We start from the raw sequence: 71,507 nt of genomic DNA, 5'->3' as shown, positions 1-71,507 counted from the left end.
TTACTTGACTTAAAATGTGAACTTGGTCAAATGTATCAATACTTTACTTTAATCTACACATGCTGCTGACTTCACAGCTCTCCTCTCTTTTAATTATGCTATCAGAGGATTTCAGCCTAACACCCTCAACTAACAGCTTTTCAGGGAAAGATATCTATTGGAAAAAAGTTCATCCCTTCTTCATCTCTAACTCTGAACTGCTTTATAGCTCTCTTCCTTTCTCAGACAAGCACCTCAAAAAAAGGAGAAGCAGTTTTATCTTGCCTTCTATTAACACTTCAGCACATAGAAAGCTGGCTTCTTCTTCTAATGTAACAGAAAAGAACGGATCTGACTCCATGTTAGATCTGTTCCTTTGGCTTTAACCCTGTGCCCTGTTTTCTAGGCTTAGTCTTGCTAGCTCTGCACTCATGTAAAGATAACCAAGTTGCAGAACAGAGAATAACATTTGTTTTGTTGGAGGTTTTGCAGAAGCATCACGACCTGACCCACATGGACAGCTGCAGGAACAAAGAACTTCTGCACCAAGAAGTTTGCAACAACCAACCACACCCCCTCCTCTGTTTTGTTTATTTGTTTGTTTGTTTTGGTTTGGGTTTTTTTTTTGTATAAAAGGAGCCTGTATTCTGACTGGGGGAGGGTGGTTCTCCAAGACATTAGCCGGCCATCCTCTCGGTCTGCCAGCTTTCCGAATAAAGTCACTGTTCCTTGCCCCAGCACATCTTCCGATTTATTGGCCTGTCGTGCAGCGAGCAGAACGAGTTTGGACTCGGTAACACTAACACTTTCCTCAAATTGCTTTCACAGAGGTCTCCAGTGTCCCTGGGATTGTCACATCACCTTGGAAGTTTGCAGCTTCTTTTACTGACTCCCTGATGTGGGTGCACCTCCCTTTTGGAAATTTTCCTCAGTTACATGTGGCTGGTTCTTTTCCTCTTTCTCAATCGCCACCCTTTTCCCTCCTTTTTCTTCCTTTTTTTTTTTTTTTCTTTTTGTTACTTGTAAAGTCTTTCGTTTCAGTTGGCCACATCAATATTTATCATTGCTATCATTATTTTATTGGCTTTATTCCCTGGGATAATTCTATCTTCCTGATGTTTTTAACCACAATTATTGTTAAAATTCCCAAATAAATATTTTTATAAGCTCTATATCGACTTTCAGGCTCTTTTGTAACAAAGAGGGTCTCCAAAGGAAACTCTAACTCAACGCACTCAAATTAAAATTCAGAGTATGCAATCTGCACATAGACACGTGGCCCAGTTGTATCACTTGTGCATCCTTAATCTAGTCGTTTTCGCATCTGTAATCACTTTATTTATATTGTATGTGTGTGTTCGAGTTGCTCCAGTTGCAGGAAACTTAGCTCTCCATATTTGCTGCTGTATCTCTGGTTCCTGGAAAAGTAGCTGGCACATATTAGTAGATGTTCACCATATTTAACTGATGATGGTGGATGAATGGATTCAGGCGGATGATGCAGTTGTGGCTTCCCTTGGCAACATCTACCATGGAAATGACAACTGTTTATTCATCCAATAGGTGAGACTCAACTGAGTACGATTCTCCACTTGGCTACAAATATGTTGCCTTATTTTCATAGCTCTTCAGAGTTCCTTTCTATCTGCTAGACTGGAGGCTGCCCAGTTCATGAATCTTTGACTAAAACCAATAAGATTTTTTAAATTTATTCAGTTGAATTTTGATTTTAACAGAGGCTGAAACATTATTATGGTTTAAAAAAAAAAACAAAATAAAAACCACCACTTTCTTCAGTGGGGAAATACTATACTTTTTTTTTTTTTTTACAGTCTGGAGTCTGCAGGATTTAGTAGGACTCCAACTTGTAGGAGAGGAAAAAGTTTTTCTGGGTCCTCTTAGCGTCCCTGGCTAAGTCTGAAAATTAAAATGACAAAAATAAATTAATTGATTGATTTAATATAAGTTTTATGTGACACAGGGACCTTCATAAGGAAATGAAGACCCAAAGAAAGAGTTAGACATGAATATGTTTGTGCTAGGTTTGATGAAGAGTGAAAAGTCATGAAGGAATATAATGGGTTAATGAGTATGAGGTAAGTGTAGTGAACTCTAGGAGACTTAGCGAGACCTGTTGGCTAGAACTTCTTCTGGTTTCCCTTGGTCTTTAGCGATAAGGATGCTCCATTATGGGAGGGTACCTCTCACATGGGGGTTTTATGGCATGTTTCAGGGGAGAGAGGCGGGGCAGAGGTCAGAACAATCTCGCAGCTCAGGCAATTCTGTCAGATTTCTTCAGTTTAAAATATTCAATATGGCAACATGCCATACTTTGGAGTAACATTTTCTGAATCTCTTTAGTCTGCTCAGAACTGCTTACAAGTCACATAGCAAAGTCTCTAAATGACTGCATTCTCACTTTCCCAGGAAATGGATACTAAAACCTCTGAGTTCTTTCTCACTTGTAATATAAATATGATTCACCCAGTTCACTATCCGTTCTTGGGGATTTAATGAGTAAATACAGGTAAAACCCCGAGAGTGGCAACCATATACCAAAGACTTCGAAAGTCCTAACTGTTACCGGTAACATAGAAAAACGATGCATTATTTATGACACACATGTCTGGCTATTTGATTCTAGTCCCCTTTCATTGGGTTTGAGAAATTTTGCACTTTTTGTAAGTTGTAGGCAACTAATAGATATGCAAATTATGCCACGTCTAGTAGGCTTTTAACTGACTTCATTCCTCCAGTGGAAAAAAAAAACACTGTTTTGCTGTATTCGCACTTCAGCTCAAAATTTCTTTACTCTGTAAATTGATACTGATGACTTTTCCATTGAACTGTACATAGCATCTGCCTGAATGCCTATGAGTAAAACAAATTCTTTAACATGAGCTCACTTTTATATTGTATGAGTCATGGTTTTACGGAAAATTATCTTTTAAAAGTATACATGAAAATAGTGGCATTAATAGAAGAGGGAGCCCTGGTTGTAATTTAAAAAAAAAACTGGGAATTCGAGATTTGCAGATACTGACTGTTATGTGTAAAACAGATAAACAAGTTTATACTGTATAGCACAGAGAACTACATTCAATATCTTGTAGTAGCTCGTGATGAAAAAGAATAAGGAAATGAATATATGTATATTCGTGTATAACTGAAAAATGGTACTGTACACCAGAAATTGATACATTGTAAATCGACTATACCTCAATGAAAGAAAGAAAGAAAGAAAGAAAGAAAGAAAGAAAGAAAGAAAGAAAGAAAGAAAGAAAGAAAGAAAGGCAAGTTTGAGCAAAAAAAATTTTTTTTAATTAAAAATTAAAATTAAAAAAAGTTGATTAGACAGGAGTCACGATAGAGATTTTAAAAAGGAAAAGAAAGATTAAATTTAAAGTACCTATAATGAAAAAGAATATGAAAAGGAATATACGTATGTATATGTGTGACTGAAATATTATGCTGTACACCAGAAATTGACACAACACTGTAAACTGACTATAACTCAATAAAAATAAATAAATTAAAAAAGAAAAAGAGTAGTAGTCAACAAGCAATGGTTGGAACAGAAAATCATTTACCCAAAGTAGAAGACAGTCCTATTCTATTCTGTCCCTCTTCACATTTTGACACAATATTAATATTAATATTTCAGTATGGTTTAGAAAGAATGACTCTGAAATAAAGTACACTGGACAATTAAGAAAAAGATTTTTTTCCAGTCTATTACAATAGAGAGAATATCCCTTAATGAGCATCAAATGACACCAATAAGACAGATTAGTAATGAGTTTGATGTCTTTTATTCCAGGGAAGACAATTCAGTGGGTTGGAAGGGCACAGGGTCTCCCAAGCAGTGGAGCACCCGTCCAGGGGGTTGTTTAGGCAAGAGTGAGTTTTACAGAACATTAAAAGTGGCAGTGTCGAAACAGTGCGTGATCGTTTGAGGTTGCCCATGTTAAATAACAAAAATTCAGCAAATAAATGTTAAAGATCTGATTGGCTTTATAAAATAATTCATGAGTCAGGCGGCACCTCATCTAGCAAGCAGAGAAGAGCTATGAGATGCTGTGCAAAATGGAAGGCTTATATAGGCAGAAGGAAACAAGTAGATGATTCCAGGCTTCGGTAAACAACCCGTGGGGGATGGAAGAGGTCACATGGCAGATTACTTCCTGGTGTTGATCAGAATATTCCAGACTGATTGATTAAAACTACATCCCTGGAGAACAGTGTGACTGCAATTAGGTTTAGCATTAAGTCTTGCTTTGCCGATTGGAGGCTTAGCACAAGTGACTGCATTTTGTGCCTACCATTTCTTTTTTTTTTAAACACATATTTGACCTTATTTAGAAAGATCAAGGAACAAGAAATTAAGTACAGAGCCCAGAGTTACCTTGGTGTTTGCGGATTGGCTGACGGGAGATACTGCATTTCTGGTCAAGCAGAACATTTACAGGAACACAAAAGTTCAGTTTGCTGATGTGACGCCCTGGGAAGAAGCAGCTCCACTTTGGGCCTAGAAATTTATTTTAACATCTCCCTGCAGAGAAAGGGGAGATTTACTTAGTAGCTAAACAAAGCAGTCATGAGCCTTAGGAAGAAGGGAGGAGGGGGGTTCATCTGAATCATGCGAGAATGAGTCATTCTTCACAGTAAGTCCTTTACTGGGACAAAAAAATAGGGTAGTGGGGTTTCTTACCAGTAGCTGTTTTCTGGAAGCACAGGGTACAGGTAAAATCAGCTTTCCTCTGGCTTAGACCCGGTGAGTTGAGCATCTTGACACAATTCCACAGCAACTATCGTTATTACTAACCCCATGTCATAAGGTAATCAGAGGTGTTAAAGACCACAGGTCCAGATGGAGTTGCTCATTGTAAGCCCTACATCATCAAACTTAGACCTCATTACAGTTGCAGCTCTCCCGGGGATGGAACCTTAAGCCAGCCCGTTAGGATTGTCTGATCAGCATTATTTAGGTAACCTGCCTTAGAAGTCCCCTACGAGGAAAGTAACCTTGCAAAAACAAATCTGTTTTTGCCTAGCATGACCTTCCTGTGTCCACTCCCTTTATAAGTCTTTCATTTTCTACAGCTCTTTAGTTACTTTCTTTCTTCTAGAGGCATGATGCTCAATTTATGAATCACCGAAGAAAGCCAGTAAGACCTTTAAAATTTACTCAGTTGAATTACTCAGTTGAATTCTGTTCCTTCACTGAGGAAGCACAATCAGAATCACTCACCACAGTACACATGGACTATTCTCATTCCTTAGAGTTATGCAAACACTCTTCGTTATCTTTGGGGCACTTCTTTTCAGAGGAAGAAACACTGACAACCGTCCAGTTGCTGTTCCTCAAGTTTATTCTTCCCAAGAGACTGCTTTTCAAGTCCACTCAGGATGTCCAGCAAGTTCTTTCCAAGAAGAGAATACGTTTGGAGAAGCCCTGCACATAGTCCTGGTTATCGATTAAACGTCTCTCCTTAGTCAGCTGTGTCCCAAGGCAGCATTGTGGAGTTTTATAACTCTAGGGAGAAACTCTTACTGCCTCACGGATAGCTGCTATTCTCTTATTCACCATCAGCCCATTCATATCACTATTTCTTTTATTTATTATTTTTTTATTTTTATTTTTGTGGTGGGGGGAGGTGGTTAGGTTTACTTATTTATTCTTTGAGGAAGTCCTGGGACTTGAACCCAGGACCTCGTGCCTGCTAAGCATGCACTCTACCACTTGAGCTACACCCTCCCCCCATTCTACTTTTCTTTTAAAAAGCAGTTTGGAATATTCACCAATATTCAGGGTCCTCTTGAAGCACAAGAATCTCCTTTCCAGTGGCCCCTGCTTTGTCTGTACTTAAGTGACCCCACGGAGGCTGGTGCCCTTTGAGGTGAGAGAGCGAGGAGGGTAGAAAAAAGAGGGTGAGAACACAGGCTCATTGTGGAGGAGGAGAAGCTGTGACTCTGAGGGGACTGAGGATAAATGTGCTGGCATCCTTCATCCAGCCTCTTCTCTTTATCCCCTCCTCATTTTATTTCCCCTTTGTCTAGGAATTCTGTCTCAACATTTTTTTTTTTTCCCCAGAATGTGTCTGCCCTGCAAATGCCTGCAAAGAGAGCGGTGGGTAATTCATTTCCTCTGCCCTTCAAGTGTGGTCTGAGGGCCTGCAGCCAGCGAGCGAGGGCAAGCCTCGTGAGATCTGCAGGAGTCCAGACCCTCGCGGCCCTCCTTCGAGGAGTAATTCGTTGCACGTTAAGTGGAAGAAAGCTTTAATGATGTTCAGTATATATTACTTCAAATTTCGCATTTTGGCATATTGAATATTTTGAGCTGAAGAAATTTGTGAAAAGGCAGGTGCAAGACGGACTTTCTGACCGTCCTCTGAAGCAGGTCATAAGCCCCTCATAGAAGGGAATCCTTTCTAGTCCCTTTTCCTGGGGAAAAGAAACGTCCTTATTTTGAAGGAGGACATTGAGATGAATCTAAACACACAGGCTTTGCTAAGTTTCCCCCAGTTTATTACCAATAAATTATACCCACTTTGCCTATCACATTTCTTCACCACCATCCACTCTTCATCAAATCCAGCATAAGAACAATTTTTGGAGGGTCTTCATTTCTTCACGAAGGGTCCTGTGTCCTGTAAAATGTATATTAAATACATTTGTATACTTTTATTCCATTAAATTATCCATGTCAGTTTAATTTTCAGACCCAGACAAGGATCCAACAAGAGTCTAGCAAAACTTTTTCCTCCGCTACATCCTGGACTGAATTATGGAAGGAAGGGAAACAAATCATGCTTTTTTGACACTACTCATTAAATGCTTACGGATTTTTGCTCTTTACAAATTCATGTAGCAACAGAAACAGCAGGAATAGAGTTAGAACTTGCAGTAAATGTTTGGCTCAGTTCTTCTTGGGCAAATGATTTCACTTCAAAGCCCCAAATGTCACATGCATAAAATATGGGTAATAAAAATCATGTGACCTGCACAGATGCAGGGAAGATTAAATGCATTCAGAGCACCTGACTCATTAGGGAATTACTAAACATCAGGGCCTTCTCACTAACAAAATATAAACATACCTGAGAAATAATGATGCTTTAAGATTTTAAATGACTCATATATCATTGTTACAGGCTAACTTCTTGGTTTATCCAGACTCTTACACCAGGCTTTGGGGAAAATGCCAAAGTCTGGGGACGAAGGATAGACAAAACCATATGATATGATAAAAGGATCTGTACGGGAATTTGGGGAATAAAAACACCCGATGTCCCATGTTTGATGGCTGTTAAATAAGAGAAGTGACCAATTTGTGATTATTCTAAAATAGCCATAATTTTATTAATGCATCACAAACAAAAAAAACAACAAAAGCAAAATTCTCGTTAAGAAAAGTGATTTCCTACTTGGCACTCTGGCATAAGTTGCAGAAACTCATCTTTATAACTATTTACCTCACTTTGTTCTTCAGACCAGCTTTATAAGATCATCCAGAGAGGTTTGGGATGGTATTTTTTTTGCAGTTCACTTATGAAAATATATAATGTTGGAATTAAAACAGTCACACAGAAGTCCAGGGAAAGAAAGCATGTAAGTTGAGAAGCACAGATCTGAGCCAACGATCCCCAGTGCCATCCGTGGCCCCTGGAGGAGTTCGTAACCAGGCTAGGGATGCCTGTATCACCCGCCCGTTCACTTTTGCTCCTTCCCTCCCTCTCTGTCATGCAGCAGCAGCCTCCTCAGTGCCCCCTTCACCTCTTTGTTTCTGAGGGTGTAGATCAGGGGGTTCAGAAGCGGGGTGACAATGTTGTAGAAGAGGGTGAGGAACTTCCCTTGGTCCTGGGAAGAGCTGTTTCCGGGTTGCATGTACATGTAAATGATGTTTCCATAGAAAAGCGAGACCACTGTGAGATGGGAGCCACAGGTGTTGAAGGCCTTGTGCCGCCCTGATGCTGACTGAATTTGTAACACAGCCCTCACGATGCAGCCGTAGGAGACCAGGATACACACAAGGGGTGACAGCACGATGCCCACTGCCAGGACAAAGACGGTGCCCTCTACGGCTGCTGTGTTCACACAGGCCATGCGGATGAGGGCAGGCATCTCACACAGGAAGTGGTCCACGCTGCGGTGCCCACAGCGGGGTAAGCGCAGGGTGACTGGGGACATGACCAACGAGTTGGCCACCCCACAGCCCCAGGCCACCAACACCAAGCCCAGGCAAAGCCGTGGATTCATAATCACCATGTAGTGCAGGGGCTTGCAGATGGCAACAAAACGGTCGTATGCCATGACTGCCAGGAGGAGGCATTCCACACCGCCCAGACCCAGGAACAGGAAGAGCTGGATGGCACAGCCTGTGTAGCTGATGGTCTTGTCGCATCCACTCAGGTTATAGAGCAGCTGAGGGATGGAGCTGGTGGTGAAACTAAGGTCCAGGAAGGAGAGGTGGGCGAGGAAGAAGTACATGGGAGTGTGGAGGTGGGGGTCCAGCCGAGACACCAGGATGATGGTGGTGTTGCCCACGAGGGTCAGGAGATACGCAATCAAGATAACCACAAAGAGGATGCTCTCCAGATGGGGGCGATCGGAAAACCCCAAAAGGATGAAATTTCCCTGGGTGCTCTCGTTGGTTCCATCCATCTGTACTATACCTGAAAAGGAATTTTGATATTAATAAATGTTACAGCCAATATAAGGGAGCACTTCACTATGAGCCAAGCCTTCTTCCACGCTTCTTACATTTATTTACTCCATTAACCCCAACAAGAATGATACCAAGTTGGCGCTCTTATTATCCCTGACTTACAGAGAAAAGGAAATTGAGGCAGATGTGTGTTAGGTAACTTATCATATTCTAGAAAGAGGCAGAGCTGATTCTGAACCCAGGAAATGGGGCTTGGAGTCTTTACCCTTCACTGTGGGTACTGCCTTTAATTCCAGTGACAACAAAGACACATCCTGCCCTGGCCCAACTATTGATTCTTCTTGAGACACAAGTTCCTAAGCGCCTGCAAAAATCTCAAAGGCCCCAAATGAAGTCCATGAAGGGTCATTTAATAGTATTTAGGGCGTATCAATTATATGCAAAATACCCATCTACTCTTTATCTTAAAGACACACTTTATTCATTTGATCATGATTCCTGAGCTAATTTAAGTACCAGAGTAGATAAATAATGTATGAGACAAGAAATTATTACTAAAGCAGTATGCACATAAAATTAATCTCCCTCCCCCCTGCCCCCGATCCTTCATCTCTCTCTCTCTCTCTCTCTCTCTCTCTCTCTCTCTCTCTCTCTCAAATAGGTCTGGTATGGAAGAAATTTTTTTTTCTTCCAAAATCCTATATACTGCTTGAGTAAAAAAATAATCATGAAATTTTGTAATGGATAATACAACTTACTTTCTTTTTTTGTGGGGTGGGGGAGGTAATTAGGTGTACTTACTTATTTTTAGAGGCGGTACTGGGGATTGAACCCAGGACCTTGTGTATGCTAGGCATGCACTCTACCACTGGATAATACAACTTTAATGCAATGATTCACATGTACGTGCAGGAACGCCCATCAAATTGCAATTCTAAGAACGCATCACATTCAAAACAAAGTACGTTTGAGGACACAGACCATAAGTCTTACAGACAAATACAGAGGAATGAATTGAAAGCATCTTGGACTGCTCTCCCAGTCTCCCTGGTTACAGTCCCTCAGCCAACAAGATAGAATTATGAGATCTTAGAAGGCTCATTTACCTTCACATAGTTTTCTCATCTAAAATGGTAATAATCAAACTACCTTATTTACTTACAGATATGTTCTTATATTTGTATTAATATGAAAGAAAGTTGGTAAATATTTATATTTATTGTATAACTATAAACATATGACTTACATATAAAACACATGGCATACAAACGGAATTGGAAAATAAGTCCATGGGACTCGGCAGGGAAATTCTAAAGAAAACAAAAAAATTCTAATGAGGAGAAACTATCCTTAACATATATCCAGACATACTTTAAAAATATAATAATTAAAACATGATCATTGACCAGACATTTGGGGTTGGGGAGTAGGGAATCCTTAAATTACTCCTTGCACCAAAACGAATTACAAATCAAATATTTAAAGACACTAAAAAATACAACCACTATAAAAAAGAATGGTCACTATTCAACCTCTCTCTTTCCTGATCATCTTGGTTTTAGGAAGATCCCACTAGGCAAATTGCAATTTTTGAAAGCTATGATGCAAAATATGAATAAATTTGAGTCTGTATTTTAAAAAAATACCACAAAAAACTACTAACATAGTTTAAAGAATAATGACAAAACTAGAGAAATTCAACATGAAAATTGAAAGACCACCTTGTTATTTTAACAAAGGAAACATCTATCTTCCACAAAATTTTAAATTATATTTTTTGACACGTTAATTCTGCATGTTGGAATATGTCCTACATTTATTAATCCACAACATGTAATATAAACCCTCAATAATTTTCTGTATTGATTGAAATGGGTAATACTCAGAAACAATGTATATTTTAAAGTTATTGAAGTGGTTTGATAAATAGCAACTATGAGCTGAAAAAAATAACTACTAAATGAAAATAGATTTTGTATGTGGCTTCACTTGGAATTTTTTTAATCTTATTAATTTCAAACAAGAGGAAAGCAGACTATAACACATAGTGAGATTTTATGTAGTGTGACCCCATGCTTTTGGTCACAAAATATATGCATATTTCTATTAAAATAGAAACAATATCTCAAAATATGCAGTGAGCTGTCAAAAAGATTCACTTGTAGAGCAAGAGATGGAGTTTTAGGAGATTTTAATGTTTACATGTCTTTTATTTATAAAGCAGTAATCAGTGATTTTGAGTTATTATGAAACTGAAAATTAACACATATACACCTGCAGGTAGTATGATATTTAGGAAACGTCTCTATGAATGATTTTCTTCTTTTAAAGTCTGTTAATCCATCCTTTTAGCTTTGTTCTTCCTTCTTTAAGGAGGGGAAGTAATTAGGTTTATTTATCTCATGTGTTTACTTTTTAAATAGAGGTACTGGGGATTGAACCCAGGACCTCGTGCATGCTAAGCATGCACTCTACCACTGAGCTATACCCTCCCCCCTGCTATTTCTTCTTTAAAGAAATAATTGTCCCATCCCCTTTACTAAATCTTTCTTTGTTGTTCTTGTAATTAGCAAACTGAAAAAGGAAAAAAAGTAGAAAGAAAGGCAGGAAGTTAGGAAAGAAAAAAGATGGAACTTTCAATTTCCATATTAATGCCAGTGTTTTAAAACAAACTGCTGCACAATCTCGTAGTCTTAAAATTTTAAATCCTGTGACATAAGAGAAAATTGAGATTGAGGACTGAAACATGGGTCTCACGCAGGGAGGGATGTGAATTTGGTTTTCAAGAGAGCCTTGAGTTCCAATCTCCTGAATTCTTTTCACAACTTTGATGTGCAGGTAAGAAAGGCTTCTTCACAAGAAGGGTCAGGACGATTGAAAGAGAATATTCTCGCTAATACCTCACATCTTGCTAGCTTTAATCAAGATGCTGCTCCTTTCCTTCTCTTGTAACAAAACTGGATCTGAGACTGAGCATCCCCAAGTCCTGCTGCTAGCACAATTTCCAACGGAGTTGGGGGGGTCCCACCACCAGCAAATAATTCTTGGACATCAGCAGGGTATCCAAGAACTCAGCTCAATTCTGACACTCTCTACCCAGAGATTCCACAAGGTCAGCACTCAGTCCTACAAGACTTCCCCAAACTCTAACCAATTTCGAAGTCAGCTGCAAAAAGCCCAAGTTGTTATCTGTGCTTCTGGCCAATTGGCTGTAAATCAGATATTCTCATGACCCCTCTCCTCAGGCTAGATTAATTTGTTAGAGCAGCTCACAGAACTCCGAGGAACGTTTTACTTACTAGGTGACCAGTATATTATAAAAGGAACATCTAGATGAAAAGATGCATAGGGCAAAGTTGGAAGGGCATGGAGGCGCCACGCTCTCTCAAAGCGATGCATTCTCCCCGTATCTCCATGTGTTCACCAACCTCAAGGTTCTCCCAACCCCATCCTTTTGGGTTTTTATGCCGCATTCATAGGTGTGATTGATTAAATAATCAGTCATTAGCAGTTGATTCAACCTCTAGCCTCTCTCTCCACCGAAGAGATCAGAGGGTGAGACTGAAAAATACCAACCCTTCAATCACATGGTTGTCCACTGGCAACAGTCCCCATCCTCAGGTGCTTTCCGAAGTCACCTCATTAATATAACAAAAGACACCTTTGTCATTCTCAACACTTAGGAAATTCCAAAGGTTTGGGGAGCTGTGAGTCAGGAACTGTGGACAAAGACCAACATATGTGAGAAATAAATTTTGGTCATCTGGGTGACCAAACATGTATGTCTTATGAATCATGATATTATAGTTCTGAAATCCAGAAATCTACTTACCATTTTTACTTGTATGGTACCAGATATCATTAAAAATCAGAAGTCAGAAGGTGCAGATCTAATGGAAGGATCTTCATGAGATTGTGCAATGTCTCCTCCCATCCTGGATGCATACAGACCCTCCAACCATGGGCAATTCCAGATGCAGGAGGAAATGAAGGCGCTTCTCCTGGGCTTGGTCCATTCCTCTATAAATGAGATGGACCAGGACATGTGTGCAGAGGAGATTACGACAATGACAATAAGACACAGTTCTCCTGAGGGAAGACTCAACAGCCCCAAGCTCTGGGGAAACTTCTGAACCCACAGGGGCCATTAGCACATACACTGAGCTGTGGTGTAGTTAAGCATCACACCCAACTCTATAGTCTCCCATAAGGTCCAGACAGGAAACGAGGACGATGAGAATTTGTCCCTTGTTAGCAAAAGGATTTATTTCTCCTTGTAAATAAAACTGGGGACTCAATTCATTTTTGTTCTATAAACATAAATACCGATGGATTATTTGCTTCCTTCCTCTCTTCCTAAGAATTATTATGTATCTAAAAAACAAATGAGGTATAATCAGTCCCATCTTGCCTGGAAAGAATCTTTTTATTTTTTCCCTTAGATGTACCAAAAATAGGCAAAAGTATTTTGACATATTTTTTTCCTAAGAATTTTATGTATGAAAAAGATAGAACCCACATCTTAGATCGTTGAAAATTTTTATAGGTACACCAGTTAACAGTTTATTATTAATTAAAGGAACTGATAGGGGGACAATTTTGATTTATTAATTAATTTATTTAGGATTTGAAAGGAATATGTCAGTATGTATCAATTTATACTTTAGTTTCACAAACTAGGAGGGGTAAATGAGCAAGTATCATGAGCCCCTGATTTACTAGGTTGTGTATATATGTTATGATCGTGTTTTTAATGCTTTTGTAGAGGCAAATATGACACCCCAAGGCTGAAATTAAAAGAATAATAGTTAATAATAATAAAGTAAATAAATGAAAAGAAGTTGAATGCCTGCAATCAGCCATGCAATGTCAGAGAAAAAAAAGTGTAGCTTGAGTGAACTGGCTAGGGAGTTTATCAAAATAATTATTCAGGTGCTTTCGAGTAGACAAAGTTACAGATCAGGGAATAAAGAGAATATGCCATACAGGTAAAGGTGTAGAACTTGCAGATTTGTAGAATATATATTTTATACAGATGCAGACCACCTCCATCCTTCCATCTTATACCAGAAGAGGAAATTCACAGAGGGTCCCAGAAGCACACAGAAAACACGAGGGGAGTGATTGGTTCTTGGTGAGCAGAAGGATTTAATAAATCCCAGTGTCCTCAATTTCGCTGCCCTTTGGGACAAGATGCGTCAAAATCACCCCTTCTGCCTGTGGATGAAGCTAAGTTTACTTCCCATTCTCAACCAGCCCCACAGATCCCCCCTCTTCCTAGCTGCCTTCATTCGGGGCCTTCTCAACATGCTAGAATTATTAGCTTAACTAGTTCATTCACTTGCCAAATCAGTCACATGACTGGGTGGTAGGGAACAAGACCAAATGAATTATCTGAATAAATCATCCAGCCTTCTGATAAACTGTAAACATAGCTCCAGAAAGTTAAAGGTCAGAGAAACTACAGTCTAATGTTTGAGGTTGACTTTTTAATCATTCTTTATTTTATTCATTCTTTATAAGAATTGGGGCTAGAAAAAAGTCCAACAGATAATCACAGAGGGGCACGTGGTAGTAGGGAAGTGATGGGTCCCTCTTGGGAGAGCAAACCCAAAACATCCTGTAGGGAGAGGAAATGACTCTACCATGCAGTTAAGATGAAGAGGGGCTCAAAAAGCATGAAAGAGTCAATTTTCACAAAAAGTTTTAGCCCAGATCATTTTATATAATGTTCCCCATATTCCTAGAGAGTATGAGAATTGGTACATGGAGTACATATACAGCAGCGTTATGAGTCAACGGTGTCATCGTATTGTCACAGGGAGTCAAAGCTACAGGAGGCTCAGTGGGACCATGCCTGGGCAGAGTGAGTCATCGCTCCCCTAGAATCATGGCCTCTGCAGCTTCAGCCTTCCATTCAAATTTTCTGTCTACTTAAAAAATTGATTTCACTCATTTAGCACTTGACATTGAACTTTATTGGTCACTGGTTGCCTAGTTATACATTAATAATTACAATGATAATGCCACTGGCATGTATTACATTTCCCAAAACATTTTCAGATCATCCCTTACTTGTGCCCCCCACAAAAAGTCAATCCTTTATTTATTCAGCAAATGTGCATTGAGCGATAACCACATGCAAACCAGTATTTGAGGTGTTTGAGATATGTCAGGCATGTATCATTATCAACAGACAAAGATCCCTCCACTCGGGGTGCTTACACTCCATCCAGAAAAGGCAAAAGCTAAATAAATAAATAAATACATAAATAAACAAACAAACGTAATAAATAGTATAATAATACATTAGATGTTGGGCCCAGTGAAGAGGTTGGGTGGCGAGCTTGGGTGGGCTCTGGGGTGGGTCAGGTGGTATGGTTCTCACCGAGAAGCTGGATTTGAGCAGGCTTAAAGGAAGGAAGGGAATGAGTTAAAGAGACATCTTGGAAAAGGGAGTTGCAGGTCGAGAAAGGGCTGATGGTGGGAAGTGCCTGGTCTGGAGTAGATGGGAGGAAGAATCAAAAGGTAATTAAAGGAAGGGAGTCAGAATCAGAGAATGAACTGATGCTCAGATCTTCCAGGGTCTTGGCTTTAACGCTAGGTTGAATGGGAAGTTATTACAATCATACTATCATCTCTCAGGTACTAAAAGGATGGGCCCAGCTGCAGCATTAAGAAGGGATATGGGAGGGGCTGAGGTATGGTGAGGATTACTGCTAGGAAACTAATGTTACAGCCCACAGGGAGAGAACGGATGTTCAGACCAGGGTTATCGCAGAAGAGTGGTCAGAGCTGGTTGAATTCTAGATATAGTCTGAAGGTAGAGCCAACAAGATTTACTGATGGACTAGATATGGGAAAGTGAAGTCAAGAAAGGAGTTAACTAGATTTTTGGCCTGAATAATTAAAAAAAAAAACAAAAACGAGAGTTACCATCCACTGGAGAAGCCTCTGTGTATTGTGTGATTGTGTGTGTCTGCACGTGTGTGTGTAGAAAGGATGGAGAAGAACGTAAAGGGAAAGCAAAGGAATAGATGTGCATTTGAAGAATTTTGCCGTTAATGAACCAGAATTTCAAAAAGAACAGTGGAAACCCTTTTAGGAATTGGGAAGGGGTCTTAACAGAAATGCACAAAGCTTTGTGAAGTCTGGAATGCAAGGGCTGAAGCAAGATTTAAGTTGGTTTGGTAACTAACATAAGTCATGATAAGATGCACAATGAGATAACAGGGTTAAAGGGAAGTGGAGACTTAAGATGTTGGCTTTCTCAGTAGGGAGGGGGCATTCACAGGACTCCCTTCTCACCCTCTGAGGAGAGCAGAAGGCCCGGGCCCGTGAAGCTTCCTCGTCCCAGTGAATGGGCGGAGCTCCCAGGGGTGGCGTGATCTTAGACCACTGATTCTGTCCCTCTTGTTCCCTACGGGGAAGGGGCTCTACTGGTCTGTGTGTATGTTCTCTGTCATGGAGTGCGGGCCCTTAGTGACCAGTCAGGTGTTGCACAAAGTTGCTAGGCCCCATTTAAGCCCTGGTGATGGGGAAGCATGAACTGAGACCCAGGGTTTTCTGCTTGGATCATGAATGGAAGAGACCTAAGGCAGGTATGGAGGAATGTAAATACACATTCTTATCACTTCAGTTTCCAAAACAGAGGGCGGAATTGTTTGCTTGTGATCAAACATAAATATATCAAACGTGAACGTATAGAAATGTTTGTTGAACACTAGCCTCCATCAATAAAGAATGTGAAGCCATCTGGAAATACAGTTTGACCAAATTTCTCTGTTCCTAAAATTATGATGATCCATAATTCTCCTTCAGAAACAAAAAGTCTGAGAAGAAACGTGTTAAAAATATAGAAAAAAAACTAAGCTAGTAATGTTATTGCAAAGTAAGTGGAAGATCTTAGTCAAAGGAATCACTTTGGAAGAGGAAAGCTCCTTAAAATTGAAGGTAAAGTAAAGGGAGAGGATTACAGTCTCCACAGATTATTAGTGGGATGATCTTATTTAAATTTTCCATTCATTAGTAATTATTCAGCATTTAAATATTTAGCATTGAATCATTTTAGCATTTGGCTAGCAATTATTAGATATAAAGATGGCAACAAAGTTAGCTTTCAATAATTTTTAAGAATTTTGTTGGAAAAAAAGAATTTTGTTGAAAATGTACAGAAAATTCTTTAAAAATTAGTGGAATATTATTTTGTTTCATCATTATGGTCATTTTTATATTGAATTTAAGTAGTAGAGTTGAATTTAAACGAATTATATAATCCATGACCTTAATTATTGACCAAATCATTGTGAGATCTGTATCATTGCTCTACGTATAGGAATCGTATTAAGTAGCTGAGACTGAGAGAAAGAGAGATTATTTAAGGTCTTACAGCTAGCAAATGGCTAGGTCAAAGAATTCATTGAATCATAATTTTGAGCCATTTTTTCTAATGTAAAAAAAAAAGTCTATACAAAGATAAAGAAGAAAGCTGCAAAAGGGTATGGGGTGGGACTCAGTGATATTTGAATCATAGGAATGAATGTCATCATTTCCCAAAATTGATCCCTGAGTAAAGACAATTTAAAGAGTAATGGAATATAGTCATAGGAATCATAAGTATATAAAGGAATGGTTGTGAATATATTAATTTAGGAGGAAATGGAAGGTGACAGTAAGAAGCATAAAGCGAAAAAAAAAGAATCAATAAAGAGAAAAAGTGAGAAACAGAGTAAGAAGAGAAGATGGAAAATAAGGAGAAACAGAATTACGGATCTGGTGCTAGAACGATATTGGACTGTTCTGAACCAATTTAACAATTGCCATTTCTAATTCTTCATATGTGGAAGACTTGGAATGAAAGGATTGTAGGAGTGAGGCATTATAGTAAATATATAGATATCTTTGTTTAATACAAGATCCATTCATTGGAAGAAAATCTCATCAAGAAAGCGTGTTGGTGCCATCTCGGAAAAGAGTGATAGGATTGTTCCATCTCTAAAATTATTATACTACACAATCCTCTTCCAAATGCAAGAATTTTGTATGTTCTCTGTTGTCCCTGTGGGAGAGTTCCCATAGTGACCAGAAGTAAAGTGCTGACGTAAATGGGGACATTTACTGAGCCTTCACATATGCATTTCATCCTTTCTACTCCGGGAAGCTTTGCCAGGCTTAGGGGTGTTATCTCAGGAACAGAATTTTAGGAAAGGTCATCTCTAATAGCACGGTCAAAGCGAGCTCTGGACGCCCAGCTTTCTGACTCCACTTCTGTGATAGGCGGCAGCATTATTGGAGTCGTGTCACAGATGAAAAAGTAAGGTCGGAGGAAACCAGAGAACAGATGGTTGAATGTGTAGATGTAAGACCCAATTGTGACGTTGTAAAAGGAGATTTCACCTGCTTCATAGTCCAAGAAAATCCCAATGCGACGCGGCCGTTCCAGGTGGAGGAGAGGCCCTGGTGGGGAGGCAAGGACCAGGTACTCACTGCCTTTCAGTAGCCACATGGCCCAGACCCCATTCTCCGGAGATGGTGTGGTTTCCCCCTTCCTTGACACTGTGTCTTGACAGACACCTAACCCCCATTCTACTCTTTCTCCCACCACGACTTCCCAATAATGTCTCCCCGAGGAGAAGTTCTGCAAACCCAGGATGCAGGGCCATGTGTCAAATCGCTCGGGGTTGTTGGGGACATCCCTCCACAGTTCTCCGTCCTGCACGCTGCGCAGGTCTGCGGTCAAGAGGAGGCTAGGATGTGCTGTGGCAGGATCCAGTTTTACGTCAACTGCAGAAAGAATTTTGTGGAACACGTAAAAGAACAGAACATATTTATGAAAACTTATAAAGCCAGGATATTGAGGAAAAGAGTCGCACCATCCTCACTCTCTGTAACAACTCCTGGAGATAACAAAATAAGTGTTATCACCTTGCAGGTTAATGAGTAGGTGTTTTATTGCTTTTGGGTGTATTCCACTGCTACCCTGGCATAATCCAGGGCTCATTATTGCTCCCAATTAAAATGTAACCATTGATTATATGACAGACCAAGTATATAACCATTTAGATTCCTTTTATCTCTATCCAAAGCACTTGGGTGTTCTTAGGAGGATCTGCATTTAAATAAAATTCACAACTCCCTTGGAATGATTTCTTTTTTTCCCTCAAAGCTTATAGAAAAATTTCCTATGATATTCACATGTTTCAATTCGTTTTAAATTCGGATTCAGCTTAATATGAAATTGACCGCTTTCAAAGCTATGTTACGATGGTAGGCAGAATTCTACAGTGAGTCTCATGACCTTCAGACCGAGGTGGTACTCTCATGATTACGTTATATTGCGTGAAAAGAGGGAGGTGATCTAAGTTTCGTTGGCTATTGGGCTGGTGGCAGAAGGGAAAATCAGAGAGGTTCAGATTTGATGAGTCATTGTTGCCTCTGAAGATGGAGTGGGATCCGTGAGGAGAAAGGTTTGGTGATCTCCAAGCAAGGAGATGGGGATCTCAGTCCCATAACTGCAAAGAAATACTTTATGTCAACAAACTGAATAAACCTGAAAGTAGATTCTTCCCCAGATCCTTCAGAGAAGCCCAGCCTGGCCAGCACCTTGATTTTGATCTTATGAAACCCTATGCAGAGAAGCCAGCTGACCTTATGTGGGCATCTGATCTAAAGAACTGTGAACTAATAAATGGATGTGGTTTTAAGTAACTAAATTTGTGGTAATTTGTTATGCAGCAGTACAAAACTGACACTGATACTATGAAGTCCCAGTGAGATTGCTATGAAATTTTATTTGTATCTATAATTAATAAGTATGTCTATTTATGAAACTATCTCAATGAACAAGGGAGGGTGTGAAATATTCAGTATCTTTTCTTCATAAACATTTAAAAAGTTAATTTTGTTAATCATATTTTTGTTTTAATAGAATAATCACACATATTCATAAGATGACTGTTATTCTTACTTGTCTCTAAGCCACTTCTGGTGACCTTTTAATGACAGTCAAACCTGAGAGGGTCACATAAGTAATACATCATCTATGCTCTCCCACGTAACCTCCCTCAAGGTAGCCATTATCATCCTCACATTATAGACGGGAGACTCAGAGTCCAAGAGATTATGTGATTTTCCCGAACTCTAGAGACCATAAAGTAACAAGAATTGAAAAGAATTGTGGAATTCTTTGGAATTGTGCTAAGTCTGTTTAGTATATGTCACGTCTTTATACATCATTCCCAATCTAGCCCACTTCTTTGCTCCTTTGTAAGAAAATAAATCTGTGAAATGGTTGTTAATACACCTACCACCAATTCCCGTCCCTACCTCTTCTTTCTTAAATTCGGTTGCTCACCAAGATAGAGTAACATCCTAAACAAACTGCTCTTTCTTCCCAATCACCCACACACTGGAAAGCAATCAGTCCTTAGATTTCACTTGAAATGACTTTTCTGTAGCGTTTTGACACTGTTAAGAATCTCTCCGACGTGGAAAAATTCACTTCTCTTTCCCAAAGACACCACCAGTCACCATGCTTTCCCTTCCTCTCCACTAGCCACCTTTTCTGGTCTCCTTTGCTGTTTTCTCCTCTTCTCCTCCATCACTGCTCCTGGATAGGACAAAGATCTCAGGACTGCGACCTCTTTTCTCCTGCTCAGCTCACTCCTGCTGTGTTCTTGGGCTGATAGGCTCATTGCTTTCATTAGGTTCCATTCATAAGCTTACTAATTCAGAAAATATATCTCTAGCTTACACTTTTTTTCCTGGCACTCAGTATTTGTAAATTCATCTGCCAACGTGACATCAACATTTGGATACTTAACATTCATCACAACATTGATGTGACCAAAACCCAACTTCCCCTTTTCTGCCTCACCTGCAGCTTTACCTGTCAATGTAAACAGCAACTTCATTATGTTAATTCTAGCGTTCTAAACCTTAGAATCATTCACGACTTTTCTCTTTCTCTGACACCTCCTATTTAATCCAGGAGATCTCACCAGCTCTGCCTTCAAAATATACCAAGATTCTGTCCATTTCTCAGCACCCCCCGTATCCAAGAGACAGTCATCTCTGACTGAATTATTACAAAGGCTCCTAACTGACTTTCCCACATCAAGCTTTGACTGTCTGTAATTTATTCTCAATGAAGCACACGCAGTGATGCTTACAAAACATTAGTCCTATCATGCTATTCCTCCATTGACAGCTTTAAAATGTCGTATTTCATTCGGAGGTAAAGCATCCTGCCCACAGTGGTCTTCCTGTTGGGTCCTGCACTATGGGGACTTTCTCGGTCTCTTTAGCTCTCCCCTCACTCACTCCACCACAGCCTCACAGACCTCCTCAAAGCTCCTGAAATGTACCTCCCATACTTCCATCTCAGGCCTTGGGACTCATTTCTGCTGCCTGGAATACTTCTCCACATCAGGTATTTGCTGAAGTTACCCCTTACCAAGGGAAGTTTTCCTTGCCCATCAAATTCAAAATCAGATGCTCTAACCCTAGAAATCCTGGCCACCCTTAATTTATTCTCTTTCCCCCTATATTCTGTATCATCTCTTAACATTCTATGTATTTTGCATAATTTAAGTAAATATTTGCAACGTGAAGCTGGAGATTTGTAAGATTTTTGTTGTTTTTGTTCAATGATATGTTCCAATGCTTCAAAGATGGCCAGCATAAAATACACAGTATTTGTGGAATTGCCTAATTAATTATTTAATTCAATAAAAAGAAATGGTAATCTGAAGACACTGATGATTGCAATGACTCGCAACATTTCATGTAGTTAGTACATATTAATCTGCCCATCAGGACATGGATTAAATCACTGAACAGGACTGATAATGAATTTTCTCATCATGCGACAAAGTTCTTCCCCAGCAAGTAATAAAACCACAACTTAGCCCCACAGTCTGTTTTCATTCCTTGCTATAAATTGAATATAAAAAAGAAATTAAATGTATTGATCTGCTTTAAGTAAACAACATGATCAGACCATACAAACTAATTTATAACATCACAGTTATTCCTACGTAAATATAATTGACTGAATAGTTTTGGATTTATTGACTAATTTAAGCAATTTATCAAATTGCCAAATAATAAAAATAGCCCAAACCTTGTATTATTTGATGCACCACACTGCTTTCATATACTGATGGCTTTTTTTCTGCTTTCAAACATGTTTCATTTAGTCCTCCAAACAGTATAGCATTTTGCAAGGAAATGGAGATTGGCTGGAATGAATGTTACTTCTATCACAGTTAAGGTCACTTTTAAACCCTACGGTTCTAACCAAATGTAGCTTATATGGATGCCCATGACTCTGACAGCCTTTACGACTAGTCACAAATATCAAATATCCCAATACTCTTTTTCTGAGTATGGTGCCCTCTCCCTTCCCCCCTTTTATAGTGTGGCATGACCATGTGACTCTTTCCATCAATAAAACCTTCAGGGAAGCCCTGAGGCCACTTCAGCAGGGATGCTTTAGGGGCGGAGCCTGATTCACCATAACCTTGCCCCTTCCCATGACTGTCAGCAATGGCAAGGAGGTGGGGCTCTGTCTGCACGTGTTCCCAAGGTGAGATGATGTGAAACAAACGCGTCCAGAATCAAGTAATAAACCAGTAACACGATCTCAAAATAAAACTGCTGATTTTCGCCTCTAACCACTGGGTTCTGTTTGTTACTGCAGCGTGACTGGTACAGGAAGAAACCGCTGTTAACAGCCACACTCCAGGCACTGTAGGTCCTCAGGCTCTAAAATGCAGCTTACCTTGGAACTTCCTCAGCATCTCCCTCATCCCAGGGATGCAGCACATTGTCTTCAGCCCCACAGGGATGGGCTCCGGTTCCAGCCGTGGGACACTCTTACTTCTGAGAAGGGCACAGAACAGAAAGCTCTTAGGAGGGTTATCTCGACAACCACCTCGGCCTCTCCCACCCCTTCTCTGATGCAGAAAGTAAACATACCGGCTCAGGGCTCCTCCCACACCCTGAAAGTGAAAGAGAAACACAAGCAGATGTGAGTCAGGCCTCCGAACTACTTTTAACAGATCGGGGACACACCATGAACATCTCTTTAGGAATTACTGGAAATCATTAACTATTTTAAGATGAAACTACAGGACACATGAATCTCTCTTCATGAAAGCCCACAACAGGCTGCTGTTGACTTTTCTTGTGAATTTAAAATAATATAATCTGTTAGCCTCTATTACAATAAAATCAGACTACACAGAGTTGAGGTTAATTTCTCTATCTACTGATTTAACTATTTTCTGAATTAATAATTCTGACATTTGATATTTTAATGAAGAGTGACACTCTTTAAGTGGACTTAGGGTAAAAATAGATTCCAGATATCTGCAGAAATTTATCTGAGAAACAGTGAAAGGTACAGACGTAAAATGCCACTCTCATTGTCCCTGTAAGAAAACCCTAAATTCCTCATTCTTGGAAACAACATACCATATCTTTGGACGCATATGTGATAAAATAAAGATAAAAGTCATTAATATCTAGCAACATTTTATCTTAAAATAGATTATTAAATAATTCACCTGTATTATGTTTCCTCGATCCCTCTAAAAATAGCCACCTGTCGAATTAATTTTGACGGGGCATAAAAACTAGGAAATTATCATCTTTACCTTCCATGGGAATGATAAGGCTTTGTGTGTGGCCATTAAGGGGAAAATGTAACTTACTGGTACTGAAGAAGAAAGGGAAAAGAGCGTATGAAAATGAAAATAAATTATCTGCAAATATATTCTCCCTAAGATTTGTATTATGAAACATTTTAACATTCATTCAGCCCTAATAAATGTTCATTTGAAATCAGTTGTGCTTTGAGATGTGATGAAACAATGAATGTTATTGAAAATGCCAAAGTTCTTGGGTTATGTACTGTCTGAAATTTAGAAAATGTATTCCTGTGTGTCAGCTCGCTCACTTGGAAGTGGGCATTGCAAAAATAATAATAATAAGGTTTACTGATATATAGATATATTGAAGACAAAGAGGGACAAATTATATAAAAATGCTTTGTAAATTCATTCATTTAATACCACCCCCGCCCAACGTTGTGACTAGTGCTATTAGTCACAATACTTGTATGAATTACTTAGTACTTGTATGAATTACTTAGTTCAAAAATCCTTAAAGGAGTCATTGGGGATGAGATACAATAAAGTGTGCCCAGAAATTTGTATTGCAGTGAATTCTATCATGATCGCATGCATTCAGTAATAATGATGACTTTCTCAATTCACTTGGGATTTAATGCCTTCAGGGAGGATTAAAAAGAAAGTATTTCCTCTTCTCTGTTATTTTCTGTCTGCTCTATAATCTCAAATATATTATGAGAAAGCTGCTTGGAGCCCAAGAAATCGCTCCCCACCGAGCCTGGAACGGGCAAGACAACAGGGCTAGAAAATTAGCATTTGCCTTCAAAATTAACAATGCACGTTTCAAGGTGAACAATTTAAAATGTTTTTCCTACTTGTAGCCATTGACACTAAAATAGCTGAACAAGATTTTTGGGGCTGGCCATCACTGAAATACAGCAATATTATCACTGACGGATTGTGAGGTTTTAAGAAGTGTTTTTCAGGCAGCATGCTATAAATTGTCCTTTTTTATTCAGTTTAATATTATGTAAATCATTAACTTTAGTTTTAAAAATATTTCAGTTTTTGTCTTTAACATGGACTATTTTGTATGATTCTCTAGGGTCCCTTCAGATCCTGATGCTAGGATTGAAAATGAAGATGCTTTCCAAATAAATCCTAGAGTGCTATTTTCCTGAAGAGCATAAAAGCCGAAGTGATTTGTCCCTGAAAGCTTATCTGTCTGTCCCCTTGGTCTCAGGTCTGCCCCTCCCTCCCCTCCCCGGCGCCCAGCCTCACCTCCAGCAGACCCAGCGCTGGGCGCTGGCTTCTTTCCTGCAGCTCCCCTGCCAGCTCCTTCAGCGCCCTGCTCTGCTGGGCCAGCCGGTTCTTGCTCTCCCGCAGCCTCTGTAGGGTGGCTCTCTCTTCCTCCTCCAGTCTTCTGAGCTGCAGTTGCTCCTCCAGGGCCAGGAAGCCACGGTATTTTTCAAACTCCGACCGGAAGCGCTGCCTCTGTGTTTCCACTTTCTCCTGAAGTGACGGAACCCATCAAACCATCAGCGACTGGGGCAGAGTGTCTGGCCTCCACCTTCATGATCAAGCTGGAGGGGACGCTGTCTGGAGTGATCTCATCCTCGTAACTATGAGCTGATCCACTGTATTTTAACAACACGTAAGAAACCAGAGGCGACTCACGAGAAGCGGCTTGGTAGACTTTGAGAAAGACTGTTGGATGTGAATTCCCATTTCCATGGACTTGAGGGCAAGGCACTTTTATATTCAAGTTTTAGTATCGTAAATGTGGCAAAAGAAGTGTTTGGGAATTCAAATATGTTACCTATTAAACTGTTGAGCAAAGTGATTAGCATAGAATAGTTGCCCAATAGATGTTAAAATTTATTACTAGTGTAATGAGAACTGTGTGTAAAAACCTGAACTACGAAGAGAGATTAGAGAGACTTGGATTTGTAAATAAGAAAAGGTTCAGGATTAGGAAATACTTCTCAGCAAAGTGGTAATCCTGAAACTGTGAGGCTAACATTCTCTGCAGAAAGAACTTACTGCGTAACTTCAAGGAATTCATGTCGATTTCTACCCAAGTCTCACATTTGCCATTTTTTAGTGGACCCAAGGAGCTAGGTGCTTGTCAAAGGAATGATTTCGATGAGCCGAGACATTTACTCCTTCCCATACATAGAGAAGCACTAAATTCTTTAACCTGAGATGTCTGGTTTTCTTTAACAGTAATCTTTTAATGTTCCAACTGCCTGGTCTTTGTTGTAAAACTCCTATATATCCTGGCTCCTCCCCTACCTCTTTGGAGCAGTCCCTCAGAGTGATCTGAGAGGCTGTCATCCCAGCTCGAGTCCTCAGAAATGCCCGCCGAATAAAATGTAACTCTCAACTTTTAGGTTGTGCATTTATTTCAGTCAACAGGAACATACTTTGATACAGCATCAGTGTATCTAAATTTTATTCTCTTAAGATTGGTAGGTGGAAAACTAGCTTTACACTGAGTATACGAGGCAAATTATCCTCCCACAGTCCCCCCACACTTTGAATTCTCTGGCCCATTATTAAATACTATAACATCTTGGTTTGATTAAAGGACATAAGCTGTTACCTTTAAAAAAAATTCTAATAATAATTTTCCCCAAATTTCCTAAGACTCAACTCCTTCCTCCAATTTCCCATTTCTATCTCCTTCTGCCACTTTCTAAACAAGTAGATTCATATCATACTGACCGCTTTAAAAATCAACCACCTGTGAATTCCATATTCTGAGCTGAAAGGTACAACTCGGTGAATTTCTCCCCCAGGCCCCATTTTAGAGGCTGTGCTAGTAAGGAGTGGTGCTAACAATTCTGTCACTGAAAAAAGTGGAATTATATTTGGGTCATGAGAGATGACAGGGTGAGAAGGGGGTTAGTTGTAACTCATTGTTCTCTCCCATCACCCTTTTGAGTATCACAATTATATCCACAGATAGAGAAAGGCAAGGGTTTTCATAGAATTTAGACTTCATTTTATGAAGCACAGGCTTGTTGCATTTGGCTCACTAGGATGTGTTCTCAAAGCTAAAATCGTGCAAGTTTACGGGGCTTAGAACAAGGAGCTTAGAATCATCTCTACTTTAGAATAATCAGTGGCAGGTTTAAAAAAATGTAGAAATCCAGATCTCAGATATGGAGTTTCTGGTTTTGTAAACTTGTGGTTCGGTCAAAATTAAAAACAATTTACTTGGACTATTTGCCTTCAAAGAACAAAAATTATCAATAAATGTCCATTTCAATTAACTTTACCCATAGGATACGTAACTATGGGAAAGGTAAGATATATCACAAAATAAGAATATAGCAAAAATAATCCTTATGAACATATCTGTCAGAGGAGAGAGTGTAAGATACAATTTTTTGAGGAAAGAGGAAAGAAAAAACTAAAAAATTATAGAAGACAGAGAGAAAGGGTTCCTTGGAGAAGAACAAAGAAGAGAAATACTCTACAAAACAAATTCTCTATATATTGTAATACATACTGTATAAATATAAACACTAATGTAATTTCTATATACAGTTTCTCAATCTTGACCTTATTGACATGTGACCAGGTGATTCTTTTTTTGTGATTTTTGGGGGGGGAGGGAAGACTGTTCTGTGTATTTAGCAGTATTCCTGGCCTTTACATGTAAGACATCAATAGCAAAACCACCCTCTCCCTGTTCTGACAACCAAAAATATCTACAGAGTGGGGAGGGCATAGCTCAGTGATAGAGCACATGCTTTGTGTGCAGAAGGTCCTGGGTTCAATCCCCAGCTCTCCAATAAATAAATAAATAAATAATAAACAAACAAACAAACAAACAAACAAACAAACTTAATTACTTCCCCCCAAAAAATAAAAATTAAACAAAAAACACACGTGATCAAAAACAGTATCTACAGATAGTGCAAAATATCTCTCGGAAGGCATCACTCCAGGTTCAGAACCCCTCTGTGTATGTTTGTGTGTGTGCGTGTTTATATAAATAAGAGAAAAAAAGAGCGGATGAGGTGTAGAAAAGAGAGAAATACATATATGAATGACTGAAAAGACACTGAAAATTCAGATTATTTTACATATAGTAAGATGATCACTATCAGCCTGTATTCCGTATTTATCAATGCTGTGCAATATTTATTATTTCATTCATCCAACAAAGATGTAATTTTTAAAGCAGGAGGGACGCTGCAAGACTCTGTTCTAGGTAAGAGGAACGCAGCAGTGAGTGACAGCAAGGTCAAGAACAGTAAAGGTTATTTATTCCTAATTTGCATTGGGGTAGTGGGTAACAGGGATAAAAAGAACACAGCTGTACAATATTAACTTGAGGGGCTGAGGTGATCCAGAATGATGCTGAGATGTTTTTCTTGGGTACCTATGTAGATGGAGCAAATGTCCTGGGGCAGGGAGGATGGTGGAAGAATGATGCAATGACCCAAACTTGGATCTTTCAGACAAGCTAGCCTCCTGAAGCTCCAAAATATTCTCTTACCTTCCAAATGACAGTCTTCTTCCCCACACTGGCCTCCTGAGTTAAGGCTTCCTCCATCTGTTTCCTCACAAGTTCCTGGGCCATCTGGAGCTTCATCTGGGAAGATATACGGGAGCCGTTACAGATAACCTCATTCAGGCCTTAACACTGACCAGGTATGTGGGGCAATACAAAGATCAGGCCCTAGGAAGCATAGAAAAGTTTTCAACCTCATTAACACCTGTTAAACACAAATATGACTTCAAATATTGATGCCAGGTATAAGCAAAGACTTATCTAAAAGTGCATTCATTGCAGCATTATTTTAAATAGTAAAAACTGTATTAACCAAAATATTAAAAATAAGGGAGTGAGAAGAAAACCTATTTTCACAGGATGCAATTAAAATAAGGTGTTGTGGAATATTTAATTACAAGAAAGACTCAGAATTTTAAAGAAAATTAAAATAAGTGTATGTCAAGTAAGCTGACATCAATTTTGAACCATAGAAGTGCTTATAATGAATATATAAAAATTAGTAAGAGATCAGTTATGTGTGTATAATAAAGTATGTTTAGTAAATGAGATCTCATCTGCTAGTACTTGAATGAAAACTGTTGCTGTTCCTTGTCTATATATTTCAGCTTCTTAAAATTATTTATCATTTTATAATCAGAAATGTATTTATTACAATTTGGCCAGAAGAAACCTTGTAAGCTTAGAATTTATTAAATAAAAACAGGATGCCATAAATCTCACAAGGGGTAAAAGAAAAAAAATAATGTAAAACTATTAAGTAGTGAATACTAAATCTCTTTTCAACCTTAAGACCCCTGCTAGAGGTCAACACATACATTTTATTTACAGAGAACACAAAGATAGATACATACACACATTTTTAAACTCTTCCCAAAGTAATTCAACAGGTCTCCAGAAAAATAAAATTAAACTGAAGGTAAACAAAAACCCAAAGTCTTCCCAAAGCCTTTGAATACATCTTAAACACCAACTGTTTTTAAGATAATATTTTAATGTAAAGCACACAAAATAGAAGTAAAATCCATGGAGGCATGGAACAAAATGACGAAACTGACCTTTTTTTTTAGTGTTCAGAAGGAATAAAACACTTTGATATTTATAGGCAAAAGAAATTGTAAGCAAAAGCAAGGAGGCGAAAAGGTGTGGCATGTTTGGGGACAACAGTGATTAGGCTAGTTTTGCTGGACTGAATGACTGGTTAAGACAAGAACTATATAGTAAAGGAGCTTAGGGCCTTAGAAAGTCTTGACTGATGGGTTAAGGAAGTTGGAAGATATTTGGTATTTAGTAGAAGGGCGACTGAAACAGAGAAGAGCTTCCTTAGAAATATGACATGAGCCATGCACTCTATGGTACCTTCTGTATAAAAAAAAAAAAAAAAAAAAAAAAAGGAAAGAAAAACAGAAGCATACTTCAAAAGTCTAGCTAGAAAGCAACTACCATCTGAATTTTGTAGATGACATTCAAAATCAAGAAGGAAAACCAGGAGGGATATTTCGAGCTAGGTCCAGAGGGAAGTTGAAGGCCAAAAAAAAAAAAAAAAAATCACAAACCCTGATTTAAAACAAAGTTAAATTAATAACAATAATCATAATTATTGTTATGATTTTAGAAAGTTAATATTTGCACTTTATTTCATTGGGATAGCATGTCAAGGAAATGTCAGTAAAGATGACTTTAACCTCCTATGTTCCAGGAGCTGTTTCAGATGTTGGGCAGTTCAGTGCGTTCAGAATACGTCCAAAAACTTTTGACGAGCAGCAGTAGGAAGAATCGTATTCACAGAGTTTCCAATATGAGTCACCTCTTTATTGAGGACACTCACATCATGAGTTCACAAACATATGTTGAATAGTAAAGGGCCCCTGTGCCTAGCTATTGGATTCTTACTTCAGAGGAACATGCATTGGCAGGCTTTAAAGTTAATCAGAGCCTTGTGCTCATTCAGACGCTATTCTTAGCAAATGTTCAAACACCAAGGTGGTTTTGCTGACAATATTAATTCACATGGACCTAGACACTAGGCAAAAGCAAGGCAATATACAAATAATAGTTATTAGGGAGTGTTTGCAAGTAACAATGTGCCCTTGGGGCTAAGAACCAACTGGACAACACTGCCCTCTACACCAGTGCTATGTGTGGAACCCAGACCAACAACATCAGGAAAATGAACACCAGCATGAAATTAAACAGCCAGGGAAAGTTTCGTGGGAGAGAGGGGCACTCTCAAATGATGGTATGTTTCAGATCCTGAACGGGGATCCCAAAAGGTGGGGTGATCACGGAGCCAAGGCAAGGGGACCCCAACGTGAGCCGTGACGGGGGAGGGTGGGGAGGGTGCGGGGTCACTCGGATCAGGTGGTGCCATTTGGCTCTGTCCCTGGCGAGGCACTTTTAAGACCTCTGACTCGGTCTGCTCCCCTGTTCCAGAATGACACCTCCGGCCCCGGGGAACCGCAGCCCTCCGCGTGCGCGCAGCGGCCCTCACCTGGTAGCACCTGGCGGCCTCCTGCAGCGGTACAGTGTGGTGGCTCCTGTGCTCGGGAGTGGTGTCGCACACCCAGCACAGGATCTCCTGATCCTCCTCGCAGAAGCGGTTCAGCTCCTCGCCGTGCCGTGGGCACTGGCGCGTCCCCGGGGTCCCCAGGCCCAGCCCCAGCTGCCGCACGCTGTCCACCAGGCTGGCCAGCTGCCTGTTGGGCCGGAAGGTCTCCAGCCTGAAGGGCCCCCGGCACTGCGGACAGGCGTAGAGGCCCCCCTGCGTGCTGCTGGCCTTGTCGCAGAACTCGGAGATGCACCTGAGGCAGAAGCTGTGGCCGCAGTCCACGCTGACCGGGTTCTGCAGGAAATCCAGGCACACCGAGCACCGGGCCTCCTCGCACAGCCGGTCCCCGGGCGCCCCCGAAGCCATGGCGGGCAGCAGGACGGCAGCTCTGCTTCCCCCCAGCTGCCTGCACTATCTCCCCCGATGGTCTGGCACAGAAGGGAGGAACCCCGCAGCCTCCGGGGAAGCAGGCACCCGACGGGGTTTTATTCCCTGGCTAGGGTTCAAGAGTCCAAATGAGCCACACCCAGTAAAGTTGCAACTCAGACCACTTCAACCACAAGGATAAAATTAACATTCTAGTAACTCTGGCCTCCTAGGAAAGGCGTTTCTAACGGAATCCCTCACCGCATACCTTGATGGAGCCTGTATACTAGTGTTTTTTCACTGTGATGTTTTCACTGGAGAATTACTTGGCTCCATTCCCCCACCCCCCTTTATTTTCTGAACTACCCCATGACCTTCTTAGCCTTGGACAGCAAAACGATTTCTTAAAATCTTTTTCCAAACTTCATTTTTTTTTTCTACCTCCTGTTAATTAGCCCATGATAAAGAAATGGGTAGATGGGTTGATGGAGAGATGCCTGAAAAAATATGTCTATAATAACGATAGTTCTACAGCCCAGCAGTTCAGAGCATTTAAATCCTATGATTGTTGCAAAGCATGTCCTGGAGGTGGGAAAGCTACAGGTTAAGACATTGGTTAGAAGGAGTCATTCAAGCACGGCCCATCAGTGCTGCGGTGCCTGTGAGTTGGGGGAGGCTGAGAAAGACAGAAGAAAAGCAAGATGATTTGACAAAAAGGGTGTGATTCCCTACTCAGGATGGATATGGTCAGGTCATTAGGTCATCCGGGAAGTAGACGAATGTGGGAAGTGACTGTCATCTGCACAAGATGTAATTTTCAGTTTGTTGAGTTTGAAGTGATTGACAGGCATGCCTGTAGCAAATCATTCAATCTGTTTCTCAGCCAAGCTGCCAGGATCTCAGACACAAAGGTCAGCAAAATACACATGGCCCGGCTCTTCAAGGGAACCTTAAAACCCATCAAGGATAACTCATACCTGGGGGAAAGGACACTCACCAGTGATGCAAGAAGGTGACAGAAGTCTCTGAACTAGTCGGGGGGGTCAGGATTGGGCCCTCGGGGGGCTCTAAGTTAATAACTGACGCGCGAGTACAAGCAGAAAGCAGGAAGCAGGGCTCTGGCAAGCAGAACATTCAGAGGGCACAGAGTACACAAACTGAACTACTGCTGAAGGGAGCAGAATGTGCCCCATGACATGAGGCAGCCAGGCAGGCTGGTGTGTGTGCCAGATGGGGAGGAGCTGCAGTAGATAAGGTCCCAGTGAGAGGCGGGGCCAGATGACTCAGGCCCTTGCAGATCCTGTGAGGTTTGTAGGTCCTCATCCTAAGGACCAGGGCTTGGCCTGGAGCGTTGGTGGAGGGCAAGGTTTTGAGGCTGTCTGCCTAAAGGATAGATGGATAATTAAAGTAGATAGATTTTTTGTTTTTGAGAACAGAGACCATTATGAGCAGAATAAAAGATATAAAGTTAGAAAAGAAAAGGGCAGAGGGCTCTTTAAGAGAAAAGCAGACTCTGGCCTCAGGCTGAAGGCTATGTCACTTGCTAGATAAGGGGCTTTAGACAAGATTCTGTCCCAAACTTCTTCTAAAATCTGAAGACATTGTTAGTGCCACTCATACAGGGCTGTTCAGAGGATTAAATAAACTAACAGATATCACACATTTGATAAAGTTCTTGGCATGTAGTAAGCATATTTAATTAAAGAAAAAACAGAGGGAGGATATAGCTTAAATGGTGGAGCACGCACGAGGTCCTGGGTTCAATCCTCAGTACCTCCTCTAAAAATAAGTAAACAGAATTATCTCCCCATCATCGCCAAAATTTAAAAAAAAATACAATACTAATTTTTTTAAAAACTTAGGAAAATAAATAGAAGAATGAATGGAAGAAAGATAGACAGAATATAAGTAGATTTTTGTCTATGTTTTCAATACTGAACTCCCAGTACCTTGAAGAGTGACTGGCACAGACAGGCACCCGATAAATACTGGTTAAATACATAAATGAATAAATGAGTGACAAGAATCAGTATGGTTTATCCTAGAAGACAGTAGAAGAAAAATTTCCCAGATGACCATATTATGTCAAATGTGAAGATTCTTTTTTTTTTTTTACATTTTACGTATATGCTTTTGATTTTTGTTTATATTGCTCTGACTCTCGAAGCTAGAACATTTCTGTTTTATTTGGAGACATAATAAAGCAATATTTTGCTCAAATGTATGGAGGAAGTAATAGCTCAGCTCACCTGAAGGCAGATTTCCTAGTGCCTAAGAGGCCAAGGGAAGGTCATTGGCCTTGGGTGTGAGAGTCACGGTTGTTTTCAAGAGGGTGAGATGGACTGGCTGTGCTGAGGTTAGATGGTACTTCTTCCCTGACTAGTTCTAAGATCACTGAATTTAAGCTCTGTTTTGCCTCTAGCACTGGGAGGCTAGGAATGAGATCTCTACCACTGTTCTTTAAAAAACAAAAAACAAAACTAAATAAAATAAAATAGAATAGAATAAAATAATAAAATACATACATACATACATACATAAATACATAAATAAAATAACATAAAATAAAACAAAATAACATAAAATAAAATTCCTTACAGCCTTACAGGCTGTTTGTGCAGGTAAGTCGTGGACTGGATCATAAGTAGATGTCATTGTATTGATTGCTACATGAGATGCCTAGCTGAGCCCTTTCTCGTTTAATGGGGTTGGTCTAAATTAAATTTGTATTTCATCATGATGGTTCTTCTGGGGTGAATAAAACACATCAGGTTTGTTTTGCTGACACAGACATATTGTGGTGCACCCTCTCCTGTATTTTTACCCTAACTCGATTCTCTGACTCATTTAAGGGTTGCACTGGCTCCAAATCTTTTAGTTAATGTCCTCACCCTCTGCCATCATCCGTCTCTGACAATCTACTCTGTATGTATCCTGCCTTCTCTGACAGTACACGATCCTCTGCCTCTGACCATCCCTCCACGCTCACCTTTCCTAACTTCTCTTGGCATCTTGGCTTTGAGCTCCTGAAACCGTCTCTCCAGAGCACCCATATTTTCTTTCTTAGCCTGAGTCTTTTTCAACAAGGCTCTCAGCTCTACTTGGCCCCATCCTTGCCTCAGCTTTGGGGATTCAAGCTCAGCCCACTCTGTAATAAAAGAAAAAAAAAAAAAAAAAAACAGCCAGGACAAACCTCAAAAGCAACTGACACAGCGCTCTTCTTCCTGCCCGTGGTTTTCAAAAGGATCTCTGCTGGTTTTCATTTCAGCAGTTTCATCCTGCATTTTTATTGTTCCTTTTCCCCTGAGGCTGTATTGACCTCTCCCTGAGCTAAGGCTGTCTAACGTCCTCTGTAGACACAGCCTCAGCTTTCGCTGGCTGGGTAAGGAGTGCCCACATCCAACGTGCCTCTGTGCTTCTGTGGACGGAATTCAAAGAGAGACCTTGCAGTGGAGGAGGCTTCTTGTGAGTGAGAAGTCAGGGTTTCTAAGACACTGACGGGTGCAGTGGCAGAAAGGCTGGCGTGTTTCCCAGCACAGGAGCTCCGATCAGCATGTGTACCTGTTAACAAAAGTAGATTTATTCAGTCATGTTATATTTAAGAATTTTTTTTTAATGATTTGATGGGTCCAAGGACAATAATGTATATGGTTCATATTTTCATTTCAAAGTCCCTGCACTCTAGGACTGGGTAAGTAAGGGCCCAGAGTAAGGGCCCATGATAGCTTCTGGTATAAATGAATACATGACATGTCTTGTGTGAGATTTGCGGTCACTCTTGGAAGAGGTGTTGTAAACTACACGCACACATTAAATATGAAGAAGTTCCAGATGTGAGCAAAAGCAAGGTGTAGAAATGGACTCTGTCTTAACTCCAGTTCTGGGTCTAGTGTGAGATGATGCTTCTGGTGTGCTCTGCAGACTTCACCAGGACCCTCATTTTCTTTCTGCAAACTTGCAGGAATTACAAAATCTGGATTTGGGATCAGATATGAAAAGCCACCCCCCCCAACCCTGGCCAAGAGTAGACTGTTAGGCAGTCCATAAATGGGGTTTAATTATTTCTCCAAAATTTAAACAGCATGAGAAAAGACCTATGATGTAAATTAGCTGTAAAATTGTCTGCTAAAAAATACAAGGTTTACAGACTATATGAAATTAGCTGCAAATATGCCATGATACAGGTTACAGGGTCGTAATTCAATTACATTGTCCCATGTGTGGGACACACAGGAAGCTTGTAAGGTAAGATTAGGAACCTAATTCTGGTAGACTGTGCTTTAGATACTTTAAAAATATATTTTTTGTCTGAACTTTCTTTCCTCCAAGTTTTCTAAAAAATATATATGTGAATCATGTTATGCAACATCATTTTATGTTGAATATGTTTTAATTATACTAATTAAGTCAAACATCAATAAATGACGAATTATGTCATCCTACTCCGTCAAACCATAGTGTTTATGTAATTCACTGGTGAATTCCAATGTGTACATGAGCCCCAAGCACATAGTAGGTACTAAATGCATATTTGCTGAATAAATAAGTGATCAGAAAAACAACCAAAGTGCAATTTTAATTTTTTCCTTTTTTATTTATTCAATCTTTTATTATTTTCTTTTAAATTAAAAGACAAACATTTAATTTAATGATAAATATTAATAAATGTGGTCTTCTTAATTAGACAGACTTCCATACACGTGCATTCTTTTTTAATCCTGTTCTATGATGGATGGGTTTATGAACCTTTTCTTTTCCAACTCATGTCCTAATACTCAAAGTCAGATACTGCATTTTCTTTGTTAAATTGACAGATTCGCACTCAGAATGAGCTTGGGTACAGATTGCTTCAAATGAATAAACGAACTACTCTGCAGTCATAACTTTTTTTTTAATTTAGCCACATCTGTAATTTAAGTTTGATGGAGAAATGCCATTCAACAAAAAGCAGCTGTCATACATTCAGTGCTCAAGATAGGTCACCCACTAATTACGTGATTGAGAGTTTTTTTTTAAAACACTTTTTTGTTTCATTAAATTTTTAGTTCAACATAACTGGGACTCATCCTAAATTAAATTTTTAGAAAAGCACTTCCAAAAGAATATAAGGATCGCATCTCTCCCAAGTGTGTTACTAACATCTAAGCCTCAGTGGAAAGAGCTGAATCTCAGAAGGTTAGTTCCATTGTTTATTAACTTGACTGGCAAATTACAGAAGAGTATCTGGGGAACAGGATTCTCGGAAGGGCCAGGTCCCCAAGAAACCCAGAGTTACCGAAAGGAGATGTCTGCTCTACCCCGAACCAAACTCCAGCTGAAGATGGCAAATTCCTGCCCTGCAGTGGAAAAAGCACAGTCCGCATTTGGGTTACAGGAAAGCAAGGCAGATCCTGGAGCAGGAACAATTTAGGGCTCTCCATCCTGGGGAGACTGGCAGGTAGGAGGGATTAGTGTGGACAGGCATGAAGTTTTCCAGAAAGAAATCCTCATGCTCTGTGTGTTAGTGTCAATGACACAAATTTTGTTACTTTGGTTGTTGTGGGTGTAGATGCTGAATTCTAAAAATTACTTCTCATTACTAAGGCAATTTCAGCCTTTGCTAATGCTGATCTATATGGAAACAAAGTAAATGTTCTTGCTTAAGTTATTTAGCATATCAAACTGTAATAACTGAAAAGTAACCAAAAATGAAGTTTTAAGACGCCAAAGTCCATTTGGTTGACTCTAGGCAAGTTGGCATGCAAGAACAATAACATTCTTGATCATGTAATTCATATATATAATTTATACAAAAAACTAACATTAGATCTGAGTCTACACTGGTTATTCTGGTACTGAAGTAAACAGCACAGCATTTTAGGAATCAGATTTTTTTTTCAGTTCAATGTAAGTAAAGTAATTCTAGCAATTGGAAATAATCAGTGAATATTCAGTGTTTCAATAGGTGGTGAGTTCCTCATTACTGGAGGTATTTAAGCAAAGAATGGTGATTAATAAGGTTCAGTTTCCTTGTGCACTTGCAGGTGCATTATGGGAGGGATTTTAGACGGCGAGGAAATTGGGCCAAATGCCTTGCAAACTTAGTCAGTCATAAAACAACACTGTTTTGCTTTCCTGTGGTCTCCCAAAGCAGGCCCTCATTGTTCTCCATGTTTAAATTATTTTTTTAATCTACCCATTGTTTATTTTAAATTGAGTCCCATGGGAATATACTTACAAAAAAAATGAGAGAAAGATGGGAGAAGCAATGGGAGGAGAGAATAAATAACGTTTACTTATTCTCTGCAAAAGCTTTGGCATTTTTTTCCCCCTTTTCTTAACGCCTTAAGAAATCACACACCATACAGTTCAAAATATATATAAGACAAATCCAGTAATGTGCTCCAGGTAACAAATGCACAGATTTTTGTTAAAATACCATTTTTTACTCTAGGAATTTTTCACGGTCAAATGAAGACGATATTCCTGGTGATTTTACCCAAGCATGAGAGGAGGAAACAGACCACAGCAAAAATAGTGAACTGAAATGCAAAACAATGAGTTAGCAGAGCGGTGGAGCCCTGAGTGTGCATAAGCTTGTTGTTTGGCTACATTGTTCTATTCACTGCGGGTGTCCGTGGGCTTTGAGCAGAGGAATGGCATAGTCTGTTCTAAAAGTTTCACTCTGGCTGCTTTATTGAGTGTTTACTGAAGAACAGGTGCCTGTGGAGGGGCTGCAAAGAGACTATTGAACCATGCGAGCAAGAGGAAGTGGAATTTTTTTTTCCCCTGGAAGGACACAATGTCGTTGTTAAATGGTGATCAGCTTCTGGATACATTTTCTGGCGGAGCCAGGTGATTTTGTTGAGAAATCAGATCCTCGTTCTGAGAGAAACAGGAATCAAATTCAAAGTTTCTGGCCTGAGACAGTGGGAGGATGGAGTGGTCTAAGGAGATGGGGGTGCGGTAAGGCAGGGATGCAGACTAGTTTGTGTTGTTTCACATGCTGATTGGACATGTCAGTGTGCCTTTCAAATTGGGCAGTTGTTTACATAAGGCTTGTATCTGAGCTTAATTCACACATTAGGGTGCTGAAGGCCAAGTGATGGCACTTGAAGTCAAGAGACTGCATGAAACCATAAGGGAAATGAAGTAGATTGAGAAGCATTCAGCCTCAAGGTCATTTGCAGGTTAGAGGATGTAGAGATGCTAGAAAAAGCATGGATAAAGTGTGAAAAGACAAGGCTGCAGTGGAACTCAGAGAGCATGTAGCTGTGCACGTTAATTGACAAGAGCATATCCAGGAAGAGGGAAGGATCAACTATGCAATGCGAACAACACATCAAGAAGACTGGGAATGAGAATGTACGAGTGATTGGAGGGCAATGGTGCAGCAGAGTGGTTTTGCTGTAGTGGTGAAGAAAAAAACAAAATTCAGTGGATTCAAGTGGGCATACAAATAGCTAGGGAAGACAACATTTTTAAGAAGGGAAGGAGCAAATTAGGGGTTGGGGATTAACAGGCACACATTACTGTATATAAAATAGCTAAACAAAAAGGACCTACTATATAGCACAGGGTACTATATTCAATTTCCTATAATAACATAATGGAAAATAATCTGAAAAGGAATATATATATATATATTCGAATATATATATGTATATATATATTCGAATATATATATATATTTGAAATCATTTTGCTGTACACCTGAAAGTAATATTATAAATCAACTACACTTTAATAAAAAAATTTAAATAAAAAATAAATTTAAAAAGGGGGAAAAAAGGAGGAGGAATGAAAATGAACAGACAAATGCAGGTAGAATTTGGAGACTAGAATAGAATCAATACCTATTTTCTCTGTTTTGTTTGTTTGTTTTTTGTTTTTAAGGGAGAGAAAAGCAGCCTGCTGATATGCTGAGGAAATGATGCAACAGAGAGGGGGCTGTTGTTGATTCAGGGGAGTAAGAGGGTGGAATGTCTGCAATGGCTTCCACTGTGTGGGAGGGTGCGGGACTTAAAGCATGTGTGGAGGGGTTTGCCTCAAGCTGTATTCAGAGGAAGATGAAAAAAGCAGATCCAAGGGAACTAAAGGTGGTAGATAGTTGGGGAATTGAGTGGCCTGAAGAGCCTGGATATTCCCATTGGAGGATTTCAGTTTCTGTTATTATTGTTGCTTTTTAATAATAGATCTCTTGCTGAGGGTATGGATACACAACAAGGATGTGTTAGCAGCTTGAAAAGAAGAGAACACATAGAAAACAATCACTGAGGAAATCATTAGCATAAACAGATGAAGGGACTGCCGAATGGTTGCTCCGGGCATTAAGGACACGCGGGAGTTTATTGGTTGTGAGTTTTTAAGTGGCTACATTATGTGTTGTCTCCCACCTTTCTTACTGTGTGGAAGCTCATGTATGGTACATGGATGCTGACTTTTATCAGAACTGGGTTTGACAATAATTAAGTGAAAGCAAAGGAGAGATTTATTGTTGAGTGTATACAGGAAGGAGTGATTACAGTGGCTGAGCACAGCATCCAAGAAAGGACAGTGATCGAGGTGCAGATTAGCTCAGCACAGGGCTTCACACACACCCACAGCCATACGCACACGTGCACACAGAGAGCAGGTGATCCATTAATATTGTCTGAGAGGAGAGTGAATAAACCCTCACAGGAGTTACGCTGTGTCTGATTTTTTCAGACAAAGCGCACACACGAGAGAAGAAAGATTTGCCTCTGTATGTGCCTTTTCTCTTTTTTTTTTAGCTTTGTTGTTACTGTTGCTAAATTTGATTTCAGAGTCCTTTTGGGCCTATGTCTTTGGGCCTACCTCTTCTAGAATTTAGAGAACCCCACAAATGGAATTTGCTGAAGTTCTTTCCAAGTCCTAATTATCCATGCTCAGCTTCTGATATCAAAATGTATTCTCTAAAAGCAAGATTAAATTCTGTATTCGCTTCTCTAAAATGTGGTACATAAATATCCAAATTAAGTTAAATATTAGTCTCTGAAGTTCCAAACACCCATAGTTATAAATATTTTTATGCCTTGTGTACAGTACTTTTTCAAAATGTTTTCTGCCCTCCACAGGCAATGAAGTCCCCAAATGTGTCCACTGTTACTGAATTTCAGCTACTAGGATTCCAGAACCTTCTTGAGTGGCAGACCTTGCTCTTTGCGATCTTTTTATTCATCTACTTCCTCACAGTCACAGGGAATATTGTCATTATTGCAGTGGTGAGCCAGGAGAAGCGACTGCACTCACCTATGAACACATTCCTCAAACACCTCTCCTTTCTGGAGATCGGGTACACGTCCACCACTGTGCCCCTTCTCCTGGCCAACCTGCTCTCCCAGCGCCGAGCCATCTCCTTCCCGGCCTGTATAGCACAGCTCTACTTCTTTGTGTTCTTCGGGGCTACAGAGTGCTTCCTTCTTGCCATGATGGCCTATGACAGGTATCTGGCCATTTGTAGCCCACTGCACTACTGTTTCCTGATGAGTCCTGAGATCTGTACCAAGTTGGTGGCTATCTCCTGGCTGACAGGGCTTGGCACAGGATTTCTGCCCTCCCTGATGATTTCCAAGTTGGATTTTTGCGGACCCAACCAGATCAATCATTTCTTCTGTGACCTCCCACCCCTCATGCAGCTCTCATGTTCCAGTGTTTATATCACCGAGATGGTCATCTTTATCCTGTCAGTTGCTGTACTGTGCATTTGCTTTTTTCTTACACTTGTGTCCTATGCTTTTATTGTGTCCTCCATATTGAGGATTCCTTCAGCCTCTGGCCGAATGAAGACCTTTTCCACGTGTGCCTCTCATTTGGCTGTTGTCACCATCTACTATGGAACCATGATCTCCATGTACGTTTGCCCCAGTGCTCACCTGTCACCTGAAATCAACAAGATAATTTCCGTCTTCTACACCGTGGTCACCCCATTGCTGAACCCTGTGATCTACAGCTTGAGGAACAAAGACTTCAAAGAGGCTGTTAGAAAAGTCATGAGAAGGAATCGTGGCATCTGTGGAGTAAGAAGGAAGGGAAGTTTCTTTGTTAGATAAAGAAGATCAACACAGAATACACAGTGGATCAAGTTCAGGGATAAGTGAGTGGCAGGTTCAGAGCCTTCAAAGCTGAATGTCATCACCAGCACTATATTAAATCCCACAAATCGTAAGAAAACAGCTTCTTCATGGCCCCTTGCCAGCAGTTGCTTAGAAGAAAAATTGCCTCTATCAAAACATTTTGGGGACACTTTTGCCCTGGACACTTTCTTTCACCGTCTGATGGGAATCGGATTGTGTAATTCCAGGGCATAATGATTACATACACATTATTTTCAGATTCCTATTTCTGAGTTCATAAAGCCTGGATACAGAAAGTTAGGCATCTTTTAAATATGGTTTAGAGACTGGCCTTGTGAACTCAGTTCTTGGTGCTATTTATGCTTGTTGAGTATCTGTGGAATGAATGAATGGAAAAAAGAAAAGATAAACGGTTTATGCGTTGACCTAAATCATCTTTTAGTGACAAGAAGAAACAGGGACTTTCGAAGTGCCAAAGATTTAGTATAATAAATTCGAGTTTTTGTCGTTGTTTACTGAAATTCTAGGAAAGGAAAGAAAGATGGAAGGGAGGGAGAGGAAGAGGGGATGGAGGATGGGGAGGGACAGGTAGAAAGAGAAGGAGACGGAGAGGGGAAAAGACAAAAAGAAGGAAAGAAGGTGGGAGGGAAGAAGGAAGAGAGAGAGGGATAGGGAAAGGAAACGGAAAGGAAAGGAAGGGGAGGGAGAGGAAAGGGAAGGAAAGAAAAATCCAGAGTACTGTATGCTCTTGTGAGCCCTGGGAGTCAAAGGCTGCACATTAAAAGGCTTAAAACACTCATACTTTTTAAATGTAGCCAATATTAAGACCTCTACAAATCCTGGCTACTATTCCATTTCTTAATTCCACAAATATTTCCAATCCCATGGTGTATGCTAGCCCCCTTGCTGCAATCTGGGTAACTCAGGGAATGGCCAAGGAAGACTTTGCCTTAATGGATCCTGCAGTCTTAAAGGAGAGAGGAATATGTCCTGAGTCATCAAAAGAATAATTGATTTCTTTATATTTCTTTATATTGGCTATGAAATAAAAATGTACTCCTGTGCATGAACATAGAAATATAAGGTCAAAATCAAAAAAGAAAGTTAACAAAACTTTCCATTTTTTTGTAGTGCTTTAACCTATGCTTCAAGGATGAGGAGAATAAGAATGGAAATAGTGGTCCAGGCAGAGAACACAGCATGAAACGTGGAAGCAGCCAGGGGAAGCCAGGGATGGAGGAAATAGATGAATCTGGAGAGAAAGGCAAGAGCTAGTCCGTGCGGGTCATTAAAAGTCCTGCAGGGTTTTGGATTTTGCACTGAGAACAATGATTAATTATCAAAAGGTATCCATTTGGAAATGACATGATGTATTTTGCATTTGCAAATCTCCCTATGGTCTAGAGAAAAGATTGAAAGAGAACAAGATTTGCTAGAGCCATAGCAGTAGCCCACAGGGAAAAAGAGATTGGTTTGGTCTAGATTTAATGATGTGATCCATTACGGGAAATGTCTCACAGGTGATGAGATCAGGAGTGGAAAATCGGGACTCATTTATTCCTGTGCAGTGGCACCAGTTTGTAGTCTCTTCACAGACTTGTGACGTGCTCCACATCTACCCCTGAACTTCAGGGGCAGGTGTACTTTGATCCTTTAGCTCATAAAATTTCTTCTCAACACATGTCCTTGGCTCTTTTAACCCTTCTCCTTCCAGCCCTCACGTTCACACTTCCTCCTGTAACTTGACTTGTGAGGACTGTTGTTGGTCCTTAGCATATCCATCAGTTTCAGATGTTGGGTAGAAGGAAAGTGATGCATTGGAAACCAAGATAAGACAGGAAATGGGTGATATAAACAGGAGAACGTCATCGGTCTGGACCTTGTGGACGAGTACCAAAAATAATCAAATGTCTACCTCGTAAACGTTTGTCTCTGATTAGTATATTGACTGTGCTTTATATTTAACCAGACTTCAGTTATCTTACCAAAAGCTCCTTTCTAATTTTAAACTTGATAGGTGCCTGGCTTTGCATGTAGGGAGGAAAAGATTACTGATTTACATATGAGAGACTTCCAAAAAAATAATGACAAATGGACCCTTGGATGTATAGATCTGGAGCTCAGAGAAGCCACCTGGCTGAAAGTTAAAAATTAGAAAGTTTTCAACATATAGATCACATTTGAAAATATGGAAATAGAATTTCTCAGGAAGAGAGTAAAAACCAAAAAATAGCAAATGACAGAGCATGGAGGAATTTTAAAACATAATTTTTAAGAGAAGAACTTGAAAAGGGAATAGGAAAATCACAGAGATGGAAGGACGTTTGTGAGGTGGTTGCATAAATTCTAAGGGAAGAGAATGTTCTGGAAAGAAGAGGCATTGAGCAGGAAAGGTGAGGATTAAGACATCCTCAAAGTTCTCAATACAGAGAAAGGGCCCTGTTGTCCTGGGAAGGGCAGCATATTTGGACTGGGAAGAGTGTACACCAAACTGATTACAGCAGGGGAGGAACTAACTTCTAAGGAACTAGATTGAGTTGGGTGTGTGTTTCTCAGGGTAAAATAATTACCCTGAGAAATGCAGTTGTGAAAGAATGAGATAAATAAATGTACCTATATTGGTGGAGTCATTGTATTTTTGTTAAGATGTTAAGATTTTAGCATCCAATTAAGTTTGAATACTTGTAGTAAGGGTCCACTAGTAAGCAAACATTTTAAGGAATGAGTATAGAATGTGATAACTGACAGCTTGAGGTTGAAAAGTAAGAGATCTGGGGACAAATGTGACATGTGATGATACCAGCATTCAATAAGGAAAGCATTTTGATTTACCGTGAGAGGCAGAAGGGAGAAAATCATTTTAATCGGATGACGATTCAAAGAAATAAAGTTAGGACCTGTATGAATTCCCACCAGAGCACTTACTTGGTTTGTGTTTCCCAGACAAAGTCAACAGCTCTTGTTTACCATAAAGAATGGAGGTTAAGGTTTGAAGAACGTGGTAAGGCATTCCAGACTCATTTTGTAAAACGGGACTGATAGCTGATGGAAGACAGATGGGCAGGTCTGTGAGCAGAAATGAGTGCCTGGTTGAAACAGGGGATCACCAGTTTGTGACAGTGAACTGCCTGTGTGTGCACTCTGCTTTGAGACCACTCAGCTGTTCAGCTCGATCCCATATGGTGAAAGACAAGAGTCCCGTTAAGTTGGGTTTAGCTCTGTGGATAGAGCTGAAGACAAAGGCAAGGAAACAACGGACTTGGGACTCTCAGATTGTCAACAAGAGAAACAAATACATAGGAAGGAAATAAAGCAAACGTTGACTCGAAGTCCAAACTTTTAAAAAAAAAAATGCAGTTGTAATAAGATTATTCGTACTATGTGAATTAATAGGAAGTGGTATATAGAAGTTTAGTGGCTTAAAATAGCAATTGAAGACAGGGTTTAGTTTTAGATCACAAAAAAAAAGCCAAAAGTATAAGAATAAGTGACATAAATCAGATCATGAGAAGAAAGATGAGTTGGCCACAGGGCTGAGGGCAAGAATTCTGGGAGGAAAGAAAGTCATGATTCTAGTGTCGTCTGCAGATGAAACAGAGTGGCCGGTAGGTTAGTGAATTGTCTCAATGAGCGGAGAGTGGGTTGTGTATTTCCTAAGCATGAGCCTTAAAGGATGTTTTTGTTTTGTTTGTTTGTTTTAAAAGGAGTGGAAGAACGGTATCCAGGGCAAAGTATTACGTGGCAAGGAGTCTATCGTTCCGCAGACTCACCCCGAATACAATGGGCGGGAGATGTTAAATAATTCCATTTGAGAGAGTTAGGGCTCAGGTTCCATTCAGGCAAGGAAGAGGGGTAAGATTCATAAAGAAGTGATGGCTCAACAAGAAACATGAGTTCCAAAGGGAGGAATTCCTGTGACTGACCCAGAGCCGTCAGAGCTTCTCAAGAACTCTCCTGGGGTGAGGCGATCACATTTCTCTGAAAGTGTTACTCCAGCCTTGAGTGGAATCTGCCAGGTGAAATAGCTCAGAGTCCCTGACTTTGATGAAAGTAGATGTAACACGTTTTACACTAAACACAATTTGATTCTCAGTTCCTTTTAAAATGGTCTCTAGACCACTGTTATAAAGATAAAGGAGCCAAAATCACATGCTTGTTAATTACTTATGTTTATTCTCAGTTCAAGAGCTACGTGTTTTATATTTTAAGGAATCATTTCATAAATTTGAGATGTTTTTGTCACAGTCTGGACCAGGAAAACTGTACGCAAGTCTCAATAAAGTCTGTCGCTACTACTGAGAATAAATTTCTGCAATTCCATTTTACCAATGGAACCAAAAAATACATCATTTTTCTAATTGTTTAAAAAATAGAAGCATGTGATTGATCTGTCTATTAAGTGTACAGATTGAAAAGTAATACATTCATTCTGACATAAACATAATTTTTGTTTAAATATACCACCTTACCAGCAATTTAATAATCATAAAGAAAAGGGCACATGCAAATAGAAGAAACAATCCATTTTTATTAAAATGATGGAAAATAGGCATTATTAACATTCTTTTTGTATTTACTCTCCTTTTTTTTCTTTTTCAGTTTTATTAGGTAGAATTATTACAGTTTGCACATACACATTGTATTGTGTGTAAATACACGTATACAGTATACTGCACATTTCTTTTTAGTTTACATATATGTACTGATCATTGTTTCTAAGAACAGATTAGAGCATTAGCTTTTTAAACTTACATAGTTATCAGAGGAATAAAGCCAACCACAAATAAGAATCAACATAATATGATAATCCAATCATAAAGGGCAGTCAAATGTGCTTACACAGTGTTTAAGAAATCAGTCATCTAAGTTATAAATAATAAGTAGTTCATTTGTGTCACTATTATCATTATTATTTTTTACACTCCTCATATAAATAATGTCATATGGCATTTTTCTTTCTCTTTCCAGCCCACTTCACTTAGAATGATGATCTTCAGGTCCATTCATATTGCTGCAAATGGCATTATTTTATTCTTTTTTATGGCTGAGTAGTGTTCCATTGTATATAAGTACCATATCTTCTTAGATCCAGTCATCTGTTTTGTTTTCATGTCTTGGCTGTCATAAACTAGTGCTGCTATAAACATTGGGGTGCACGTGTCTTTTTGAATTTTATTTTTCTCCAGATATATGCCCAGGAGAGGGACTGCTGGATCACATGATAAGTCTGTTTTCAGCTTTTTAAGGAACCTCCATACTGTCCTCCATAGTGGCTACACCAATCTACACTCCCACCAACAGTGTAGGAGGGTTCCCTTTTCTCCACATCCTCTGCAGCATCTGTCATTTGTAGACTTCAATGGTGGCCTTTCTGGCTGATGTGAGGTGATACCTCACTGTAGTTTTGATCTGCATCTCTCTGACAATTAACAATCCTGAGCATTTTTTTCTTGTGCCTATTGGCCATTTGTATGTCTTCATTGGAGAATTGCTTGTTTAGGTCTTCTGTCCATTTTGGGATTGGGAGAAAATATTTACAAATGATGCAACTGACAAGGGACTTATATCCAAAATATACAAACAGCTCATACACCTTAATATCAAAGAAACAAGTGACCCAATCCAAAAATGGGCAGAAGACCTAAACAAGCAATTCTCCAAATCATTAGATTGTATAAGAATTTTATTTTTAAAACATAGAGGCATAGGAAAATAGAAATAATAATAATCACATTATTTATATTTATCTACCTGTCAGTATGTGCATTACGAGTGTATTTTTAGACATATGTTAATCACTATTAAGTGAACTTGGACAGGGATTAGAAAGTAATGTATTTTCTCCTAAATTTTTCCATTATGCAATAATATTAACTTTTAAATAGATACATGATAAAATAACTTTATTGCCAGATATGATGACATCTTTGTTGTAAAGATATCATTTTTGAGATCTTAAAGATCTTAAATTTGTTACCATGCCTACATATTTGTTGAAGGCGTCCCTCAGGGAATCTTTACCTTTCTCATTTCAAAGACTGTAGATAAAAGGATTCAGCATTGGTGTTACAATGGTATTCAGTACTGTGGCAAATTTGCTAACATTCATCACGTTGCCCTTTTTTGGACGGACGTAGATGAAGATGGAGCTTCCATAGTAAAGTGTTACCACCGTGATATGCGACACACAGGTGGAGAAGGCTTTCTGCCGTCCCTGGACAGAGGGAATTCTAAAGATTGTAATGATAATGTACGTGTAAGACAGTCCTGTCAGGAGCAAGGAACCCAGTAACAACACAGCAGAGGAGACAAAGTCAGCCAGTTCAGCCAGAGAGATATCCGCACAGACCAGCTTCAGCACAGGGGCACTGTCACAGAAAAAGTGATTGATTACATTTGGTCCACAAAAGGGCAGAGGAGCAGTTAATATTGATGATGCCAAAACTGACAAAAATGCACCCCCGTAAGATCCCAGAAGCAATGATACGCATGTTTTCTTGTTCATGATGATGGTATACCTTAGTGGGTTGCAGATGGCAACGTAGCGATCGAAGGACATGACAGCCAGGAGGAAGAATTCTGTGGATCCCAGGAGAAAGTAGAAGAAAGACTGTGCAAGGCCTCCCATGAAGGATATTGCTTTGGTGAGAGAAAGTGTGTTGGCCAGCATCTTAGGCACCACTGTGGACGTAATGGCAACCTCGAGAAAAGAAAGATTGGATACCAAGAAATACATGGGTGAATGCAGACGGTAGTCACCACACACCAAAAAGATAATCATGGTGTTGCCAATCAGAGACGTCATGTACATAAGCAGGAATGCAGAAAATAGGAGAATTTCTACTTCTTTTTCATTCTGAAATCCTAGAAGGATGAACTCAGTGACTGTGGTCTTGTTTATGTGATCCATAATGTTCCCACTTGCCCCTGGTATAATAAAAAAGAGGAGGATATGATTCGTCCTTTCATCTTAACCTTGGAAGTACCCTACCTTTAGAAATTAACTATATTTTTATGGAATAACATTAATAAAAACAAATAGTTATTTTTCCAGTGTATAAACAGCTCCTGATATAAACTATGCAAGATGTAAGAGTGCAAGTGTGACGTTCTCTCATAACAGTTGAATCAGATTGTCCCACAATAGGAGTGTGACAACTATCCTTTTGAAAGACCTGTGAACCTCCCCTCAGTGTAGGGAATCTAACAGTGAATTCAGCTCTTCACAAGTCATGTGAACAGGTAAGCAGAGTGCCCTTTGGGATAGATACATCCATTCAGATGTAAAGACATTTATTCTGAGTGTTGGCAGAATTGCAATGAAGTCTTATTATATATTACTTGACATGTGCGAAAGGCCTTTTAATGTTGATTTATTATAATTGAGAAGAAAAAATGTTAAAAAATAAAAATAAAAAACAACTAAACATGATTACATAATAGGCTCATGACCCTGACTTACAGCTTCCAACCTCTACGTTGTCAAATTAGCCATCATCAAGTCAGTTTCATGTAATATCTATACAGAGTCACATCTCATAGCAAATGAGGTATTCGAGATTAAGATTAAGGTATTAAGGTATTTGAGATTAAGGTTAAGATTAATGAGGTCTTTCAAGATTAAAGGAAAAGGATTAAACATATGACTCTTGTTTGTCACTTGATTATATTTATCTTAAAATGCAGATAAAGCAAATGCTCAGCAAGAGGGGTAGAAAAATTTACCTATTCCTAAGAGAAGAAGCAGAAGCATAATTTTGTAGATCTCACACTAGGAATCTAGGGCCAAAGGCACAGAGAAAACAGGAAACTTGTTAGAGAGAAGGAATTTTTTTACTTGCTGGCTCTGCTGATATTTTGGGTAGGCAAAAGGAAAGGTTTGGATAAAGGACTAATGTCAAATCCCACATTAGAAGACACATCAAAACTTGATATTGGTGTCAGAAGGGCAAGTTTTATATAAGTGGGAACTTTTATTGCTACTTTTCAATAGATATAATGGATGTGTGTGGCAGGGCCATTAAATTTATATAACAGTTACATAACAGAGGGTTGGAAATAAGACAGTACCTGTGTCTTTTAATTTAGCTTAAGTTTTTCTTTCTGATCATAAATATTTATTAACTTATTCATTCACTGACTTTTATTATTACCTATTTACTGCATCGTGAGGAAGCACTTAAAGACACAGATACATTTATGACTCATGCATGTTACACATTTGATGCTATGGGTAAGAGAAATAATTTGGATCAAAGTTAAACCCCTGTGATTCTTTATAATGACCATTCTGAAGACAGTAACACAAAGTCAATGTTTAAGTTAATACAAACTAAATTGGTCAATACAGTGACACGGTATGAGAGACCGCAACCAGTTTACTTTCTTATAACCATGCAAAGGAAAGGAAATATTGATGGATTTGAATGGAGAAGGAAAAAAAAATGATGGAGTAAGGTATATTACTTGAAAGAGGCTTTCTTGTGGTCTCATTAACTAGTTGGTTTGAATATGAGCAATTGATGTTTATCTTTTTTTAAGACTTTTTTTATTGAGTTATAGTCACTTTACAATGTTGTGATGTTTATCTTGAGGGCACTAGGAACGCGAAGGCAAAAGCTAAGTGGTCAGATGGAAACAATAAAGATTTATTCAGTCAATTCCAAAATTTTGCCTTAAGGTTGGCAGTAAGCAAAAAAGAGGAGAAAGGACAGGAGAGAAATCATAGTTTGGGGAAAATTAGAAAACAAAACAAAAGCAGCGTGAGCAAAGAATATCAATTAAAAAGAATATTGTAAATTCTACGCTTACCTGCTGAAGCATACCTCAAAATGTTCATGAATGTTTAAGCACATGTTTTCTGAATATTCCTTCCTTGTAACGGCATGATTTGGGCATCGTCCACGGTAGGAATCACATTTATTGATTACTTCCTTCTTCTGACAGTATCAGAAGGTTAAGAAATAAAGTTTGGAGAATAACAACTATGGCTATAGGAGGGTTTAAAAGGACTTTGTGTGGGAGTGAACAATTCAAAACAATGAGGTACCACTGCACATCTGTAGATTATGAGAATCTGGAAAAAGAAGGGAAGGCTGAGTTCATTATTGCTGCTTCCCTAGGGACAGGGCTTTGAGAAGATCAATAGCCTCCAGAGAATAATTTATTTAAAAAAAAAAACAACTCTAATTAAAAGAAAAGTAAAGATGTCCCAAATTAGAAGTGAGAACTTATAAATACAACTTCTTTAAGGAATACACTGAGCTTAAAAAACCTAGCAAAATCGTTAGAGACACTTTGGTCAAGAATCCGTCTTTTAATTGCTGTATGATGTCACATGAAGGCATCAGGTCAGTGAGAAGGGTTTTGATCCTTAGCATCACCATCGCAGTAGTATAATCACCATCTGCATTTATTGAATACCGACTGTGTACTTGGTACCCTTCTAAAAATTGCTCTCACATTTTTTTAACTTTATAAAAACCTGTATGAGGTAGACTGTATCATTACACTGACTTGTGCTATTTCACATAACTAATAAATAAAAATATCAAAACGTCAGAGGATTCTAAAATATAAATTTATCTAATATAAAAAGTACTTAAAAAATAAATTCCTTGCACATTGAATATTTGGTACATATTTTCATTCACTGAGACATACATATAATCCATGCCATCAGAATCATATAAATTAGTCAGCGATGAAAAAGACACACATAAAAAACCAAAACTGCACATTATTACGAAGTAAATAAAAATATATTTTGGGCATAAAAACAGTTGATATAATGCTCTCAAGAGAAAATTCCAGTAAACAGATGTCCAGATTACAAGTCAGTGGTGAACTGCTTATTAAAACAGAAATTTTACATAGAAATTATCCAAGCAATTGACATCATCCTTCTGGCAGGCATCTTCCTGGTCAGATGAAAATCCAGGATATATCTTTTTGTTTGGATTGAACATTTAACATTTGTTCTTCTCATATAATTTTCCCCATTTTTGCCTTTAGGATGAATTACCAAATCTCGATATTGTTCTTGATTTTTTTTGTTTTTTCCTTTTTTTCCGCTGTATTCTGCCACATTTCCCGTCTTCCTTCCCTCACGGTCCACTTGCAACTTTATTGGATTTTACTTATTCCTTTATGTAGCCTAGGCTGTTTTTCAAATTATGATTGACCCATTGAAAACGTCCTCTTTCCTGCGGTACTCTTACTACACCCACCCAGTCTACTCCAATTCAAAAATCTGTGTATTCCTGTAATTTGAGTTTAATCATTTTTCTTCTGAGCACATTACCAGCTTCTTAGCTATGATGAATTACCTTCTGTATAAAGTTATTGCATTTTTCTTGTTTTTGGAATGTTTGTAATACTTTCTATTAGCTCTGCTATATTTTTCTTCAGCTAATCAAACCAGTCCACGACATCAGGGAACATATTTGTCTTCCTCATGTTGTATCTCAAATATTAAGTCCGTTTTCTGACTTGTGGCAGCAACTTAGTAACCATGTGTTGAATGGATAAATGAATACATGGATAATAAATGCGAGAAACAAAATAAATGGGAAAAGAAATCTAGGTCCATTCTGTAGATGTCGAGTTTTTGGTGCCTGTAATGCAACCAAGTTTGCATTTGATTTATGCAGAAAATATATACATTTGGAATTTATGTCAGAATAGAAGTTGGAGAGATCATGAAAATATCCATGGCAATTGAAGTCGTGGGCACTGAATAGGTTAACAATTCAATTCTGACATTACTTCACCTGGAGTTAGCTTCAGTTTACGTAGGTTAAGGGCTTAGACCCACAAGACTGCCTCACTCCATCTCAGAGGCCAATCACAAAATAGTGCATTACTCACACTTCTGTGTGCTTTGGATATAAATTGGGAGTGAACTTGACCACTTCCTCAAGTTTGATAGTTTCTTAGAATGGCTCACAGTAAATAGTTACTGAAATATTTCGCACTGACTGTTAACTTTTCTAGTAAGAGTATTGTAGCTCTGTAACTTCTTCATCTTTTAGAGATACGTCATGAAATACAAATGGGTGAAATGGTACTAGGTCTCAGGTTTTCTTTAAAATTAGCTTAGGTTGTGGCCAAGTGAGTAATGCAGATGAAAACTTTTTAGAGCTACCTACTTGAAATGAGCCGATAAACACACGGGGATTACTGTCTTCATATGTTTTAATTTTTTCATAATAAAATGATGTTTAAAATTATGGGTCAGGGTTACAGTTTCAGTTAAAATATAGCAAGGCTGACCCCTACCCATCTCTCCCAGTGAGTACAATTAAGAATCATGGAAAGAACACGGATGTGAGGACTCTAAAAATCAAATAGTAGCAGGTGGATTGGGAAAAAAATATATATATATTTTTTTTTTTTTTTGAAGTACCACCTAACAAGGATACTTGTCCCTTTTTTTTTCCTTCCAGTTTCTCCTAGCCTGGACTAAAATGAAATACAGTAAGTAAGTGCTGATGCCCAGAACTTTACATTGACAACTGCCAGAAGGAGCTCCAAAGGCAGCTATCCATCTCTGTGCTGAGAAGTGGAATAGGGAACCAACGCTTCAGGTCAGAGCGAACTCGGGAAAAAAAAAAAAACTTTTTTTCTTCTTCCCCAGCTTCTGGGCAATCCTGCAACCCCGCAGTGACAACAGTGGCCAGGCAGGCACCTAAAATATAATAAAAGGAAAACGCTTCTCGCTGCAGGAGCTGTGATCTCAATAGCGTGGGAAGCAAGCAACCCTGCTGACCTTTCGATTTATAGCCTCTCAAGGTTGGAAGGGAGGCAGACGCAGTCGTGCGGAGCGCGTGTCAGAGCAAGACAACTAAAATCCCAGTTTCTAGTGAGAAACCCAGGAAATGACCCCTAGGAGCAGGAAGATGTAGGGGAAGTAGCTGAGGTAAGAAAGTTCAAGAAAGCCGTCCTAGTAATGTATGCATAAACTCCAAGACTCATCTCCAGGCTGCAGACGCTTGCATCTGCATGTAAAGATCATATCCATGTCTTGGAGAACAAAAGTATGCTGTAGGAAGCCAGAGAGACCCCAAACTGTCCAGCACTGGTGCACACATAGGATAAATACCAAAAGCACTGGAAACCCTTTGAAACTGAACTGACATAGGAAGCAAAATCAATCAATCTATCTATCTATCTATCTATCTATCTATCTACCTATCTACCTATCTACCTATCTATATATAGTTTAGAGTCCCATACTATGGAACTGATCAGAATAAAATTCCAAATTTTGACACATAAAAGATAAGAAAATCTTAACATATCATAAAGAAAAGACAATAAACTTGATTTTAAAAAAGATTATTTAAAAGTGATAAAGAATAAGTCAGCTCAGTCTAAACAAACAGAAACACTTAACCAACACCATACCTTCTTTTCTGCTCGTCCTCAGGCCATAAGAAAGCAATGCTACTGGGGCGGGGGTAGCTGTTCCTGATAAAACTAATGTTGTTAGTTAAGGAAAACCAGAATGGACATTGGGTAGACGTCTAGCAGTCTCTGCTAAATTCTCACATTCCCCAATTGAATAGTCGTAAGTTAGAAATATTTGTGCTTTTCCAGCCCCTGTACAAGATGGAGGTGTGAGGACAGACAATAGATTCTTTATCATACACTCCATCATGTGTACGAAATAGTACGTGTAACACACGTGTATGGATTAAAGAAAAAAGATCAGTATTTCATTTGAACCAAGATGTCATCAATTCAAGATATATCATTATTTTATGTGCCCTTAAAAAGCTGGCAACTATATTAACTCAATGATATCTTATCCCTGCAAGTTTGTATTTTGTAATTATTAAGATAATCCTTCAGATTTGATTTTTAACACATATCACTCTTGTGAATATAAGAAAAGTAAAGTTACTACAATGAACTGGTTATGTCTGTAACAATGATAAATATAGAATTTAGGACCACCTGCTTTCAGAAGTGTTAAAAGGTGAAATTTAATTTCAGTGTCCATATACCCAACACCTTGTTTATGAAATAGGACATTCCAAACACTATTAAATCTTTTGTGTATATTTTCCAGATGACATCTCCTTTTTCACCATAGAGATACCTGATTTCCTCGAGACACTACCAACCATGGAATTGCTTTGTTTGGTCTCATTTTTGAACTGTTCAGTAACTCTTCTTGACATGCTTTGTTTAATCCAGCAGTAGGTGAGATTCATCCACACCAATGTGTATAGCTGTCCATGCTGTATCATATCCCACTGCACATATATACCACAACTTATTAATTCTTCAGTTGGTGAACCTTGGGAGATATTTCCTGGGCTTTGCTCCAAAACTCTCCTGGAATACATGTGTGAGTTTCCTCCGGGTATTGACTGCAGGATGTGGAACTGCTAAGTCTAGATGGTAAGCTTTTCTATCCTGAATACTACAAAATACTTCCTCTTCCTTCCCTGAATATCCTGAGTGTTCACAAGTCTTATTCTTCCTTAATTTATGGATCTGACATGACATATAATTCAGGGACCTTCAGAGGGAAGGGGAGGAGGAAAGACAGTTGGTAGTCCTTCCCATCCCACAAAACTAGGACTTTCCGTCCTAGCCTGGGCAACCAGAGGCAGACAGCGATGAAGGCAAAGAGCAGCACTCTTGTTGGCTCTGTTGAGCAAAGGTGTGAGGTGGGGCTGTGGCAGGAAGGAGGACTGGGGTTTCAGGCTGCAACTCAGTTGATAGCACAGAATGTTCTGGGGTCAATAATATGCTGTGGAATGAGCACATTCAAAATGACCATAGATTTTCATTGTGAAAAGAAAGGTCTTGTTTATTCAATACAAAAGGGAACCTCCCTGGAAACAGCTTGCTCCCCATGACCCGGTGCCTCTTATGTTGGGCTTCTAAGGTTACTGCCTTCCCCCCCTTTCATAGTTACCACAGTACCAGTGACCTCCCAGCCCCTCCAAGCTGTCCTCCTGCAAACCATCTCTCCCTCACCTACAGCACACTTCATTATTTCTTAGCAATCTGGACCCACCCTTTTTAACCATCGTGTCTCCAAATGCCCCCACCCCCCTCCATGGGCACACTGTACTTCAGCCAAACTTGACTAATGACTGTCTTTTAACCACATTTTCTCTTATCCTCTAGCATTGGTTCCGTGAAGGTGTTGCTCACATTGTTATCTCACGCTGCATGTAGTTTTATTTCCTTGCCACCTCTTATCTCCCTACGGAGGCTGTGAACTCCCTCGGGGCTTTATTCACACAGGATGCGCACCCCACCCTGCCCTGTGCAGAGCGGAGAATCTGGCGCACAGTCAGCGCAGACTTAAAATACTGAGTCACCAGACCTGTTCTGTTAAACCGGAACATCATGAACTACAAAGAGGAAGTCAGATCTGCCCACACTGAGTCCTCTCGTGCCTCCCCACCTCTGTGAATTACACTATCAACCGCCTAGACCGTCCAGCAGGAAACCTGGGGGTCACTTCATATTCTCCCCCATCCCTCACTCCCTTGTTTAACTACTATGTTGTATGGAGTCCATGTCAATAACCTCTGTACATGTTATCATCTCTCCCTTCACGGCCATGGTCCCAAGTAACTTCTCTGATTCCAGGCTTCCTGCACTTCTCTGTGCACTTATCACTCTAAGTACAGGCATGGTCAAATCACTTCTTTGCCCCACACATCTCCCCAGGCCCCAGCCCATAACCTGTCTGAGCATATCTGTCCTACTGCATCTCCTGCTGCTCCAAGTACCTTGAGCTGTGATCTTCCCAAACATACCCAACTGCCTTCCAGCCTCTGCCTAGGCTGTACCCCGCATCACAGCTTACATTCCCCACTCTGCTTGTGTCTTTACATATTCCAGTTGTTAACACAGGTAAAAGACAAGTAGTAGGCATTTATTTGAAGAAATGAGTTAATTGATCCGCTTCAGGAAAGTTATGTTTCTCCTGCTCTGAAACAGGTGAGTGATGACTTTCGAGATCCATTCTCGTCCGTATCCTTGGTTTCCATGAATGGCGAACCTGTGCTCCCTCCTGGGCTAGGACGAGCTTTAGGAGAAGGGGAGGAACAAGGAAACCAGTCTGGATTATGGGACCCCATCTGGCCTAGTTTTAGGTCGGCTTCTCCTCAACTTCTGAGATACCCTGAAAAACAAGACAGAACAAATCTCGTTAAAACAAATACCATCCAGTGCCAAGATTTTTATATTATAAACACCCTTTTCCAATGAAAGAGTCAGAATTCCTTGGAGAAATGGTTGGCTGCAGGACTAGGGTAGGGAACTGATGAGTGCCAGCACGGAGGAGGTGAGAAACAAGACTCCCAACTGTTCTCCCCTGGGGAGCCTCGCTGCACGACGCTGTCGGTCTGTGATAGCCCTGGTTTAGCGTTTGTAATTCTCCGGAGGAAGCGAAAAAGATAAGGAAACGGGAAAAGTCTGCAATCCCTTCGACTGGACTGCAAGCTGCTGGAAGAGAGGTTAGTGCCTCATTGATCCTAATTCACCACACGCATCTGAGCAGAGCATTTGAAAATGAAATAACACACCGAAGCCAATAGAAAGGAGGGAGGGACATCTGGTCACCCACCTAGATTTGGACCCTTTTCGGGTGGAGCTGAGGGTGGTGGGCTCCTCAGGGGAGGAGCCTTGTCCTCTTCTCCCTTTTACCTCCCCGAGTGCTTCTGCGGGATTTTGAGACTGATTTGTCTTCCCTGGAACTACGGAGAAGGGTAGCCCTTTTGGTGTGTATCCTCTCCTGTTTCTTCCCGTGCGTAAGAGCTTCGGCCTGGAGTTGAGACACCCTCCGGCCCACATCCTGTGCACTCAGATTGCTTCTACTCTGCATGGCGGACACAGAGGGCCCCGCTCTGGGACCTTCAGCAGTCCTTGTGGCAGGTCTGCTGATCACCTCTTCGCGGGCCGTGTTCATGCTGCCCTGAGCGCTTACCACTGTTGCCCGAGATGCTGCCGCCCGGGATGCTGCCACCTGGTCAGGTTCTGAAGGTACCGGAATTAGGAAAGAGTGCTTTTTCGTAAGCAAACGTGTGTGTGAAGCATGATGTTGGATCCCTTCCCCACCAGCATAAGCCAGAGAGGTGTCCTCAGACAGCTCAGCTGCCATGGGAAGGCTCCTGACGCTGACCTGATCTTGGTCTCCGTCTCCATAGAACTCCATGGCCTGTGCCAAGAGGAGAAACGGGGAAGCAAACAAGAAAATCAGTGACACTGAAAAGAGCTGTCACCTGTCTTCTTGAGGCTAAATCACTCAAGAGCTTATAATAAGAACCTCTGCGGTCAAGTCATCTCCCAGTGAACGCAGGAATCTCCTCTTTAGCCCCCTCCCCACCCTCCAGTTTTGCTTGGACAGTTCTAGTGCCCCAGTGGGCATCCTCACACTTTTACTTTATACACTTGTCTTAGCATTTCTGCAAAATAGATTCCTAAAAATCAGTCTGACAGTCGAGAGCTATGCTCATTTGAGCCACTCTCCCAAAGCACCCTGGCCCCTTCTCCGAGAGTCTCTACAAAGCCTTACTGCTGGGCTCCGCTTATCCTCTGCGTCCAGCACAGGTATGTCCATCATGTCACCAACTGGTTCAGCCTGGGTACCACTGTAAGCCTCCACCGGAGGTCTCAGAACGTACACCAGGTCTTCCCAGTGTGCAAACAGGTCTTCTTTTGTATCTGAAGGGGTGCACAGTTGTAGGTAAAAAGAGCGACCAGTGGCAATCTTCAAGTGGATTTGTTTTTTCTCATAATTATAGATGGATAGCTTTACAAACCTCAAAGGAAGCAGCCTGTGAGGAGCAAAGGAGTGCGGGGGTTAGGCGGGGATAAAGAGGAAGGAAGTGAGTCTCTTGATCCAGCCAGAGTCCACTCCCTCTGTTAAAGGATTTACCGAATCTTGTCCGTTTGACCTCAGCTCTCCTCTCCACCTCCCCATCACTGACAGGTGCAGCCCTGATTCAGAGAACATCCCTGTGATATCATCATGCCTCAGTCCAACACCTGTATGGCTCCTACCAAAACCAGCAAGTGTTAAACCCTCACTTACTCTGCCATGCAAGATCCTCCCACTCACCGTATGTCCCCAGCTTGCTTTCTTGTCTTATTCCCACAACGCTCCTTGCTTGGTCAATGGCCACTTTCCCCGTAAAGTCTTGGTGAACCCCCGTGGCTGTTTCTGGTCTCTTCTCCTCTGAATCCACACCACAGGTGCTAGTCATGCTGCTGAGACCCCTCTGTCACTTTGGGTTCTATGTTATGGTAAATTATGTACCTCGTGGTCTTATCCCCTCTGTGTACTTCTAATAGGAAGAGACTAAAACTCCTGGACTCACCTGGTCAGCTCCAAGCTCTCTGCCGACTTGAAGCCCCTTCCCTGTGTGTCTTTGTCATGTCTGGCACTGACCGCACAGCTCGCCACCGGCCTTGCCAGCAGCATGACATCAGGAATTGTGAGGTTGGGGCTGCTGAATGTAATGCCCACTGTCACCATTTGCACACTGTTGTGCACATCAATCACTTCTCCTCTCTTGCTGACCTGTTGTTGGAAGAAAGAGGAAAGGAGCATTGTCTTATCTTCTCCCCTATCTGCTCCACTCCCGAATAAAGTGTCCAGCACAGTTCTTGGTGTGTGCAAACATTCAGAGGGCTGTTAGTTTTCCTGCACATGTAATTCAAGCCCTGTACCACAGCTTAGCTCTGACTCACATCTCCCTCTCCAGTGTGACCTCCTATAGAAGCCAGATTCTTCCTCAGCACATCTACGTGCCATGGTAACATAAACAGATGTCCATGTTCTTAGAAGATGCATGAAGGATTCAAGGGGTGAATAACATAACATGAACAACTCATCAAGAATAATGCTTTGTGCCTGTGTGCTTACTGCGTCTCCATCCTGCCTACACATGACAAGGAACTGTAAACTCTGAAACACACTGCTGCCTCGACTGACTGAGTCATCACACTAGGGTTTTGTGAGGTAGGTCCCAGGCATCAGCGATTTCAAAACTTTCCAGGTAATTCAGAGGAGCAGCCAAGGCTGAGAGCTGGTGATAGATGGAAAGTCATGGAGCAACCTGGAGCCACTTAATAAAACTGGGTGTGTACATCTAATGAAACACAAAACAAAACGTTTCCGCTATCCGGTGGAGATGTCACTCAAAACATCTCTGCACACTCAGCACGTACTAGGTCTTCAAGTAATTTTGGGGAAAAGCGTGGAAGGATGGAAAGAAGGGGGAACTGTAAGAAAGAATCATGCAGAAGAGGGGGAAGAATGAGATCATTCACCTGGATAAAGTCACTCTCAAATACGGGCATTTGCTTGAATAGATCATACTCTCCCTTGTCCAGCTGCCGCCGCAGTTTCCCCGTGGAGCTGCTGAACATGGGTAACACGTGGCAGCTTTGGGAGCTGCCATATGACAACATCATGCTGCTGTCCATGGCCATCTTCTATGAAGACAGCTGAAAAGAGGAGGCACGTCATCTCTTGCCATTGTTGCTTAGAAATTGTTTCCCCAACCACCGCCCCTGGCACATAGAGTTAACCCCACACATCATGCATGCCATGTTGATTCAGACAAACGGGGTCCTCTGGACAGATACAACCGCTAGCCCACAGCTTTCTAGCAGGCAGCACCCCTGTTGGAATTGGAGCAAGGCTCCCTTTTCCTCCTGGCTCGGGTGGGCCGGCACCAGGATGACTGCACAATCGGATGAACAGGAATGCAGGCTGGATTGCAGACCCCTTACCCTCACCCCTCAGCCCGCTGCTGGTGAGCAGAGAACAGCTTGCCCAACCTTGCGGGCGTGGCCCTGCTGGCCCCTGACTGCCTCACAGAGCTCAGAGTTTAATTTCCCCTCCCTTCCTTGGCCCAGGATTACCACGTTCACTATTTTCAATGCGGGTTCATTGCACCCAGGAAAAGTGGCTATCATTTCTCTCCCGGCAAAGGCAAGTGACTCTCACTCTGCCTCAGAGCTTTTTGGATGGCTTTTCCATTTAGATCAGTGTCTGTCACCCCTTCCCCACCCTGGTCGGGGTCAAGGTCCTGCCTCCTGGACGCCCGCCTCACCGTACAAGGCGCCCTCCCCAGGCCGCGCGGCGCGGCGCGGCTTCCCCAGCACTCCGCGGAGGGCGCCCAGGACCAGCAGCGCGGCTTGCCGGCGGGCGAGTCAGGCCGGGGCCGGACCCAGCCCCAGGGAGCCGGGATGGAGAGGCAGCGCCAAGCCGCGCCCGCGTCCCTGCGGCTCTCGCCGAGCAAAACCGCACCCGTGTGTCTCCAGCGAACCTCCACCAACTACCGCCCGCCCGCAACCACCTCCTCCCCCGGCGAGGGCCGCCTTTTAAATACCCATGTCCATTGTGACCTGGCGGGTCACACAGCGCTGTGCGCTCATCCCCACGGGCAGCCCCGCCCAAGGGCGCGGTCGGGATGAGCGGGTACCCGCCGCCTCCTGCGCCCGCCTGCCCCCCGCAGACCCGGCTGCGGAGAGAGCGACCCCGGGGCCCTGTAACGACCGACGGGCGGGCGGGCGGGGCGCCTGCGCGGCACCCCCTGCCTTGGGCCTGGAGCTCTCTGAGAGTAGACGGGGGCAGGACCACCTGCCCAAACCTAGACTCCTCGAGAGATGGGTCCACTTTTGGGGATGAGACGGAGTGGCCGTGCACTGTCACTCTCCTATGCTTCGCTGCATGGAGGGGACAGGGATGGTGGCGGAGTGGTGTTCCCGCCTTGTCTCCTGCCACCGTCCATATGATGGCAGGGTCTTATCTCCCCCATTCAAGGTCTGGTTTATAGGACAGCAACCCCATAGTGGAGCCCGAGAGCAAGCCCTCCTTACAGAGAGTGGGGAATCACAAGGAAACAGGCCAAGTAAATCCAGGGAGGCATGGCTTATGTTTCTGCTAAGGAACGGAGTATAAAAGCAGAACTAGCCCAGGCTCGGGCTCTGTCTGTTGAGGAGCCAAAGCCCTTTACACACGCTGCCGCAGACCTCTGAGGGCTGAGGCTGCCTGTCGGTGAGGAGGGAAGTCGCTCCCACTGTGCCATTCCTTTCCCTTCGGTCAGCATCGCAGGCACACCTAGCTGGGGTGGAGGGTTGGGCAAGGTGACATTTTAGGAGCCGGGCCCCAGCATGACCACTTAACTTTCGGTTTCCTTGATTTCCTGTATTCTGGGACTCGGCCTTTGATGGCTATTATTAGTCCTCAAAGTCTACTTGTTTCCTGTTTCAACATCACTGATATCTTTTAACATCTGTAAGATCAATGACCACGGGCTAACAGAGACTACCACATTATTCAGTAAGTATAAGAATTCCAGTAACATAAATGTGTGTATTATGCTTCGTAGCTAGACTGTGAAAAATCACTCTCTACTGTAGGCAAGGAGCATAGATGTTTTTTCAATGAGACCACCTTGTAAGTATTAGATACGGAAATCCATCACTCATTTAAAATAAAACGTACATTTATTGTAATAAGGAAACCAGCAGTAAGTAATTCTGATTGTAAAAGTTCTTAACTTCATGTGCAGAACAATCGTTTTTTAAAAATTACAAAATTCTATTGGATATGAATATCTGTGAAGCAAATAAATCAACTAGTTTATAATGGTAAAAGCAAAATAATGGATAATAGATTACATCATAATTCTAACATTTCCAGAAATATTTGTTGAACAGTAATTATAACATTACACTATACTTTAACTATGTGTTTATTTCTATGTGTTTCATTACATACACTATACTTTAACTATGTGTTTATTTCTATGTGTTTCATTACAATATGTCCCAGGGGGATAACCCTACTTTCTCATGATAAGTCTTAACAGAATATTTACTTTCGCCTATGAACATTTTTAAAAGGAGAAAACTCTGAATTTATGTAAAATACAAATAATATTATCACTCAATGTAGACTTAAGTGTAGAAATACTGAAGAAAGAATTTAAATTTGGGAAGAAAGAAAAGACCTTCATTATTTATTACTTTCTCCCTAACTTTAGCTGAAGGTAATAAGCATCGACTTGTATCACAAGAATGCCTAAACTTGACCCCAGAAGCTTTACAGTTTGCTGAGTGGTCTGAGACATTTGCTTTCTATTCTACTCAAACATTCTAAAATTTAATCTCAAAATATGCATAATCAAATTTTAGTCCTAATTACGTTTCAGATAATACTGACTTATTCTCAAAGAGTTCACTGTATGATGGTGATAATCAGTTCTGAACTTGACTCAGCCCAAAATTGATTCTGATATAGAATACAGTGTACATTTGAAGGCCACCCATGAATGGTTAGAAAAGATTATAAAATTTTGATCTTTTGAATTTGTTGCGTTAACCTGCCACACTGTAACATTTTGCTTTAAATAGTTGACTTTGCTGTTTATAAATCATTTCAGTTGTTAATACGACTTCATAATACTGCTATAGTTACATCATCCAAACAAGTCATGAGATGTAATAGTTCAGTATACAAGTTGAATTAAGAAAATAAATTAGACCATTTTAAAACATATATTGAGACTAGTTATTAATTGGCAACATTTTTATCAACTTTGACTGTATAATGTAAAATAAAATATTTAAGTTAATAACACATTAAAAATGTCTCAAGGTTGTATGCATCTAAATATTTGATCAAATTAAAAAGGACTTGATTGACTTCTGATTTCATCTCATTTTGATTTATGAAGTTAACTTACCTAGTTATTTCTTTTTTAATGGCCCAAGAGTAATTTATAGTTAGCATAACTATAAGTGTTAAAGAATAACACATGCTAATAATTTTCCATATTATAAAAATTTGTTTTGAAAATTCTCAGTGTGGAAGAAGTCTATACATCCAATAGTTTACTTAGAAGGTAAATAAATATGTACCATATTTTAAAAGAATAACTAGAAAGAATCAAAAAAGATTAAAAAGCAAATTGTGGAAAATAATTATTGATCACAAATATTTGAAAAAGACCTAAGTAGAATTCGCAAAAATAGAAGCAAATTATTATTAAAATTAAAAATTCAGTGAAAGCTTAAAGATCAAACTGAGTCAATGGACTAATGAGAAAAAAATAACCAGAACATTTTATAGAAAAGGAAAGAGAATTTTATACACACACATATACACAAACCAACATACACACACACAAATATAATAAGTTAGAGATATAGAGAATAAAGAAGGAAAGAAGAAATAAAAAGAAGTGGTCATTTGGTAACAGCTAACTTTTTTAAAAAATTTGTAAAATATATCAATCCGTGTGTTCAGGAGAACAGTTTGCCTCATCTAGATAGAAATTAGCATACAAATTGAGTGTATGATATCTTTTAAAAAAAACCCCTCTAAATCCCCTGTTTATTCATATCCAGACTGTGTCCTGAAGTCTAAGCTCTCTGAACTTCATCAACAAGTTTACTGCTAATTCCAGCCTGAAGCCATTGGCAGTGAACTTCTGGCTAGATTTGGCCAATAGAGGGACTTGTACTAGAGAAGATAAAAAGAATTAAGTTTTGCATAGGGTGTTAACTATTCAGTTCTCTTTTTGTAAAGGTCTCTCAAGCTGGAAGACTAGACTCCCCAAGTCAAAAAGCACAGAGTGGATAAGTGGATAAACAAAGAAACTAGGCCCAATTTTATTTTCTCTACAACAGAATTACTTCAGCCTTAAGGACAAATAAAGGCTAACAATCAAGGCATTGTAAGATATTCTATGAAAATGGAAATTAAAAGAGACAAACAATGCCATGTGATGAGAAAGGGATCCATTCATCAACAGGCTATAACAATTTTAACGATATTACAACCCAATATCAGAGACCCTGAAGATATAAAGCAAATATTAACTACTATAAAGGGGGGGGGGATATAAAACAATAGGATAATAGTAGATGGTTTCAATATGCCACCTTCAACAACAGACAGATCATACAAACAGAAAATTAATAAGGAACCAGAAGGTTTGAACTACTCTTTAGTCCAAATGGACCTAGCAGACATATGCCAAGCATTCCTTCCAACAGCAGCAAATCCATATTTTTCTCAAGTGTATATGGAACATTCTCCCAAATAGGAGCACATGGTAGACCACAGAACAAATCTTAAGACATTTATAAAGGCTGAAGTTATATTAAGCATCTTTTTCAATTACAGTGGTATGAAACTAGAAATCAATAAAAGATATAGAATTGTAAAATTCACAAATATGTGGAAATTAAGCAGTACACTCTCAAAGAAGAAATTAGGTCAAAAAACAAAGGAGAAATCTTTGGACAAATAAAAATACAATATAGTAAAACTTATGGTATACAGCAAAAGCAGCTCTAAGAGAGAAGTTTAAAATAATAAATCCCATAACTGAGATAAAAACCAAAAAATAAAACACTTTGTTTTTCAATGAATAAGACAAAGAAGAGCATATTAAGCCCAAATTAAGCAGACGGAAGTAAAAAATATCAGCAGAAATAAATAAAATCGGTAATAGAAAATAACTGACACACTGAATTAATTATTTGAAAAGATAAAATCCACAAACCTTTAGCTACACGAACTAAGAAAATGCGAGTGAAGATTTAAATAAATAAAGTCCAGTTTTAAAGAGGAGAAATTACATCTGACACCATGGAAATAAAATGAATGATAAAGGAAAATTATGAACTATTTTACACCAAAGAATGAGACAACCTAGGAGAAATGTATAAATTCCTAGAAATATTCAACCTACCACCTCTGAATCAAGACACGATAGAAAGACTGAACAAACCAATAACAAATAAACAGATTGAAGCAGTAATCAAAAAACTCCCAAGCAATGAAAGCTTAAGGACAGAAGGCTTCAAGGATGAATTCTACCAAATATTTAAAAGAAAAAAATCAATACCAAACCTTTTAAACTCTTACAAAAAACAGAAGAGGGAGCATTAACAAGTGATAGTATGAGGCTAATATTAGCCTCATAATAAGACAAAGACACCAGAATAAAATAAAATGTTCCAATAACCTTGGAAATTTTATAGCATTTTCTTATTAAATTAAATAGACACAGCACATAAATACTCAGAACATGGGAAAAAGTCTATCACTGGTATGTGACACAAATGCTTATATGATCTGTGATTCCATATGGAAGAAAACATAGAATAAGAAAGCTAAGCCATAAACGAAAAAAAAGGAGAAATGTAATTGCTTGGTTCAAAGGGAAGAATTAGCATGAGTGCGTGGAGCATGAAGAAACTTTGTGGAGGAGAAAAGAATGCTGGCTTTCTTAACTGTGATTGTAGTTACATGTGTGTATACATTTGTCAAAACTCATTGTACTGTATGCTTATTAATGGGTGTGCATTATTTTATGTCAGTTACAGCACTAAACGTTTATAAAAATTGTATCGTCTGTTGCCCTAGGATAGAGTTACACAGTGTGATCACTATAACACCTTAGATGGGATATTTGATATCCTTAGATAAGCTTTCTTACCTGAGCATTTTTCATGCCCGTATCAATACATGAAACCAACATCCTATGTTACTGAGAAAAAAAGAGAGAGAAAGAAAACTCTCTCCACACATTTTGAAATATCTGTTGATGACTTCCCCTTCCTCATTTACCACTGGTTTACAATTTATTTCTTTAGTGCGTTAAGTGTTTGATCTACTCTGCATTTATGCAAATTATTGAGTTTGTTTTATTTAACATATGGGATAACCAATGTTCAGAAACCAATAAACTGGACATTCTTTTTATTAAGTGATTTAAGCAAACTCAAAATTACTTTGCAAAGTCTCTTTCACTGCATCTATGTGGATATCATCTATATTTATTTTATTCACTGTTCTAGGTTGTCATTTTCTTCTTCTGATACCACGGTTTGCCCTACTTTCATGCTCTCTACACATATTCACTGTGTTGTAATATAAACAGTTTGTGAAATGGCTAAATCTTGGTTTCTGGTATAGTGGGCAGCACTGTTTTCCACACACACTTGTTAAGTCCTGTTTTAGTTGAGTTATTTGCTGTAAAGAGATGCCAAGCCAGCGTTGTTTTGTTTCTTCCTTTCTTTCTTTTGGTTTTATAGCTCCGTATTGGAAAGAAAGGCTTTTCAATTCTAACCTAGTTTGTACTTTTTATGCTGGAGAATCCTTTCTTCCGTTGTGGTTGAATCTTTGAGAGATACAATTCTGAAATTATATTTTGAAAGGTGAATTTCATGGGCAGTGGCAGTTAATGAAGCCACCGAGGAGACTAGTTCCTGTGGAGATGCTTCAAATGCTTCCCACGCTTTACTTTTCCTTTGGCCCCAAGAGGAGAATACTCTGTCACCAAAGGACAGTCCTCAGGGAATTTTTGTGGCTGTCTCAAGGTAGAGAACAGATCTCCAAAGCTCGAGGCTGACGAAACACTAACATTTCTCATCAGGGGGATCTCAGACCATGCCTTTCTCTGCATCCTGTTCACAGGGACAAACAAACTGAGGGGGAAAAAAAAAAGGAGTTTTGTGTTTATCTGTAGCATAGATGGTGTGTCACAGCCAAGGGCATAATGAAGAGCTGATGTCTAAGCTTACTTCCCTTATGTAATGTGCTCTAATTCCTAGACATGTTGAAAAGGAGCATTTAAAGAAAATATCAGTAATAGCATTTAATTCCTGAAAAATAACCATTCCTGTGAGTATACTTGGGCGGATATAAGCAGTGCTGTTTCTCACTTTTCTAGAGAATGAGATAGTTACATGATAGCGCTTTTATCGTTTTGGTTATTTCTGTAATCTGAGACAGCAGTCTTGTTCAGATACTCATTTGGCATTTAAGAAAAGTTTCTATAGCTTATAAAATGAAACATTAACTAAATAAAAATATACATTTCTCCTTCTATTTCAATGTTATTTTATTTTATAAAAATGGTAAATAATAGGATATTATTTTTCCTAGTATTCCGTTTCCTCCTCAAGTTATATATAGCTAGAGTGTGTATAATTATTTTTTTCTAAACACAGAATTAGATAATTTGGGTATCTATTAGAAAAAGAAGTCATTTTCTTTTGGGGGATGGCATTCACTTGATTCTGTTGTCAAAGTTATACTAATATTCCTTCCAAATAGTTCTTTGTTTCTTATTTCTTTTCTCTTTCTTTCTTTCTTTCTTTCTTTCTTCCTTTCTTTCTTTCTCTCTTTCTTTCTTTCCTTTCTTTTTTTTCTTAATGCCAGGAGAATAACACTAATAATACTAATAATTACTATAGGAGAAATAGTTATGTGATAACATTTATTAGCATGACTAAATAGGATGTTATTAGACATATAGATGATAGCAATGAGATGCTTTGGATAAACTACCTTACATGAGTAATATAACTTAATATTTTCTTATGAGGTCAGAGTATCAAATTCCCCAAATATATTTTTAAAAAATTGTCCCAGTTATTTCCTTCGAATGTTTCTCTTAAATTACATATTCCAGGTCAATTTCTCCTTGTATTTTGAAAAATATTTTTGAATAGTGGTAGAGCCAGCAAAAGCACAATTTTATTTGTGGCATTCAAAATAATATGGTAAGAATGTTAGCATTTTGAGGGGATCAGTATCAAAAGACTGGTTTAGTGGGACACATAAAATATTCCCTTGACCATACTAACCTAACCCTTTAACCAGGTCTAAGTAATAATTTCTATGATGTATATCTTGAAAAGCTCTACTTTATCAGCAGTACACCACAGAGAGCATGAATGTGGTGTCATAAAACCTATACACAGTTTTCTGTAGAGGTTTATAATTCAAAACTTCCATAAAGGTTTAATACCGGAATTTGTGGATTTGAACCACATTGCTTTCCTGTTACAATTCAGCTATTTTTCCATTGTGATTCTATGAGAGATATAAAGTCTGTATTTTTACTGCCAGGCATTTTTTTTAAAATAGCAAAAATATACATTTTACATATAGAAGGAAGTTTTTATTATGGGTATTCAGATTTTTTTTCTATTATATAATTTGTACTTATCAAGTGGCTATTTTGGTACCAAAACACATATATACATAAATACAACCATTAAAAACCACTGTTTCTCTAAAAATAAGATTTTTAAAATTTTGTCAAGAACACAACATAACTATAGTTATACTGTATTTTATACTTTAAAAGCTGTGTCTATTGAAAGACACCTGGATTTATGACTTCAATATTATTTGCTGGATTGTTCTTAAACAATGCAGGAGAAATGGATGCAATGATTCTGAAAACAAGCGAGCCGAGATTACAACAGGTGGAGGAATATTTATGAAAGAAAACTTTTCCTTGGGTGTTGAATTCACACTTTTTGTTTGCTTTCTGGAGATACATTTTGTTCATCTACCAATTTCCCACCAAGTTCTAAGTTATGGGGTACAGCAGGGTTCATAAAGTTAAGACTGTAGACAATTCTTTGCCTTCATAAGGCGACTAGTGTGGTCCAGGAGCTCCATTCTGAGAGTGCCCACCCCCATCCCCTGGCCTCTGATCTGCATATGGTTTATATCTTCACCATCCTCTAATGTCCAAGATGTGAAATCCTCAGTGATAGGACAATGGCGTGTCCTTTCAATAGTCAGATTTTATGTATTGTCTGGACTGTGGTCTTTTAAGACAACCTACCTGGGTACAATATATGCCCCACCATTTAAACTGATTTGACTCGGAAAAATATTTAGTTTCTCCGTTTGCAAAGTGGATTATTAAATTATTTACCTTTGTAATTTTTTTTATAACTCAAATGAACTAAATCATATAAAATATTTATAAAGATGCCAATTATGTTGTTTGGCAGACATTGACTTTTTATTATTCTTGTGTCCGTTATTATCATAAAATCAATATGTATGAAATATTCGTCTCTTGCTCCTCTGCCAAATTCTAGGCTTTGTTAACTCATTCCAGACAATGAGGATGAGATATGAATATAGCAAACCAAACGAGAGTGACAGAGTTCATCTTCCTGGGGTTTTCTGGCGTGCTGTATCTGCGGCTTGTGTTATTTGTGATGTTTCTCACTGTATATCTGCTCTCCCTCATGGGAAACACCGTCATCATTTTCATCGTTCTGATGGACTCCATCTCCAAACACCCATGCACATTTTCTTAGGAAATCTGTCCTTCCTAGAGATCTGGTACACCACAGCCACAGTGCCTAAGTTGCTGGCCACCTGTGTCTCACAGGTTGTCACCATCTCTGTTTCTGGTTGTGTGGCCCAATATGACTTCTTTTTCTCTATGAGAGCTACGGAGTGCATCCTGCTGGCTGTGATGGCCTATGACCGGTACCTGGCCATCTGCAGCCCTCTGAGGTCCTCATTCCTCATGAGTCTTCCCTGTGTGCCTGCGGTTTGCAGCTGGATCTTGGATTGGGGGCTTCGTTGCCCCCCTCCTACCTACCATACTCATCTCTTACCTAGACTTTTGTGGACCCCAGAAGATCAATCATTTCTTCTGTGACTCAGACCCAATTTTTAAACTCTCTTGCTCAGATACATTCTTGGTGGAGGCCTTGGGCTATACGTTTAGTTCTGTTGTGATTCTAAGTTCTTTTCTTCTCACCATGTCCTCCTATGGGCACATCGTGGTCACAATCATCAGGCTGTCCTCCCGGGAAGCACGGAAGAAAACTTTCTCCACCTGCGCGTCCCACCTCACCGTGGTCACCATCTACTATGGCACCATTATCTTTGCCTATGTTCGCCCTCCTGCCAAGTACAACTTCACCACGGGTAAAGCAGTCTCGGTGATCTACTGTGTGGTCACCCCATTGGTAAACCCTCTGGTATACACCCTAAGAAATAAAGATGTGAAGAAAGCTTTCAGAAAAGTTCTAACAAGAAAGACATTGCTCTTGGCCAAAAGTACGCAGGAGATTTGAGAGATTAACTAAAATAAGCAGTTCAGAATGGATTCTCAAACCACATTTGCAAATGGTAAGTGTTGAAAATGTTAGTATTGAATGGATACCACCCAATATGAACATCTCTGCACTTCACATTTTGGTTTGAATTCTACTGAAATAGGTACTCTGTAACTACTGTGTTCAAGAAAGACTCAGTGCAGTATCATAGTGATAAAGAGATAAACGACACAAATGTCCTACCCACAAGGCATTTACAATGGGAAAATTGACTGATTTTTGTCCCAAACCAACAGTTCACTTCACATTTTTTATAATTTACCCCTTAATCGTAACCATCAGCCAACAGTTTTTTTCTGTTATATAAAGCGGTATTACTACATCTAGTAGACAGACTGTTATAAATGTATTGCTTTGTACTGCAAAATAATGTAATACATACTTAAAGTACATAGGGTGAGCCAGGCAATGTTATTAAGCATGGGTGTTGATTTAATTACAAATATACACATAATTGGAGAATTTCATTAGAAAAATATCAGGAAGATATTAGCTAATTAAAGTTTTTCTAAATAATATTACAAAATTTCAAAATATTGGCAGAGGTAACAAGGTTAATAAGGAGAAGGGAAAAAAAAAAAACTTAGAACCAGACTACACAAGAATGGAACATCTCACATGGTGAAAAAAAATCTTATATTCTTACAGAATATTCAAGCAGACAATAATTTGAGCATAAACTTATACAATTCAGCTGGAGGGGGAGAAAAAAAGTGGTAGAAAATAGGTTTTCTATTATTATGGCCACCTTTCTATGTTAATGAAGAAGCTTTGTAATTTTTAATTATTTCAGCACCTTTTAGTAACCAAGAGATGACAAGATTGTTAGAAGAAATAAATTCTATCAAAGCTTTTTAAGATGGTGTTGTCTACCTGATTGCCTCTGAAAGTCTTGCTCTCCAGAGTGTGGTCAGTGGACTAGAAACTGGAATAATCTGAGAGCTTGCTGAAAATGCAAATCTAACCTCAGCCTATTAAATGAGATTATGCCATAGTTGACTGATAATTCAGATTAAATCACTAGAAACTCTACTTTAGGCAACCAAGATTTTTAAAAGTCTTTTTTTTAATGACAGTAGTATCAACAGTTTCTTGCACATGCCAATGCTTGACATTTTTCTTAGTTTCAATTTTGGCATACCGTTTTCTGTATATATTAAAACCATAGTTTTTTTTTAAAAAAATTTTTCCTGAATGCCTAATTAATTTTTCTTTTTAAACCCAGTGCGTTGTCACCGACCAAAATTACCTGTTCGTGTAAATGAAAAATGTACATCACATTTCTTTTTAACATTTCTTTTTTCATCTGAAAAGCAATATACAAACTCTCACAATAATAGGGAAACATTCTGTATCTTCACACAGGTATTTCTGTATATTATTCTGCAAGGGAGGAAAAAAGTCATTCCACCCTCTTAAGATCTGTGGTTAAGCCTAAGTGTTAAACTAACAGAAGGTAGATTCATAGGATAAAAGCATATACATTTTTGTTTCATTTTTTTACTTGCAGATAGATGTCCTCAAATGAAAACAAATGTAAAAGAAAGCATGTTGCTCATCGTGCAGTTCTACAAGGATTAAGTTGTTAGCTACTGTGTTTGCTGAAGACACTGCACCCTGAGAGGGATTCAGGATGAAAAGCAGGATGAGGAACTTTGTGTTTTGGAAAAAACAGGCTCTTAGTTAGCTGTTTAATCTTATGAAGAATTTTAATAAACCCAGATTCTTGCATTATCCCATACATAGAAAAACA

At 39.6% G+C, this 71,507-nt stretch overlaps 6 protein-coding genes across 7 annotated transcripts; 2 read left to right on the top strand and 4 right to left on the bottom strand.

Annotated features, from left to right (window-relative positions):
- Window positions 1-7,560: 7,560 nt before the first annotated feature.
- LOC102511281 (olfactory receptor 2W3) lies at window positions 7,561-8,662 on the bottom strand. The gene has a single exon (XM_006178026.2). The coding sequence runs from the start codon at window positions 8,641-8,643 to the stop codon at window positions 7,693-7,695; it is 951 nt and encodes a 316-aa protein (XP_006178088.1). The 5' UTR covers window positions 8,644-8,662; the 3' UTR covers window positions 7,561-7,692.
- Window positions 8,663-14,602: 5,940 nt separating this feature from the next.
- Window positions 14,603-30,981, bottom strand: TRIM58 (tripartite motif containing 58). 2 transcript variants are annotated; one of them, XM_032477257.1, is made up of 7 exons: window positions 30,303-30,981; window positions 27,797-27,892; window positions 24,565-24,795; window positions 22,628-22,650; window positions 22,431-22,531; window positions 18,293-18,430; window positions 14,603-18,103 (listed from the first exon to the last, which is right to left on the bottom strand). In XM_032477257.1, the coding sequence occupies exons 1-7, from the start codon at window positions 30,723-30,725 to the stop codon at window positions 17,847-17,849; spliced, it is 1,269 nt and encodes a 422-aa protein (XP_032333148.1). In that variant the 5' UTR covers window positions 30,726-30,981; the 3' UTR covers window positions 14,603-17,846. The 2 variants fall into 2 exon arrangements, with proteins under 2 accessions (XP_032333148.1, XP_006178087.1); XM_006178025.3 differs by having other exon boundaries at window positions 14,603-18,430.
- An 8,824-nt stretch (window positions 30,982-39,805) lies between these two features.
- On the top strand, window positions 39,806-40,777 carry LOC102510823 (olfactory receptor 11L1). The gene has a single exon (XM_006178024.2). It carries the CDS (start codon window positions 39,806-39,808, stop codon window positions 40,775-40,777), a length of 972 nt encoding a protein of 323 aa, XP_006178086.2.
- Window positions 40,778-46,832: 6,055 nt separating this feature from the next.
- On the bottom strand, window positions 46,833-47,711 carry LOC102510587 (olfactory receptor 49-like). Its single transcript, XM_006178023.1, has one exon. It carries the CDS (start codon window positions 47,709-47,711, stop codon window positions 46,833-46,835), a length of 879 nt encoding a protein of 292 aa, XP_006178085.1.
- Window positions 47,712-54,599: 6,888 nt separating this feature from the next.
- LOC102510346 (protein FAM71C) lies at window positions 54,600-59,305 on the bottom strand. The gene is made up of 5 exons (XM_032467921.1): window positions 59,111-59,305; window positions 58,156-58,358; window positions 57,351-57,612; window positions 56,403-56,993; window positions 54,600-55,958 (listed from the first exon to the last, which is right to left on the bottom strand). Exons 1-4 carry the CDS (start codon window positions 59,270-59,272, stop codon window positions 56,448-56,450), a joined length of 1,173 nt encoding a protein of 390 aa, XP_032323812.1. The 5' UTR covers window positions 59,273-59,305; the 3' UTR covers window positions 54,600-55,958; window positions 56,403-56,447.
- A 9,363-nt stretch (window positions 59,306-68,668) lies between these two features.
- LOC102510116 (olfactory receptor 11L1-like) lies at window positions 68,669-69,835 on the top strand. Its single transcript, XM_014553534.2, is given in 3 exon segments — window positions 68,669-68,909; window positions 68,912-69,165; window positions 69,167-69,835. Coding segments are annotated over 3 exon segments (957 nt in total). The 5' UTR covers window positions 68,669-68,752; the 3' UTR covers window positions 69,713-69,835.
- Window positions 69,836-71,507: the final 1,672 nt, after the last annotated feature.

The sequence above is a fragment of the Camelus ferus genome, chromosome 3 (genome assembly GCF_009834535.1).
Source record: "Camelus ferus isolate YT-003-E chromosome 3, BCGSAC_Cfer_1.0, whole genome shotgun sequence".
Classification (NCBI taxonomy): Eukaryota; Metazoa; Chordata; class Mammalia; order Artiodactyla; family Camelidae; genus Camelus; species Camelus ferus.
This window is presented reverse-complemented; position numbering and strand designations above follow the sequence as displayed.

What these genes read in the sequence shown, in the direction of transcription:
- LOC102511281 (XM_006178026.2), bottom strand. Translation starts at nt 8,643, where the DNA reads ATGGATGGAACCAACGAGAGCACCCAGGGAAATTTCATCCTTTTGGGG.
- TRIM58 (XM_006178025.3), bottom strand. Translation starts at nt 30,725, where the DNA reads ATGGCTTCGGGGGCGCCCGGGGACCGGCTGTGCGAGGAGGCCCGGTGC. An exon ending in AGGCCGCCAGGTGCTACCAG is followed by an intron (nt 27,893 to 30,302) that starts GTGAGGGCCGCT and finishes ATATCTTCCCAG; the next exon opens with ATGAAGCTCCAGATGGCCCA. An exon ending in AGAAGACTGTCATTTGGAAG is followed by an intron (nt 24,796 to 27,796) that starts GTAAGAGAATAT and finishes CCGTCACTTCAG; the next exon opens with GAGAAAGTGGAAACACAGAG.
- LOC102510823 (XM_006178024.2), top strand. Translation starts at nt 39,806, where the DNA reads ATGAAGTCCCCAAATGTGTCCACTGTTACTGAATTTCAGCTACTAGGA.
- LOC102510587 (XM_006178023.1), bottom strand. Translation starts at nt 47,711, where the DNA reads ATGGATCACATAAACAAGACCACAGTCACTGAGTTCATCCTTCTAGGA.
- LOC102510346 (XM_032467921.1), bottom strand. Translation starts at nt 59,272, where the DNA reads ATGGCCATGGACAGCAGCATGATGTTGTCATATGGCAGCTCCCAAAGC. An exon ending in GAGAGCTTGGAGCTGACCAG is followed by an intron (nt 57,613 to 58,155) that starts GTGAGTCCAGGA and finishes TGCTCCTCACAG; the next exon opens with GCTGCTTCCTTTGAGGTTTG. An exon ending in AGGATAAGCGGAGCCCAGCA is followed by an intron (nt 56,994 to 57,350) that starts GTAAGGCTTTGT and finishes CTCTTGGCACAG; the next exon opens with GCCATGGAGTTCTATGGAGA.